Source organism: Calliphora vicina, chromosome 1, assembly GCF_958450345.1.
Source record: "Calliphora vicina chromosome 1, idCalVici1.1, whole genome shotgun sequence".
Taxonomy (NCBI): Eukaryota; Metazoa; Arthropoda; class Insecta; order Diptera; family Calliphoridae; genus Calliphora; species Calliphora vicina.
The window spans coordinates 117,260,620-117,332,708 of NC_088780.1; the positions used below are offsets into that span (position 1 = coordinate 117,260,620).

General features: G+C 28.8%; 3 protein-coding genes across 6 annotated transcripts; 2 read left to right on the top strand and 1 right to left on the bottom strand.

Moving 5' to 3' along the window:
- Positions 1-10,874: 10,874 nt before the first annotated feature.
- On the bottom strand, positions 10,875-14,548 carry Mink (Mitotic spindle and nuclear protein). Of its 2 annotated transcripts, XM_065515603.1 has the most exons (6): positions 14,424-14,548; positions 13,696-14,364; positions 12,589-13,635; positions 12,444-12,527; positions 12,173-12,373; positions 10,875-11,828 (listed from the first exon to the last, which is right to left on the bottom strand). In XM_065515603.1, exons 1-6 carry the CDS (start codon positions 14,443-14,445, stop codon positions 11,221-11,223), a joined length of 2,631 nt encoding a protein of 876 aa, XP_065371675.1. In that variant the 5' UTR covers positions 14,446-14,548; the 3' UTR covers positions 10,875-11,220. The 2 variants fall into 2 exon arrangements, with proteins under 2 accessions (XP_065371675.1, XP_065371674.1); XM_065515602.1 differs by having other exon boundaries at positions 12,589-14,364.
- Positions 14,549-14,835: 287 nt separating this feature from the next.
- LOC135963662 (ankyrin repeat and SAM domain-containing protein 1A) lies at positions 14,836-20,944 on the top strand. 2 transcript variants are annotated; one of them, XM_065515604.1, is made up of 10 exons: positions 14,836-15,017; positions 15,124-15,399; positions 15,883-16,664; positions 16,733-16,889; positions 17,990-18,186; positions 18,257-18,479; positions 18,684-19,449; positions 20,121-20,357; positions 20,446-20,577; positions 20,648-20,944. In XM_065515604.1, the coding sequence occupies exons 2-10, from the start codon at positions 15,305-15,307 to the stop codon at positions 20,813-20,815; spliced, it is 2,757 nt and encodes a 918-aa protein (XP_065371676.1). In that variant the 5' UTR covers positions 14,836-15,017; positions 15,124-15,304; the 3' UTR covers positions 20,816-20,944. The 2 variants fall into 2 exon arrangements, with proteins under 2 accessions (XP_065371676.1, XP_065371677.1); XM_065515605.1 differs by lacking the exons at positions 17,990-18,186; positions 18,257-18,479 and having other exon boundaries at positions 14,843-15,017.
- Positions 20,945-23,124: 2,180 nt separating this feature from the next.
- sud1 (Prolyl 3-hydroxylase sud1) lies at positions 23,125-28,534 on the top strand. Of its 2 annotated transcripts, XM_065515608.1 has the most exons (8): positions 23,125-23,293; positions 25,755-25,845; positions 25,908-26,047; positions 26,120-26,317; positions 26,899-27,093; positions 27,148-27,626; positions 27,861-28,002; positions 28,068-28,534. In XM_065515608.1, exons 1-8 carry the CDS (start codon positions 23,236-23,238, stop codon positions 28,391-28,393), a joined length of 1,629 nt encoding a protein of 542 aa, XP_065371680.1. In that variant the 5' UTR covers positions 23,125-23,235; the 3' UTR covers positions 28,394-28,534. The 2 variants fall into 2 exon arrangements, with proteins under 2 accessions (XP_065371680.1, XP_065371678.1); XM_065515606.1 differs by lacking the exons at positions 25,755-25,845; positions 25,908-26,047; positions 26,120-26,317; ... (2 more) ...; positions 27,861-28,002; positions 28,068-28,534 and adding an exon at positions 23,640-25,499.
- Positions 28,535-72,089: the final 43,555 nt, after the last annotated feature.

The window sequence follows — 72,089 nt, forward strand, 5'->3', positions numbered from 1 at the left end:
TAAATTTATTTATTGTAAACAAATGTAGTCACGTGCCGGCAAAAATATCCTTGAGTTATCTTGCTCATGCGCATACTTTTGCGGATAAAAGATTATTGTTTTCAGTTTCCCGCTCTATTTGTTTATGCTCATTTTCTTTAGCAATGCTTCTCTTTAAGAGATAAATGTCTTGTTAAGAGGAATTATTTTTTAATATTTTGCAGGAGTTTTAAAAAAAAAATTGAAAGTACACGGGAAAAAATTATGCAGTATGTGTATGCTTAAACCAATCAAATAATAGACTGAAATCAGTAAATTGAATGTTATACTTTAAATGTATGCAATCGCATTAATCAGGATTATATACATGTTTAAAAAGACAACATTGTCTAATCACAAGACCATTGATGCTGATCCATACTAAATCTTTAGATAAAATGAGGCCAACTATTTAAATATGAAAAAACGAACAAGAAAGTGCTTAAAATTCGAATTAAATTATTGTTAATTAATAACACTATGCACGAAATTGACACTATTTTATCTTTGGCTTAACCTTCGCTTTACCAAAGGTTTTTTTATGTACATGGTTTACCAATACCCACCCGGGTGACACTACACTTTTATAAATATATGCGACGAATGAAATTTTAAAAAATTTAAAAAACCTTATAAAAGTTTAAAATGTTTCTATTAAATTCTATAGAACCTTAAAATTTGTTCAGTGAGTATAAATTTCATTTAAATCGTAACAAAATTAAAAAAAAATATTAAACCAATAAAAACGATGTGGTCACCCGGGTGGGTATTGGTAAAGCGAAGGTTAAACTAATACAATGAATTCAGTGGTGCTAACCGTTTTTTTAGGTTAGCTCGTATTTTCGAAGTATACCGTTATTTCGAAAATGGAGGAGGTTGCACAATATATATTCACGTAACTCAAAAACGGGTTAGTTTATTCAATAAACTGAAAAACCCGAAATTCCGCAATAAAATTACTTTTAAGAAAGGCTGAACACGTTTTTAATGTACTAATAACTAATAGGATCACATGAAAAATAAATATTGAAATAAAAATTTACGGATAGTGTATATTTACAGTGATTGACATTTTAATCATCAGCTGCAAATTTAAGAACCATTCATACTTTTCCATCAGCGACTTTATTTAAACCTGGGGCCAAATTACCGCACTCGTGATCGAATGAGCTATCGTATCGAAAAATCATTTGTCCAATGTCAGCAAAATCAGCTTTTTAACAGTAGTGAAATGCAAAGTTTCCCGTCCACTTAATTTCTTATTTTAATGATTAGCGTTTAGACGTAAGATTTAACCAATTGACTGCTCCAGACTTTGTTTGAAAAATTCGCGTCTGTGTGAAAAGTTCCCATAAAAAGTTGAGAAAATTTAACAAAAATACTCTTAAATGTGCTCCAGGTATAGATTAGCTGTGGCATTAGCTACTTTATTATACAATTTTTTAAAATTGCAAAACAAAAATTTACCATTTGTACAAATTTTAAAATTCAATTGATTTAAAGCTCTAAATTTTGCCAGAAAAGCGTTAAATTATCAACGCTGCTTAATTATTTAGTGCAAGAATTTCTGACCTAGACCTTATTGATGTTGATCAGCTTTGAATGTTATCATAAAGTTCAGTCAACTTTTTATACTTTTCTGTTAAAGTTGTATATATATGCCCTAATTCGTAGATCAGAGGTGAGCAAAAATAAATTCATTCACCAATACACTTCCTCTCACCAACACATTCAATTCTTTATTTTATAAAGCGCTATAAAGCTTAATTTACAAAATTAATGGAAAAATTACGAAAAATTATAATGTAGGGCACCTTAATGAGCCAAATTATTAGTTTTTGCACACGAAAAGCTCGGACATTCTTCTTTTAAAATGTTTCCTCAAATGTAAAGAAAATCGTGGGTTTTGACAAAGTTATGAAGAAAATTCAAAAAAGGCCGACAAACCCGATTTTTAGCAAAAACTCGACTTGAGCAAACTCAAGCCTCTTCCGAAACATCTGAAAAAAATCTCAAAAATACTTTACCCTATGAGCTTACAAAATATGCTTGAGCCCCAAAAAAATTTTTTTTTGGAACACTTTATGTGGAATATTATTTGGATACTAACAGAGAACAGTCCTTATATGGAAGCTATGGTAAATTATGGACCGATCAGTACTAAATTTGGTAGTGCGTGTTGTTTAGATATCTATATAATTAAGATATTTATGAGAAAAGAAGTTGTATGGGGGCTAAGACCAATAGACCAATTCTAACCAAATTCAATAGTCTTCGTCATTGTTTCAACATAAAAGTTTGTGCGAATTTTCATTAAATTTGCGAGCTATAGTTTAATTACAAGGTTGACATGGATGAACGGACGAACATCGCTTAATCGACTCAGAAAGCTGATTGGTATACTTTAAGGTGTGTATTGGGAAATATTTTTGTACGTTACACACACAATGCAATTATTAATTTGTGATTTAGATTTAAATATGTATTCAAATACTCATTGTTCTTTAAGAATTTAGGCAGTGCATTATCCAAAGCAATGCAAATGCAAAGAAGTATCGAATTGTCCAGAAATTTTCGAATGATTAATTTTTTCCAGATATTTGGATTTTAAATTTAAACAGTAACATTTGTCACATTATTGGCAGTCATTGCTGATATCCATATTCGTATTTTTTGCCAACATTGTTGCGGAGTATGACAGAAGTTTCAATGTATGTATATCTTGTTTTAAAGTTTTGCATACTCATTTTCGTAGTAGAACACTCTTGTGTGCTTCCAGTAGATCATGTTGGAAATTGCTAAAAAGATGCCGCTGGTATATATAAATAGTGACAGTGAGTTGCTGAACCATTAAATAAATATGAAATCTGTATTAGCTGTCAACCGATTCGAAATAGTTAAAATGTAACGCTAATTTAGATTATTTCGGTAACGGTATTTGCTGTTTCGATAACGGTATTTTTATGATAACTGTAATTTCGGTCTGACTTAAATTATTAATAAATTTTACGAAAAAACCAAGCTGGCATATGTTTTACTATATTACCTTTTAAATTCTGTAAATTTCAATAAACTCAATTATTGAAATCAAAAAATAGTTTTTTCATAATTTAAAATTATTTATAAAATAGCGGTAGCTGCTATTACAAGTAAAGGTAACTGCAGTTATTTCACTAAAGGTAGAGGTAACTGTAGCCAACATTGCTTTATGCGCAGAGATTGACTATTTAAACTACTGTTGTGTAAATTTTAAAATTTAACCCTCGTTACAATTTTTAAACTACTTGGCGATTTCATTAATCGAAAAGAATACGCTTTATTTAAATAAAGTAAAACAACGTTTTCAAAAAGAAACAAGAGTGCTTTTTTTTCCAGTTGTTTTTTTCATTTTTTGGAAAAAAAATTTTTTCGATTGTTATTTTAAATTTTTTATTTTTTAAATTAAAATTTTTTTTTTTAAATTTTAAAAATTTTTTTTTTTGTGAAAAAATTTTCTGAAACGGACAAATACCGTCCATACGTCTCCATAGGAATTACAGGAAAAAAATTGTAATGTCAATTCGTTGTTGAAAACTTTGCCTTTAACTGATACCTAAAACAACATTCCTAGTTGTGTGGATTAAGTTTATACATTCCTAGAAATGTACACACTGACTTGATTAACAGTGAATTTTCGTGCTTCTAAGCTTCTCAAAGCTAATAAAATTAACACATCCATTAATGAAGTAAAAAAGTGATTCGCGCCAAAATGGAATTTATTTAACCAATCTATCAGACGTTTGTTTGAAATCGGAACGCAAACGAAGAAATAGGATCGTTTTAAAAATTTAACATACCCGAGGTGTCCTACTTTAGGAAAACCTGGCCGCGCCCCTGGTGGGTCCTTAAGGTCCATGTTCAAAACTTAAACTCGACAACACTTCCTGGTTGCGCTTCTGAAATTTTAAACCAGACTAACCGTTTAGAAGTTACGGATTTATTTCCTTCTTTTATTTCTATACCAATGTCGGAAATATATTTCAACATAAAACATATACGAAAATATGTAGGAAACAGAATTTTTTTAAATTCATGTTAATACACACTATTTTAATAATTTTGCCTTAAACATATAAGGAAATAGAATTCAGGAACCGGGAATTTTTAAAAATTTCAGATTAATAAACACTAAATTATTTTGTCTCTAAAAAATAGATATGAGTAAATTAAAATCTTAAAAAAAATTTTGTACTTCTAACACAAATCTATTTTATTTTTGTTCGGCAACATTGAGTGGCACAATTTAAGAATGAATCCTACTATGTAATCGTATAAATTCATATAGCCACACACAAATGCAGATACAATTTAATTCCACGTACAACAAACAAACAAATTTGAAAATTGTTATTCTTTCTTTTCTATATTGTCAACGTCTTTGAGAAAGTAAAATAAAAATTAAGATGAAACCGGAAATAAGAACAAAAGCATCAGTAGCATCTCAACAATAGAAATGACAGCAACGCAAATAGAAGGAAAAAATTAAATAAAACGTCTCACACACATACGAACAAACTACATAACTACTTACGATGCACTGTGCGGCCAAAAGTCGAAAAATGTAGAAAATGATCCACAAATTGGTTATCAGAATTAGCAAATACAAAATGGCCGACCCAATATGGCGTTATGTCATACGAAAAAACTTAGAAATGAATTTGCTAATTGATTAAAAGTTTTTGTTTTGATATTATCAGTGTATAAAAAATTTCGATTTAGTTTTGAAGTGCATTTACAATGGGAAAAAATTCATTTTTTTCAGTTTTTTTTTAAATGTTTGCCATTAAATAATTACTTTTCCATTTTAATTTAAAAGAATCGAAATGTGTACGTAATTTTCGTTCTAATAAGATATAAAAGACAAAAATTGGTTAAAAAATGTTAAAGTTATTAAAAAATCGCCAGGCCATTAACGTGTCTCAGGCCACTAGAACAAGAAATGTAGGAACAAAATTAACATTATTTGAGAAATATTAAAACAAATGCTTTTTTTACTTAACATGCATATGTATGTGAGTTTCTGTCTTCGTAGGATACCGTTAACCTATTCGCAGGTATAACCAAAAAAAAATAATTTTTTTTAACGGCAGTTCCAAAACTCCAATTTCAAATTTTTAAAAATTTTGTTAAACAAATTTCAGAATTTTTTGATCATCACATAATAGGGAATAAAAATGTGAAATAGTATGTCAATACCTCCTATAGTTTTTCCGTACCTGCGATATAAATTTTGCGATTTTCGAGAAAAACTAATTTTTTGGCCGTATATTGTCGAATGAGCCCAATTTTCTTACTGTTATTAATTTTAAGTAAAATCTGTTCAGAATATTATAATAGTCCAGGTAAGTTTAAATATTGTCTGAATGTTTTCCTAAAATCGGAAAACGTTAACACTTAAATCGTGAAGGTCAAATAATATTTAGAATTTCTAATGGAAAGATATTTCCCTATCTTCCGTTTAGAAATTGCAGATACATACTAGCTAAAACAAGGTGTACTTCGCTACCCGTATCGTAATGAAAAGTATGGTTTTCGAAGTATTTAGAAATAACAGTTTACTTTGTATGGGAGTGATGTCACGCCCATTTTTCCAATTCCGCGAAATATTATATATTTTTGGGCCGATTTTGATGAAACTTAAAAAAATATAAAATGAAGTCTAGTATTTACAATAACAGCACAAAAATGGAAATTAACCCTTAAGAGCACTTGGGGTCAAAATGACTGTGTTTTTCGTGATTTTTTTCGATTTTTGTTCAGAAATATCAGTGATCAAATATCGATTCTTGATTAAACGCTTATTGGCCAAGTTATTAGCGAATTTATTTATTGTGAGTTTTTATATAAAAAATCGATTTCTGGCTAGAAATATGAGTGATCACAGATCGAGCTCCATTTCTTGATTAAACGCTTATTGGCCAAGTTATCAGCGAATTTTGAGTTTTTATATAAAAAATCCTTTTTTGGTCAGAAATATGAATGATCACAGATCGAGCTTGTTTTCTTGATTAAACGCTTATTGACCAAGTTATTAGCGAATTTACATATTTTGAGTTTTTATATAAAAAATCAATTTTTGTTCAGAAATATGAGTGATCACAGATCAAGCTCCTTTTCTTGATTAAACGCTTATTGGTCAAGTTATCAGCGAATTTAGATATTTTGAGTTTTTATGTAAAAAATTAATTTTTGTTCAGAAATATGAGTGATCACAGATCGAGTTCCTTTTCTTGATTAAACGCTTATTGGTCAAGTTATCAGCGAATTTACATATTTTGAGTTTTTATATAAAAAATCAATTTTTGGTCAGAAATATGAATGATCACAGATCGAGCTTGTTTTCTTGATTAAACGCTTATTGACCAAGTTATTAGCGAATTTAGATACTTTGAGTTTTTATATAAAAAATCAATTTTTGTTCAGAAATATGAGTGATCACAGATCAAGCTCCTTTTCTTGATTAAACGCTTATTGGTCAAGTTATCAGCGAATTTAGATATTTTGAGTTTTTATGTAAAAAATTAATTTTTGTTCAGAAATATGAGTGATCACAGATCGAGTTCCTTTTCTTGATTACACACTTATTGGCCAAGTTTTTAAATTAAAAATCGATTTTTGGTTAGAAATATAAGTGATCACAGATCGAGCTCGTTTTCTCGATTAAACGCTTATTGACCAAGTTATTAGCGAATTTAGATATTATGAGTTTTTATATAAAAAATCGATTTTTGGCTACAAATATGAGTGATCACAGATCGAGCTCCTTTTCTTGATTAAACGCTTATTGACCAAGTTATTAGCGAATTTAAATATTTTGAGTTTTTATATAAAAAATCGATTTTTGGTCAGAAATATGAGTGATCACAGATCGAGCTCCTTTTCTTGATTAAACGCTTATTGACCAAGTTATTAGCGAATTTACATATTTTGAGTCTTTATATAAAAAATAAATTTTTGGTCAGAAATATGAGTGATTACAGATCGAGCTCCTTTTCTTGATTAAACGATTATTGGCCAAGTTTTTATTGAATTTGGATATTTTGAGTTTTTATATAAAAGATCGATTTTTGGTCAGAAATATGAGTGATCACAGATCGAGCTCCTTTTCTTGATTACACACTTATTGGCCAAGTTATCAGCGAATTTAGATACTTTGAGTTTTTATATAAAAAATCAATTTTTGTTCAGAAATATGAGTGATCACAGATCAAGCTCCTTTTCTTGATTAAACGCTTATTGGTCAAGTTATCAGCGAATTTAGATATTTTGAGTTTTTATGTAAAAAATTAATTTTTGTTCAGAAATATGAGTGATCACAGATCGAGTTCCTTTTCTTGATTACACACTTATTGGCCAAGTTTTTAAATTAAAAATCGATTTTTGGTTAGAAATATAAGTGATCACAGATCGAGCTCGTTTTCTCGATTAAACGCTTATTGACCAAGTTATTAGCGAATTTAGATATTATGAGTTTTTATATAAAAAATCGATTTTTGGCTACAAATATGAGTGATCACAGATCGAGCTCCTTTTCTTGATTAAACGCTTATTGACCAAGTTATTAGCGAATTTAAATATTTTGAGTTTTTATATAAAAAATCGATTTTTGGTCAGAAATATGAGTGATCACAGATCGAGCTCCTTTTCTTGATTAAACACTTATTGGACAAGTTATCAGCGAATTTTGAGTTTTTATATAAAAAATCGGTTTTTGGTCACAAATGTGAGTATTCACAGATCGAGCTCCTTTTCTTGATTAAACACTTATTGGACAAGTTATCAGCGAATTTTGAGTTTTTGAGTTTTTAAATTAAAAATCGATTTTTGGTTAGAAATATAAGTGATCACAGATCGAGCTCGTTTTCTCGATTAAACGCTTATTGACCAAGTTATTAGCGAATTTAGATATTATGAGTTTTTATATAAAAAATCGATTTTTGGTCAGAAATATGAGTGATCACAGATCGAGCTCCTTTTCTTGATTAAACGCTTTATTTTTGTTCAGAAATATGAGTGATCACAGGTCGAGTTCCTTTTCTTGATTACACACTTATTGGCCAAGTTATTAGCGAAGTTAGATATTTTGAGTTTTTATATAAAAAATAAATTTTTGTTCAGAAATATGAGTGATCACCAGGGAAACCAAAATATGCAAATGCATGTTCTTTCTGGTGAGTCTAATGAGCACATGGATAAGATATTTACACGTTTCATAACTATTAAAGAATTTTGGCATCGATTTGTTAGTGCATATTTTACCCTTAAATGCATATTTTTGCATATATTTGTTTTAAGAGCATATTTATGTCATATTTTTGCGCTTTTAGAGCATATTTTACTGTTTAATAGCATATTTTGACTTTATCAAAAACAAATTTTGTCTTACTTATTTTTCGCTGTTGTGTACAGGTTTTTACTTCCTTTGTTTAAAATTAAAAATTGAAAAATAGATTGCTTTTTTTAATATAAAATAAGCACTATTTTAATAATAGCGCCATCTAAATATCAAATTTTAGTTCTAATTCAAACTTAACCGTTCTAAGTGTTAAAGAAATATTGTCTTTTAAATTTGCTCCTATAACATCAGTTGATGTGGAAAGAACATTTTCTATGTATAAAAATGTTTTCAGATCCAATAGACAACGATTTTTATTCGAAAATTTAAGTCAATATTTTGTAATTTATTGCAATAATAACCTTAATTGAAGAAGTGACTTTATATTTATATAAAATATCATCAAAAAAATACCTCTCGAGGCGTTTTCATAGCTTATTGTTTTAATGTTGTATTTATTTTTTGTTATACTTGTTTTAGTTCATGTTATTTTTGTTTATTTTGTGTTACTTTACTTTTTCGGAAAGGAATTGTATTGATTTTTTTAAATAAAAGTATATTTTTGGGTTAAAAATTATGTAAAAGTTTGTTTTTTTAAGAGCATATTTTTTAAATTTTAAGAGCATATTTTGAAGTTTTTACTGCATATTTAAAGCGCTTAAAACGCTTTTTTTAGAGCATATTTCTGGTTTCCCTGGTGATCACATATCGAGCTCCTTTTCTTGATTAAAATCTTATCGACCAAAAAATCGAATTTTGTTCAGAAATATGAGTGATCACTGATCGTAAAAAACTTTTGTGGACTATTGCGAACATTTAAAAACAAATTACCCAAATAGGTGCGCCGTTATCCGATTTTAGATAAATCGAAAAAAGTGGGCGTGGTCAATTGTTCCTTCAGTAAAAACTTAAATTGGATAAATACGAACATTTAAACAAAAAATAAGCCAAATCGGTGTAGCTGTTTTCCGATTTTAGACAAATTGAAAAAGTGGGCGTGGTCAATTTTTCATTCCGTAAAAACCTAAGTTGGACTATGACCAACATTTAAAAAAAAAAATTCAAAATCGGCAATTACCAACGAACGACATTTGATTTTTATTTATATAGAAGATAGATTTATCGCTTTTGATTCCAAAGTTACAGCATATATTGTGAACTAAGGTCTTTTTTTCAAAAAAAACAATAATGCACTTAGGGGTTAAAATTTTTTTTTTTCAATTTATAATTATTCATTACAAAAAAATTATAAATTCTCTTTTGTGACATTTTTGAAAAAAAAATTTAAATTTATACAATTTAATATAATAATATAAATACATACAATAAATTTATAATTTGAATTTTTTAATAGCACATTAAGTATGCTTTAATTTCAAATTTGATTCAATGATTTATCGCTTTTGTACCATCACTTTGGGTACCATCGAACCCACTGTGCGGCAGTTGGAGAAAGCTTACCCAGTTTTATTTTTAACATTTTGTTTATGTGAGTATAACTTGCTCTTGTATTGAAGGTATGGACAGATTACAAAACCAGTGTAAAAAAGAAACTCTCAAAGAATAAACAGCTCTTAACTGGAAAATGAGGAGGACGTACAGAGAAATTCCACTAACTTAATATTTCACATATATTTGACTAAAACACCAAAAAAATCCTTTGTTTTACTTTTCAAATTATAAACTTGTCTTGAAGTGCCTTTTTTCACCATCAACTGACACAAAATCAACTCGTAATTAATTAAAACAGGGGGGTTATTATGTAATTCGATTCGAATCGAAACACTTTCGAAGTACTATGTATAAAGTATACAAATTCGAACGAATTTCTTTTCGAAAGGAGTTACATAATAACCCCCCAGGGATGTTAAATTTACTTCGCGGAAAATTTATACCGCAGAAATGAATAATTGCAATTTGCATATCGATCGATATTTCTTTCCGCTAAGGAATCAATAATACCACCCATTATATGCGTGGAAGCGGACCAATTTTCAAAATAAGTGAAAATTGCGGGATTTGAAAAACTTAAGCAGGACAAAAAATATAAAAAAAAGTCTGATTCCATCATCTTAGTATTCAATTCCGTAGTTTTTATTCCGATCGAGTTCGTTTTGTAATTTACTAATTCCAAAAATATTTAATAATTCTGCATTTCTGATTTTAATTCGACAGAGTTTTTTATATTAAAACATAAGTGATGTTTTTGGTACATAAAATGATTAAAAATTTTAGAAAAACAAATAATTACAAAGATATAAATTCCACATCGAAAACTGAAAGTGGTTTAATTCCGTAAGAAATTTTTGTTTTACTTTTTGTGAAGAAGCGAAATACGGAATTAATTCCACTCTCGATAGACGGTCCTGCATTTATTTTTATATAATCCTCTAAAGTTTTTTACATATTTCACTACGATTGGGGTAGCGAAGCTCACCTGGTTATGCTATGGTAGTTGCAAATAAAACTTATTAGGTAAAGGTTTACATTTTTAAATGGAGGGGTTTTATTAAATAAACATATAAAAATAATATAATTACATTCACGAATTTTAAAACACATATATTACACTAAACGATCTGTCCTAATGTATAAAAAATTCAAGTAATACAAATTTCGAAATAAACGAATACAATTTGGGCCCACTAACTGTGTTGTATAGTATAATTAAACCGACACACATCTGTTGTGAACTGACCAAATCTAAGCGATCTAGATCTATGCAAATAAAATTAAAATAAACTGAACCATTAAAAGCCAACAAAAAAATAACTTAAAATATAAATTATAGTAGTAAATAAAATATATCAGCAGAGACTAAAATAGATTTATTGTTCCAAATTTTTGCGGTGTTGCATTTGTAATTCAAAACGTCGATTTGATCTCACCCCTTTTAGTATGACTTCATTCTTACGCGACGCTACGCCAGCTCTCGTTGACGGAACACGACCTTTAAACAAATCCATATGACGTTGTAAACGTGAAGCCATCTTATCCTCACTGCTCATGTGAGATGTATTGGACCGATCCACAAAGCTCGTTGAAGATGTTGTTGGCTTCACCAATAGCGAAGTTGAGAGATTAAATGTTGGCTTCGACGGTCCTGCTTTAGCGTTCACCTTTGGTTTTGCAATATTTGTTGTTTGTGAAGTTTTTAAATAATTTCTAATTGGCGTTTGTTGTGGTGGTCGGTGGGAAATTGAGCCAGATTTTATAGGTTTAGTAATTTTAGCTAATCTTGGGTCAGGCAAATTTAGTACTTTCGATACAGACAACCCATCTTGTGTTCTATTTAGAGCTGCCGTTGATGTGGTATTCAATAGAGATTTATTCATTTGTGAAGTGGCCCCTAAATCGATTTTCTTGAGAGCCTTTGGTTTTTCATTTGTGATATTGTTGCTATTTTTCATTATAGAAACATTTTTTTGAGCTGAAACTGTTGGAAAAATATAATTAGAAAAACAAACCAATTAGTGAAAACATTTTGATTAATTGAAATTTGTTAAGACACGGTGAATTTATTTGAATAAAGGAAGGATGACACGATTTGATTACGAGAAGTTAGATATTGAACAAATAATTAAAGGCATTACAAACACCAACACAAGCCCATCAAACGCTCCCCATCAGGTAGAGTAGGACATAAGAAAGAAGATTAAGCAGTACTTGATAATGAATAAATAAAAAAAAACAATCCTTATCGCGTGGTATCATCATAAAAAAATTTGTATAAACTTTCCTAGTTTTAAATAAACACAACAAAACAAACAAATATCTTACCTGGCTTTAATTTTGTTGCTGAATTAATTAATTTCTTTGAGCGTTCTTCTTTACGGCTGACATGTTCAACCAAATTTTCCATCTTTTTAAATTGTTTCTGATGTATGGCAGCGAAATTTGGTAATTTTGTGCGAGATAATGGTTTGGATGAAGAAGTCGAAGTTTGGGGTTTACTTTTTATGGATACACTTTGGCCAAGAACTAAAATTTAAATATGTTTATATTTAGTATGTATACAAAAATGTAAATTACATAAAAATCAAACTCTTACCGGGTCGAGGTAATTTCGAAATTTGTGAAGTAGACATTATGGATTCATCCAATGATATCGAACGTTTACGTCGTGTCGTGACAACTGGAAAATATATATATATATTACATTTTATTCTGATTAAAATTTTATTATGTGTACTTACATTTACATAAAGTATTTTGATTTTCTTGTAGCCTTTGTTTCTTCAAACTTTTTGCTATCATCATGTCCAAATCATCGATAATAGTTTGTTGATTGGCCGGACTATAAAAACTAACCATGCGATCTTGTTTAGCTTTGGCTAGAGGACCAGCTAACATTTTCTGACCCTTTTGTTCATTACCATTGATACAAACCGATAAGGAGCGTTTACGTATTCCACGTAAAACAATTTCTTTCGGATTTACTTTTACGGCTGATACCTTAAGGGTGGACAAAATGTTTTGATTACGATCAGATGTGTCTGATAAAGCAACTCGAGGACGTTTTCTAGGTGTTTCGACATCATCATCTGACATTTGTAATGTTTCCATAATTTCTTCAGATGGTTTATCTGAATTTTGAGTAACACCCTCAACAGTTTTTGCGAAATCATCAGCTTCAAACGTTTCATTTAATTTATTGCTTTTCTTACCCTCATCTTCCTGATCATCTTCATCACAAACTATAAGAGAAGGCATTTCTTCAACATCATCACATGGCATTATTTGATTATCAACTTCCAACACATCTTTTTCCTCTCCCTCAAATTTTAGGAGATTCAATCCTAAATCAGAGATGTTCATCTGTTTTGATTTTAAATAGCAGCCAAAAGAGTCTCCCAATTCTTTTTTTGTGGTCTTTTGAGAGTTTAGCGATAAAACATGATCTTCGCTTTCAACATTAAGTTCGTTGTTGCTTATATTGCTTTCATATACGATGCAAATTTCTTCCTGTTCTGATTTTTGTTCAAACTCTTTACAGTCTTCACTGTCCTCTTGCACTAACTGTATTGACTCATCATGATTTCCGAATGCATCATTATCATCGATTTCATTATCTAATACTTGCTGATCTCGATTATCAGATTTGGAAATATTAATTTCGGTTGAATCTTTAATCTGTTCATTATTTTCTTCAATTTCATCAACTTTTTCGATATGTTCAGTTCTATTCTCCAGAAACTCTTTGTTTTCATTTGTTTGATTATGATTTTTATTTACGACCTCCACTGTAAGGGTGGGAACTTCTTTTACTATTTTATTATCAAATTGTTGTTTATCTAAATTACCATTTTCGGAAGCATTAGAATCAATTTTTATTTTTATCTGTTTTGTAATGTTTTCAATTTCCTCAAATTTGTCTTTATGTTCAATTTCGTCCTCTGCAAGCTCATTTGGATCCACTTGATCTAGATTTTCATGTGTGACCTCTACTAAAATAGGTTCAAAAACTTTAACTTCCTCAGGCTCATCAACTATTATTGTTTCTTCTTCTAGCTCCTTAGTTTGTTTATCTTCCTTCTTTTTACTCTTGTCAGTACGACGGGATTTACGACTACGCTTTTGAGACACTCTGCCCACCTTAGCGGGGGTCCATTTAGACTGTATAATTTCACAGTCCTGGTTTTTTACATCTTCCTCTATTGTCTCTTCTGTGATTAGCAAATGTTTTTTTGTTGAACGTGTACATGATTTATTTATAATGTCATCATATTCCTGTGTAGGTCTAATGCTCTTGCGGCAACTTCTGCGAGGAGTTTGAAGCATTTCTTGAAGTACAGTTTGCGAGGCTGTTGGAGTGTCTGGACATTTAGCTTTATCACGTCGGGAAGGTGTTTTTAACAATATCTCCTCCATATTCTCGTTAGTAATCTCATCTCCTTCATCTTGAGAGAAAATTAGTTCCACCTCTTCTTCCAAATTTTTTACTTTTTTTGAACGCCTTGACTTTTTTACTTCTAAATATTAAATATTTTATTTATTATTTTTACAATGACCTTTATTTTATTTATATTACCACTATTTTCCACAGACTCCATTTTTCGGATGAGCTTTTATTATTTTTTTTATAAAACACAATCACCAAGAAATTTATATATTTTACAAAAATTCCTTTATAATATATATTAGATTAAGAACGCGTCCTGCTGTTTTGTTGTAGAATTATAGTTTGTCGTTAATTTTAAAAATGGCAGCGAAACCAAGCTTGTCATAATAAAATTTGGCAGCATTTTTGGGAAGTGTTTGGAAAAGGAAAAATATAACGTAAGCAAAAGCTGACAGTTATAATATATTGTTTTTAGTGGCAGCACTTATTTAACAAAAAAAAAACAAAGAAATTAACATTAATTAAAAATAAAATTATAAGACACAGCAACGTGTTTTTAATTAAAAACAAAAAGTAAATAATAATGTTATTAGTATGTAATTTGCTCCATAATTTGGTATAAATTGTTTAATGTGTTGTTGATTTATAATTGAAATTTTACAATTTTGTTTAGTGAATGAACGTGATTTTTCCTAATTATTTTGAAGTGACGTTAATCTTTTAATAAACAGAAATTTTGACATTGATGCCATATAGTACTGGAGAGAAAGACCTTGAATTTGTGTAGGTTGTGTAAACAAAATCTAGATAATCAGTAAATTTTATGTTTAAGAATGTATCCAATAAAGAATTTTATAATTTTTTCTGTTTCTTATTGTTCGAAATTTAGTTTTCTGCGTATTGCTACTTATTGGTTGTGGACCTTATAGGGGCACAAGACGTTGAAACAGCTGACTATATTATTTCATTCAATATTATAAGAATGCGGATGATCCAATTTATTTAGTGCTGACTTATAAGAATTTTTTATTCGATACAGCACAACATTGAAAATAAGAACTTAATGAATAATGGGCAAATGTCAAGATCTACTGGAGGCCGCTAGAAATGGTAACACAGCAATAGTTAGCAAAATTCTTCAACACAAGGGAGGCCCACTGTCGAGGTAAGTAGTAAATTAGTGTTTGTTTTTTTTTTTTGCAAAGTAGAACTATGTTAAAATATTGGAAAGTTTAGTTTTTCTAAGATTCTGGGTTAAAGCCCCACCCTGTAGAGCTTAAACAAATTTTGAGTTAAATTATAAATTGCATTACCCCACTTTTTATAATTAAGGCTAAAAATAGCTTGTAACCATTTCCATTACAAGAATAGTGACTAATGTTTAATTTCATAAAAGAATGTTTAAAGTTTCGAGACGTCTTTAAATTATTTTATTTAGTGCCCAAGATGTATTCCCGGTAAACTTTGGAACAAAATTAAATATTTCTAATTCTTTTCTAATTCGATTTATTAAAATTATGGTTTCGATATGACTAAGTTGTTTTAATTAGTATAAGTCTGTTTAATTCCTGGTACTTTTTGGGACAACATTAAATATTTGTATATAATTGTTTTCTAATTCAATTTACTAAAACTTAAAATATATTAGTTTCAGACGCAGTCCCAGCATCAACTGGCAAGATGTTAACGGATATACCGCACTACATCATGCCTGTCTAAATGGACACTACGAAATTGTTAAGGTTCTACTCGCCCATCATGCTGCCCACGAGATTCTTGATATTAGAGGTTCTTCACCTCTCTATTTGGCTGCGTGGGCAGGAAATGAACACATTGTCAATTTAATACTAATGATACGAGGCACTGGGAATCTTGATGCACAGACTATAGAAAATGAAACTGCCCTTCATTGTGCAGCACAACATGGTCACAATTCTGTTGTATCAGCACTCTTGTCTCGTGGTGCTGATCCTACAATACGCAATAATAGTTTTCAAACTCCTCTAGACTTAGCAGCACAATTTGGACGGTTGGAAGTAGTGCAGACCCTCATTAGTAAACATCCCGAATTAATCGAACCCTATCGTGTCTACGACGATCTTGTGGCTGTGGAAAATGGTCGCTCACCTCCGTATAAAATAACGCCCACAAAACACATTTTTACTCAATCATGTCTGCATTTAGCCGCTCGAAATGGTCACAATGAAGTAGTGAAAACATTATTGGCTGCTGGAGTGGATGTTAACATTTCGACAAATGCCGGTTCGGCATTACATGAAGCAGCCTTGTGTGGTAAGAAGAATGTAGTGTGTACCCTACTAAGTGCCGGTATAGATCTCTATGCTGTGGATGGAAATGGCAAGACTGCATTGGATATATTAAAAGACTATCCAACAAATGTCACCTATGAAATTCTTACCATCATTAATGGTAAGTTTTAGAAATCTATTTAATACACAAATAATATACAAATAAATTTCCTATGTATTTATTTTCAGATTTTTGGCAAACAAATAGTAGCATGATAAATAAAAATCATTTTCGCCCTATAAAAGATGTTAATGACAATCATACAACAATATCCACTAGTCAGGAATTGGAAATTAATCAAACTTCCGATATAGAGCATCAACACCAGCGATCGTTGACAATAAAGTAAGATTTGTATATACACAGATGTATTCTGTAAAAATTGTGTGTTTGTTTCATTATTTTTTGTGCACACTACATCCCGCATCCATTTTTACCACAAGAGAAACATTCATAAACATCAGTGTTATGTACATCTTTAAACAAAATGCGATATTTTCATTTTTATTTAGTACATTGGGTATCATTTATAATCTATTTGTATAACAATTACACGATTATTTCATTTTTAAGCTGTGATAATTTTAACGTGTGTAAACTAAAATAAACTTTGTTGTGATCTCATTATTATTGTAAAAATACTAACCATCATTTGACATTTATTATTTATACATACACAATATATATATGTATTATTTACTTTAAATACATAACAATTAATTTAGTTATCACAAAAGAAAACATTTTGCATTTTATTTATAATTTTGTATGTGTTTTTATATTTACTGCATTATTCTCGTAAACTATTGTTTATTTATAGCTGATAATTGAACTGACAATAATCAGTTTAACTATCAATTAGATCATCAAAGTCATTTAAATAAGAATTTGTTTAAACATTTTTGTGTGTATTTTGAATCTCAATGAAATATTTAAAATTTTTTAATTCAAATTGTATACCATTAAATTTTTTGGACTTTAATAACATATGTATGTATTAGGAAAAACTATTGCATAAAGTTTACGAAAAGACAATAATTATTTTTTAAAAAATAGTTTTTCTCATGATACAATAATTGTCATGTTTTTCTCTTCTCTTTTTTGAATTCTGTTTAAAAAAAAAAAATTTTTTGTCTTTTTATGAAAACTACTTTAAGGTTTTAAAAATCTAAAATGTGCTTTTTATATTTGTTCATTAACATTTTTGCTTTAATATTTACGTTCTGTGTTAAATCTTCTTAAAAACTTTCCTTTAATACATATAATGATCATTGTCCGTTTTAATTAAAAAATATTTTATTAAAAATTAAAATACGCTTTATATGTGTCTAATTATTTTGTACAAGCTTAAAAACTGGTCCATGATAACATGAACCAGTTTGACATTTAGAGAGAAATAAATTAAAAGCATGCATATTATAAAATTATAAATTTACTTTGAAAAGCTCTTTAGACCGTTATAACAATTCCACAGAGCGTTATACGCCTATGGAACCAATAAAATGGACAAAATCGAATAGTGATTTAAGTACAAAACAAGAACAAACACCTGAATATAAATCGGTCTATAAGTCTCATTTACTACATAGACGATTAGGTGGCATTGACAAACAATTTCCAAAGTTTTCCAGCATAAATGAATGTATGTATTTTTGAGATAAATTTATTTTTTGTGCGATGAAAATGAAATATTTTTTCAATTCTGAAAATAGTACAAAATCAGACTCCGCTCAAGTCTACACTATATCGATGTGTAGATGAGTATGTGGAAATGACAATGCCAAATTCGAGTACATGTTCTACACCGCGAACACCTCGTACACCGGTAGCAACACCACAGCCATTAGCTAGTCCTAGAACATGTATGGAATATGGTGATTATGCAAATATTAATATAATTAATGCACACAATAAGCATGAGTATCATGATAATGAGTAAGTTTCATATTCACAAGCACTATTGCAAATCGTTAGCTCTGTTGCAGTGCTAGTCAGATTTGCAAATTTTAGTCAGAAAAACAATACATTTTATTGAACTTTTGAGAATGCTTTATTGCAAATCCTGTTAGTATTGGAACAAAGCAACTACTATTATATAATTTAATCTATGGACAAATGCTAAACTAATATTTGTTGCAGAACAATTTCTTTAACATCGGGTAGTTTCGATAACAATAACAACAATCACAAGCATAATGGAAACGAACATTCTCCAACACCCGATTGCCCACCACCATCAGCATCCGAAGCTGAATCTACTATATTTGAATTAGTCAAGCCAGCCGAAAGGACTTTAAAACGGAAATCATTACTATTGCAACAGCAAGATTCACAATTTTATGATGGTCTAAAGTCGTTCATATGGGAAGATCAAACGGAACCTCAAGACGAACAATTTGACTCCCTAACCAGTTCTCGTGTATCAGAATGTGTAGAAGAATTCGTTGGCGATGTGCCGTTTGCAGGATTGTTTAAAGGCTCTTCTTTAAACCTGGCAAATACATCGTCATTAGATTTACGAAATTCCTCAGCAATAGAAGATATTCCTAGTGGTTTGAGATCTCCGAGCTTAGTAAGATCGGTTAAGCCAATACCTGCGAAACGTAATGTTACAATTAAAACGCCTACTTCGGAAGACGAATACGAGATTGATGTCTCCAAAGCTTGGGAAGAAATAAATACGATATTTGAGAGTATAGGCAACGAAATGGCAGCAAAAGATACCAAATTGGAAGATCTTGTCGAACACAATGCTTTAACGAATACTTTACGCAAAAAAACGTTGACAATTCGAAAACCTGCTGAGTTGTTGCTGGGTTCGATTACCCAGGAACAAAATTCAAATCCCAACTGGTGTCACTCAGCCAACACATTGATCTATGGATATGTCATATATAATGTATTTGTAAGTACAACTTGGATATAAATATAAGCATTCTTACTACACCATTGCCAATTGTATTTCAGAAGTTTATAATTGTATTTCAGAAATTTCAGATTGAATTTCAGAAATTTCTAATTACATATACATACATACGTATTTCAAAAAAATTCCATTTGTATTTCGGAAATTTCCAATTATATTCTGAATTTTCTAATTAAAAAATTAAAATTTCTGAAATACAAATAGAAAATTCTGAAATACAAATTGAAGTTTTTAAAAAAACAATTGGAAAATTCTGAAATACAATTAGAAAATTTTCAAGTATAAATATGTAATAAATTAAGTATTAATTAAAAATTCTGAAATACAAATAGAAAATTCTGAAATTCAAATGTATATTTCGGAAATACAAGTAGAAATTTCTGAAATACAATGGAAACTTTCGAAAAAATATAATTGAAATATTCTGAAAAACAGTTTGAAAATTCTGATATATAATTGAAAATTTCTGAAATTCAATTGGAAATTTCTGAAATATAATTAGAAATTTCTGACATTTAATTGGAAATTTCTGAATTTCAATTAGAAACTTCTGAAATTTAATTGGAAATGGTGTAGTACTGGGATGGAATATATCTTTTCTTCCGAAATAAAAGAACATTTTTGTGAAATAATTTCATTCATTTTTTCAGTATTTGGGTTCAACTGTCATCAGGGAATTACACGGTACAGCATCGACCAGAAAATCAATACAAAAATTGAAACGCGAAGAAACGCCTTCACCTCAAGATGATAATGAAGAAAATGGTTTAATTAAAGATATAAATAGTTCGACTCGTATTTTAAAAGCAACCAATCAACAGACGCGTTTAGAAGTGGGCATAGCAATGTCACATGCCGGAGTACGATTTATAGAAATGGAAAATAAGGTAAGATTTAATTTTATGGATTTACTATATCGATAAAATAAGTGTTGATATATAAAACTATAAAATATACAATAATTTTTTATTTCAGAGTACAATATGCGTTCATGATATTGAAAATATCAATTGTGTTAGCCAGGACACTGATGATTTGCGATATTTTGCTTATATAACAAGAGAGAATGATATACACTATTGTCATGTCTTTATGGTGGATGATGTGGTATTTTTTACAAGATAAGCCTAAAAGTTGATTCGAAATCTTTAATAAGTTTTCTTTAATAAATTTTCAGAATTTGGCCACAGAAATAATTTTAACATTGGGTCAAGCATTTGAAGTAGCGTATCAATTATCCCTGATTAGTCAGGATGATTCCTTACAAACATCACAGTCTTCCATACACCAAGGTTCGAACAAAGAGAAACGCTTAAGCTATATCGATGTTGTGGATAATATTTAAAATACTAAAAATTCTAAAAAAATTACACATTTATTAAACAAAATTAGAATGAAGAAAATTCATCTAATATTATGATATTTATTGTAACCCGAAAATTCCCATATTTATTATAACATTTATTTAATAATACTAGTCTTGATGCCATTTTTTTGAATTTACGGTTTCTTTACATGCAGTCTCATAAAAATATTACGTGCAAATAATACGTCACAAAAATCATTTATGAAATCCCATGATATATGTAAAATCAAATCCTATCTTGCGCATTTCGTCTTTTATCCAATGATATTTCAATATAAACTTTTTTATTGGATAAAACACGAAATGCGCAAGATAGGATTTGATTTTAGACCTATGGTTTCTTGAGGAAACTTTCTTAGAATTTTTACTTTTTGATCCTCCATACAAATCGACCAGGCCTAATATATATATATATCACTATATAGAGACATCGCAATGTACAACTGTATATGATTCAATTGTATTGTTTTTTTTTAATTATCACATTTAAACAAATTTGTTAATAATTAGTGCCTTATTGCAATCAATGTACCAAATAACATTTTTTTTAATAAACATAAATATTTATGTACACAATTTTTAAGAAGATTTTTCAATCATGCAAATCATACAATTTTGTCGTATAAAAGTAATGGTAATTTGTATTACACTAATGTAACATTGAAATCTAGGTATGTATTAACTGGCTACCGGTTTAAAAGGTAATGATAATTTGAATTATTTGCTGTTATTTCGGTAACGATATTTTAATGGTAAAGTTAATTTCAGTTTTAAATTATTAATAGCAGTATCATGTATTAAACTGAGTTATGGCAAGATGTATTAACCTGGTGGCAGCGAACTACAACAATTACAACATACAAGAACAACAGTCATTTTTACCTTCTAAACTGCCAAAAACAAAATTCACAAAAACACACTTTTTAAAATTAAATAGTTTTTTTTGGCACTTTAAAATATGTGACAAAAACATAATTTTTTAAATATAACAAATTTAAAAAAAATTGTAAACAAGTTTTTTACATTTCAGAAGGTAAACATGAGTAGAGCAAAAAACAGTCAGCTGGCGTTACGCTACCTGGTTAAATACGCCTTCAGTTATGGAAATGAAAAATTTTGAGGTCTTAAATAATAAAAACGTTAAAATTAATGTTTTTTGACACAGGGATAATTCTTTATGTACTTTTTTGAACAAAAATAATAAAAACAATTAAAATTTTGTAATTTATTATTTTATATTGATAATAATTTTGTAAATAACAATAGCGGTACTCACAATGTACAGTATTTGGCCTAGTTAAAAAAGCAGAAAAGCTATTTAACAAACATTTAAATTTCTAGTGTATTTTGTTTTTTTTTTTTTGATATTGTGCTCTTTTACAACATTACCAGGCCAAGTACTCTACATTGTGAATACCGCTAATGTTTAAAAAGCATTGTATTGAAAATTGCTTCAAAATAGCTTTCAACTTATACCTACATATTGTCATCTGAAATGCAAAAGGGCGTAACAACCAAAAAATTCAAACATACATCATACATTTTTGTGCAAAAAATATAAGGAGTGATCGTACAACATTGAAACTTGACACCGAGAATTATATGAACTAAATTAAGAAAAAAAAATAAAATCGGCAATACTCACCGCATACCGCCCATGCAATGCAATTCGATTTTTTCACATAAAAAATTTCATATCCAAGTCTGGAAATTATGTACATACATTTTCTAAAACAAAAAAAGAGTTTCGCTTTTTGGTTCTAACAACTGTCAAAGCTTGTTTTTATATTTAAATATCTACATATTCTATGCTTATTAACAAAAAATTATTGTTTACATAAATAATTAAAGCCCTTACTATTCAATTATCTACACTATATTAAGTTTAAATACTTATTTGTTTAATTTTTCATTTCGGTTTTTTGACATTTGTTAAGACCAATCGTTGTTTTTGTAGAACTGACACCACCTTGTATGAATTCGCCTTGGTTGTGCCCATTGGCCACTGGCCAAAATACAACAAACCCAAAAGCAAGAACAACAACAAGCAATTTTGACAGTTCAACCATTTTTTAACAAAAACAAAGTACCTGTTGTATTTGTTGTAGTTCTGTCGTCGCTTCTATAAATTTGACTTTAATAATTGGTTTTAGATTATTGATGATAAAAAAAAGATTTTTTAATTTTCACAACCCCTGTCGAACAGTACCATAAACAGTCAAAACATAACTTGGCTGCACTTTTAAGCAATTGACATTTTCGGCTTTTTTTATGCAAATGTAAAAAAAAGGAAAACACACTACATTGCACATTTTTTGTCAATGAACCAAAAAAACTATTAAAACAATACAAAAATATTGCATATTTAAATAATAATTGTGAAAAAGGAAAACATAATAATGAATTCATCAAAAAATGACGAAAAACAAGAACTCAGTAAAGAAGATGCAAAAGAAGGTAAGTTAATGATAATCTGTAGCAATATGAACGTGATAAGATTAAAGAAAAAGGGTTGCTCCAAAATGTGAAAAAAGTGTATCACTAAATTCAGAACGTAATAAATCCCTTTCTGTTACTTATCCTTAAAGTTTCATAAATAAAAGTCGAAACTTTAAATAGTTATAAAAAGCAAATAATGGTTTTGATTTGTTTAATATAAATCATTTCTGAAAGTGTCTGTGTATATAAATGAAGAAGAAAATACCAAATCGACTTTTTGTTTAGTGTTTTTGTTATAAAGTAAGGTATGCATTTGAACAATTATTTTTTAATAAAACAAAATTCATTATTGTTCTCTTTGCAGACATTGCCAGCATAAATGGCCGTTTGTGCTCCCAGATGGAACCAGTTGAAGGCGAACCAAAAACAAAAGTTGTTAAATTACAAACCATACAAGAACCTCAGACCATAGACTTGTCACTAAGGCAACCCTACACACAGAACGAATTTGCCAAGAATTTACAGCAAGAATGGTTTAAAGAGTCTAAAGAAGATTTCAAAGATTCCGCCACACAAGCTGCAGTCTATACAGACCCTTTTCAAATTTGTCTTTTGCCCGAGCTATTGGAAAACAAAGAAAGCTGCAAGTTGTTGGTAAAAGAAATGGTGGAAAAAGTTCATTGGTCACGTAAACAAATGGATTTATACGAATTCTATCAAAGCACCGATTTATCCAATATGATTGAATGTAAATTTTTGGCAAACTTCTTGCAAATGTTAAGACGTTCTGTAAGACCTTGGTTGGAAAAGGTCACAAATTTAAAATTAGACTATGTGTCTGCCTCCTGTTCAATGTACAACTGTGGTGACTATTTGCTGGTACATGATGATTTACTCAAAGATCGACAAATTGCATTCATTTATTATCTGTCACCGTGGGAAAATAACGAGGTATGGTCTGACGGACAGGGAGGATGTCTAGAAATATTCTCTAGCGATGAAAAATCCCTGCCTCAGTTTCCAGTGAAAAGAAAAATTTCACCGAAAAACAATCAATTTGTCATTTTCAAAGTTGGCTCCAAATCATTTCATCAGGTGGGTGAAGTAACAACATTTGATTATCCTCGCTTAACCATAAATGGCTGGTTCCACGGAGCTTCGAATGATGATTTAGTGGCAGATGCATTGAGACCCTTCAACAAACTACAATTTAAACCAGCCACAGAACCCACCTCCGATTCAATAGACCATCTGCTAAATGAGGTATATCTTAAGCCCACAACAAAGCGCAGTATTCAAAAACGTATCGAAGATAACTCTGAAATATGTTTATATGAATTTTTCCGCCGTGAGATATTTGAAGAAGCATTAAAACAGCTTCTTAGCGATGATTCTCTTAAATGGTCTCGCCAGGGTCCAGCTAATGCACAAAATTATGAGGTTTTAGACATAAAAACCTGCTCTAAAACTATAGAGAAACTTATACAGACATTTTCCAACAAACAAATGTTTTCTTTATTGCGAGACTTTACTGATTTAGACTTATCGGGTCCAAATTGCTCTAAGCCCTCCTTTAGTTTAGAAGTACAAAGATGGTATCACGGTGATTACACTGTATTAGGAGACGGTGCCATATGTGAAGATAACACACTGGATTTAATCTATTACTTGAATGCATCTGAAGGTGCAGCTGTAATTACATATTTATCACCGGACACAGATCAAGCCCATTCCTCGCAAAAACATTCTAGTCAAAGTGATACTGATTCTCTGGAGGGCGAGGGCTTTGACGATGATGATGAATCTGTTTTGCTGACTATTACACCGGTGGACAATGCTCTCAATATTGTTTATCGTTGTGAGGGTACAACTAAATTTACAAAATATGTCTCCCGCAATACCTCATTGGACAAGGGACCAGTTTTTGTTATTTCTTGCAGTTACAAGGAATAATTATATTTAATTTCTTCTCAAAGAGAAGTATTTTATTTTTTTGCTATCACTTACATAGTGTTTCATAAATTAGACGTATCTCATTGAATTTTTTATTCGTTAATATTAGTTTTATAGTATCATCTTTATGAAAAACTATTATCTATATTTAATTATGATATTGTATTAACACATTTGTTAAGCTGAGAAAATTAAGAACATATAAATATTGTAAAGTGAAAATGCAACGCTTTTTGAATAAAGAAAAAAAATGAGTATGATCTATAATAAATGTGTATTAATTTAAGGGACCATTAATTATGCTACAATTTTAAATCGGCTGAAATAAATAGAAATCTAAAGCTTTTTCAATCTCTTTTCTTTGTATCGGAGGGGCGTACAAATTTCAAAATCAATCCGAAATATTTGTAAGTTTTATTTATAAAATTCATATATTCGTAACATAATTGGTTTTTATAAATCAGGAAATTTTGTAAAAAGAGTTAAAGGCATTAAAAGTAAAAATAATAATTACAAATATTTACAGATAAATATCGTTTATATGCTACCATCGCATTTATGACAGTGGTCATTATAATTGGTGTACCGATGTGGTGGAAAACCACTGAAGTTTATAGGTAATAACAAATATATAATTTAAAACCTTAGAAAATCCCATTAAAATTTAAACATTTAACAGAGTAAGTTTGCCGTCAACTGATATAATGAATATGAATAATGAACCATTAAAGATTAAATTACAAATTGGCATATTTACATTTAAATCTGAAAGATCTTCCCTATTAGTTGAGGAATTAAAAGAGGGATATGCAAATGAAGGTAAGTAAAAACATACGTAATCCGTAGATATGTTCGTAAAACATCATGTTCTAAAACTATTAACCATTTCAGAAATATGGGTTTTAGAGTTTAAACAAATACCTTATTTTGAAAAGGCCTCTACTGTTAAAACACCAGCCGTTTTGGAGAGTTTACTATTAAAAGAGCATCAAATAAACGAAGGTGATTTTGTACTTATAGAATGGCCTAAACTGCAAGAGGAAATATTGATAACAAATGAAAGAACCGCTTTGATACGCAGTGATACAAGTGAGTATTTTAGATTTTTCTTAGATTTTATATTAAAAAAGACATATTTTACGTTTAAATAAATGGTTCTGTGTATACTGAACAGCATCATTATACCCTACACCACCATAGTGGGGAGGGTGTATTCCGATCGACTATGATTAAACGATGTCCATGCGTCCTTCTGGCTGGTTTGTTTCGGTCCAAGGCAAAAATCGGTCAAATTTTTCAATTAGCCCCCATACAAATGTCATCCCGAAATAGAACTTTATCTGTCATAAATGTTTAATAATATAAGGTATCTCCAAATAAGTTTTATATATACAGAAGTTATGTCACCTAATTTTATAATGATCGGTCCATAATTGTGCATAGCTTCTCCCCATATAAGTCTTCCTTTCGAAAATCACCCACGAAATAAATTATTCAAATTTTAAAAGAAAAAAGTTTTTGTTCATTTACTCAGTGTAGGGTATTATATTTTATAATCACTTTCTTACTTGTTTTATATTCTAGTAAATTTGTAAGTCTTTCTTAATTTTAATTTCACGATTTTACTTGTATATTTGCTAATATTTTGTGTCACTTTAATGCATTTCTAGGTTCAAATAGAATTAAACAAGTTTTAAATTCCTATATCTTGCAAACTCACCGAATTAAGCAAATTTTAACAAAAGACCAAAGAGACGCTTTAAGAACTGAAGCTCCTCAGGCAGAATATGATGTTATTGTATCGGTTTTAAATCCAAGACCCGATATTATGGATGCCAAATGGCACGTTCAAATGGCAGTGGAGAGTAAGTATACAAAAAATCTACTTTAAATCACACTGTCACATGATTTTGTTCCAGCATATTTAAAACCTTACTTGGATCAAGTTTCACACATTTCCAATTACACTTTGAAAACCCAGTGGAAATATCAATTAGCCTTTGAGGCCGATCTAAGACAAATACGTGATAATTCTCCTTTATCACGTCATTATGCCTTGTCTGAATCCTCTTTGCCGCACATTATAACAGCCATCGAAAAGAATTTAGGTGCTGGTATTACAGATAAAACTTCTATTAATCTGGTGGTCTATATAACGCCCTGCGATATTGCTCCGGTTTATATTTACAATAAACAAAACCAAAAGGCCAATTTGGATCATATAAATGCTTTTATATCTCCTAAATGGGGTGGCATTATAATTGCCAATCCTTCATTGGAGACATGTAAGGAATACAATGAAATGCCCCATGAAAAGGTATCATTTTTTGTGCAGACAAATGATATCATGCAAATTATGTTGTATCAATTGCAAAAACTGTTGGATATAAGCGTGGAGGTAAGTAATATGTAGATATTCCTTTTTTGCAACAAAAGTTAAAATTTACTTATATAACTTTTAAGCTAACACGAAGTCTAGTTATGTGTTAACTAATAGTTATACTGACAGATTTCATACACAAATAATTTTAACCGATAGTATTTCTTCGTGTTAATGGATTATAGTTAAGCATTAAAGTCTTTAAGCTAAAATTCAATTTAATAAATTTGTTTATTTAAACTAATAATATAGGTCACAACTGAAGGTGTTAAAACTGTAGGCGTAGAACAGTTAGCTCCACGTCTCTGGGAATATGAGGCATATTTGAGACGTAGTGCCATTACACACATAACAACTACTACTAATACTCTACAAAGTCTTATAAAACTTTTAGGTAAATCGAAAAATATATCGATATTTTAAAAATAAATGTTTAATGAAACAATTAATCACTTTCAGACAATATCAGTTACATTGTAATTAACGATGACGTTGGCAAAGCTATAAACTCGGCCTACGAATTGGCTCTCAAAGCCAAAGAAGCTTTATCCAATAATGAACTATTGAAAGCCTCCGAATTGGCACAAAAGTCATTTTTAGCTTCAGAACAAGCATTCTTTGATGCCAGTCTATTGGCCCAGTTATATTTCCCCGATGAACAAAAGTATGCCATTTACATACCATTATTTTTACCAATAATGGTACCGGTTATAACATCATTCTCCATGATGGTAAAACTTTTGAAGAAAAATCGTGATGTTAAGCAGAAATTAAAGACAACATAATTTTGCAACGTTAGAGTAATAGTAAACGGTATTAATTGAAGTGTTTTTATTTTCCATTAATTATTTATAATTTTTAAATTACAATTTTTGTAACTACATTCTTTTAAATAAAAAAATATAAAATTAATTAATCATTTAAAATGCTACTGTTTGTGTGTCTTTTTTCAAAATCATATGGGCAATTCCATGTAATCATACGTGACATTTGTACTCCTATAGAGTGGAAAAGATTTTGCAAAAATAAGAGTATCTGAAAAATAATTTGGTCTTTATGTTCCATTCAGAGGGTACTATATTTTTTCTAAAAAATAATAAGTTCTTTCGAAACATTGTTGTCCAAAATATCGACCGAAATAAATTTTGAAAAATATTGCAAATCGTGAGAGGTGTTATGTTTTCTGCATACATTTACATTTAAATAATAACAATCTTTTGATGATTTTTCAATAAATAAAATTTAATATCGTACGTGACATACCGTACGTGGCAGGTTTTTCTCTTATAGTAAAACAATATACATACATATATTCTGTAAATATACACATCTGCTCAAAATAATAGATACACCAAAATTTATTTTTTAAAAACGAAAAAAAATAATGGTATATTGTAAAATTATAAAAAAAATTCAGTCGATTTTTATTTATAGTTAAAAGGAGAGTAAAAAACAAAAACAAAATATTTCATAATTAATAATAAATATTATAAAGTAAATTAAATTTCTTAAATTTCGAAAAATTTGGTGCTCATAATAATAGATACATTTTTAAAAATTCTTATTAAACAAAAGCTAATAAATTTTATCTTAAAAAAATTAGTTTATTATTAAAGTAAAGCTAGTATCCAGTATATCCACCTTTGTTTTGTAAAACTTTCTCCACTCTTCTGGGCATACTGGATATCAAGTTCTGACACTTCTCCAATGGAATCTCGTACCATATTTTTTGCGTTTTCTCCCATAAATCGTCTTTATTTTTGAAAACTTCCTTCGAAAGCCTTATCTTTAATTCACTCCACAAGTTTTCTATTGGGTTTAAATCAGGGGATTGGCTGGGCCAGCTTAAAACAGGTACGTTATTCTCCAAGAACCAGTTTTTAACTAATCTTGAACTATGTTTTGGGTCGTTGTCCTGCTGGAATGTCCATATTAATGGCATATTTTCCGTTGCATATGGAAGCATTACGTTTTCCAATATGTCTCTATACCCAATAGCATTCATGGTATCTTCTATTCGGAATATCGGACCAACACCATTCCATGAAAAGCAACCCCAAACCATTATGTTTCCCCCGCCATGTTTTACCGTCTTTTTTGTAAATTTAACGTGGAATTCTTTTCCTTTTGGTCGGCTTACATTTCTTTGGCAGTCGTTTCCAAACAAATTTATTTTTGTTTCGTCGCTCCATAAAATATTTCTCCATTTTTTTTCGCCTTCACACCCGGACCATTGTAAGTGCTCTTTAGCAAATTCTAATCTTGTCTTGATATTTTTTTGGCGCATTAGTGGCACTTTTCTGGCAATTCTTCCCGGCAATTTAGCTTGTAAAAGACGACGACGAACTGTTTGTGGACTGATTTCGTTAAATAGCTCCGCAGAAATAGCTTTCGATGATATGAAAGGGTCTTTTTTAACCATAAGGACGATCCGCCTATCTGTTTCTGGACTGGTTTTCTTTGGTGTACCGCGAGTTTCTCTTTTTTGTTTTTTAGATAAAGCATTTTGGACAAAATGTAAAGATCTTCCTATGCTCTTTGCTATTTCCCGTAATGATTTTCCTTGATTTCTCATCGTTTGAAAAATTTTTTTCTCATCTTCGGTACAATGATGATTTCGTCCCATTTTCTTCAAAAGAGTCCTATTTTTTATAAAATTGTTGCTAAAATTTAAATTATACTTACTGTTTCACGTAAATAGGAACAAAAAATTGCACAAAAAAAAAATTGTATATAAACAAATTACAAATTACTGATGTGTATCTATTTTTATGAGCAAATAATTTTTTGTAATTAAAATAAATTGGTTTTTAAAAATCAACATGAAAGCAAATAGTTGCCAGATTTTTGACTGACATGACATTGCCAGATAGAAATTTTAATAATATGATGTATTCTTAACGCTTGCGAGGAAATTTTCAATGTTACCGCCATTTAAATTTTTTCCAATTAGGTGTATCTATTATTTTGAGCAGATGTGTATGTATACAAAAACTAAAAAAATAAATAGAAAATATAAATTCGGTTTCAATAAACAATTTGATAATAGCAAAAAAACAACCAGAGTCAAATTCATTTCATACTACATGCTAATTGAGAGCTTAGTTTTCGCCTAAAATATACCAATTAAATTAATAAATTAAATATAGCCAATTCAAATTATTATTTTTGCCCTTAAAATGTTGTAATAAGCTTTAAATACTTTCACATAGTTACATTTTAGTGTTTTCTCCTATACAAATCATCTTGGAAAAAAGTTTCAAGGATTTTTGTAACTTTATTCAGTTTGAATTGTCAATTTACTTGTGGTTGTTGTGGCGAAAAATACAACAAACCCAAAAGCAAAAACAACCACAGGCAACTATGACAGTTCACCTACTTTTTAACAAAAACAAAGTACCTGTTGTTTTTGTATTGTTGCACAGTGGTTTAGAAACATTTTTTTTTGGAAATAATTCGGTATCTCGGGAACTATTGGAGATATTATTACAAAATTTCACATGGTTAGATCTGAGGTGTTTTAGAGTTGAATTACATTTGTTCAGCTTCCTAGGGGTAATACGGGCTAGTTTGTGCCCCCTCAAAGTTGGTCACCTCGGGTCTCAAAATTTTTAAAAAAATCCCCAAAAATTCATTTATGATCCGAATGAGCTGAAATTTAAAATATAAATAGTCCTTGAGAAGATCTATATGAAAAAACGTACAAATTTGTCAAAGCGGGCAAGGTTTGTGGAACTTCTGAGGAGTAAATAAAGGCTTTTTATATAAGTATTTGATACTGTTGAAAACATTATGACCTGAGGATTGATATTTTAGTAAAATTAAATAATTTTATAAAATTTTGGGACTTCATTTACCTTAAAAACTAAAAAAAACTTTCATATGGTGATTTTCACGAATAAAAATATAAAATTTGATTTAATGTAAAATTTTAACGGTTAAAGATATCATAACAAAATTGGGAACTAATTTAGATCCAAATGTCTTTAAATTAATGACATTATAATTTTTGACATTTTTTATTTTCAAATTCCTGAAACGGGGAAAATGTGTTCCAAAAACTGAGTTTTTTTAGAAAAGTGCCTACTGTGACGCCATTTACCGTGTGATAGTAAAACTACTTTCTAAGTATTTAAACAACATATAGGGTTATACAAATACGGAACTTTTTCGAGGATCGGTGCTTTGCCTTTTTAGAATTTTTTACTGAAACCTAAATATTTTTTTTTAAATTGTCCAAGTTTGGATAGGTCTGGGGGATACTGTGTCCGCTTAAGTGAGCCCAATTTTACCTTATATGTTTTTGCATTAAGTTTTCTTTCCGGAACATATAAAAATTGTATATAGTCCCAAAGAAAATTTGTTTCTACAAAAGAAAAAATATAGGGACTTTTTTAGGAAAAATCGTAAAAAATAAGGCCCATTTTACATGTTCCAACTTTGGATGCGTGTAACTTTTTACACGGACGAGATAACTGTTACCAAGTTTTTTTTATTTTATTTAGAATTTTATTGCCAATATAGCTGATATTTTGAAAAAAAAAACAAAAAAAAATCGAGCAAAATTAAAAAAAAAAAATAAATAAACCTAAATAAATATTCAACTGAAGGAGATAACCTACACATGTAAGCGTATTTTTTGTAGATCTTCTCAAGGACTATTTATATTTTAAATTTCAGGACATTCGGATCATAAATTAATTTTTGGGGATTTTTTTAAAAATTTTGAGACCCGAGGTGACCAACTTTGAGGGGGCACAAACTGGCCCGTATTACCCCTAGGAAGCTGAACAAATGTAATTCAATTCAAAAATACCTCAGCTCTAACCATGTGAAATTGTAATAATATCTCCAATAGTTCCCGAGATACCGAATTATTTCCAAAAAAAAAAGTTTCTAAACCACTGTGTGTTGTAGTGATGCAGTCACACAGTGGTTCAGAAACGTATTTTTTCGGCAATAATTCGGTATCTCGGGAACTATTAGAGATATTATTACGAAATTTCACATGATTGGAGCTGAGGTGTTTTCGAGTTAATTTGCAGTTGTTCAGCTTCCTAGGGGTAATGGGGGCCAGTACATGGCCCCTCAAATTTGGTCATCTCTGGTCTTAAATTTTTAAAAAAATCGCCAAAAATCCATTTATGATCCGAATGAGCTGAAATTTAAAATATAAATAGTCCTTGAGAAGATCTACTAAAAATACGCTTACACATGTAGGTTATCTCTATTAGTTGAAGAGATATTTAGGTTTATTGATTTTTTTTTTTAATTTTGCTCGATCTTTTTTTGGTTTTTTAGTTATGGCGGGCCAACGGAGGGTCGATTTTTTTTTTTTACAAAATCAGCTATATTGGCGATAAAATTCTAAATAAAATACAAACAACTTGCTAAGAGTCATGTCGTCCCTATAAAAACTTACACTCATCCAAATTTGGAACATGTAAAAAGTCCGTATTTTTACGTTTTTTTTACCAAAAAAGTGCCTAAATTTTTCTTTTGTAGAAAAAAATTTTCTTCGGAACTATATACAATTTGTATATGATCCGGAAAGAGAACTTAATGGAAAAGCGTGTAAACTAAAATTTGGCTCACTTAAACGGAGCTCACTCCCTAGAACTATCCAAACTTGGCCAATTTAAAAAAAAAAAATTTTGGTTTGAGTAAAAAATTTTAAAAAGGCAAAGCATTGATCCTCGAAATAGCCCCCTATTTGTATAGCCCTATATTTTTCTTAAATACTTGCAAAGCTTTTTTTACTATCACACGGTAAATAACGTCACAGTAGGCAGTTTTCTAAAAAAAACTGAGTTTTGGGAACACATTCCCCGTTTCAGGAATTTTTATTTGAAATTAAAAAATATCAAAAATTATAATGGCATTGATTTAAGGACATTTGAGTCTATATTGGTTCCAAATTTTGTTATGATTCAAATTTTATATTTTTCTTCATGGAAAATCACCATATTATAATTTTTTTTTAGTTTTTACATTTTATAACTTTGGATGCATGTAACTTTTTATAGGCATGACATAACTGCCTCCAAGTTGCTTTTATTTTATTTAGAATTTTATCGCCAATATGGCTGATGCTGTCAAAAAAAATTTCGGCCCTCCCTTGGCCCGCCATATCTAAAAAACCAAAACAAGATCGAGCAAAATTAAAAAAAATAAATCAATAAACCTAAATATCTCTTCAACTAATATAGATAACCTACAAATCTAAGCGTATTTTTAGTAGATCTTCTCAAGTACTATTTATATTTTAAATTTCAGCTTATTCGGATCATAAATGGATTTTTGGCGATTTTTTTTAAAATTTGAGACCCGAGGTGACCAAATTTGAGGGGCCACGTACTGGCCCCTATTACCCGTAGGAAGTTGAACAACTACGAATCAACTCGAAAACACCTCAGCTCCAACCATGCGAAATTTTGTAATAATATCTCCAATAGTTCCCGAGATGCCGAATTATTTTTTAAAAAAAAGCTGTTATTGCATGCGCAATAACATGCTTGTGAAGCAAATTTTTCCTAACTTTTTTTTTGGTTTTTTGTACCGGAATTGCTTAGGGGCAAAAACGGGCAGCTGAATTTTTAATAAATCGTTAGGTGAGACTTCAGGCTTTAATTCGATATAAGTCTCGGGCTAGAGGTCGTTGGAGATCAATAGGTACAATCCATAGAAGTTGGAGAAAATTAATATTTTTGGACAATTTATAGTAGTAAAAAAAATTTTTTTTTTAATTTTTAAAATTTTTTTTATTTGCTTATATACCATTTATAACATCCAATTCTATAAAAAAAATCATTATAGTGTCATTACAAGAATATTTTAACAGCATGAAGCGATAAAAGGTAGCATATATAATACGGTCATTACAAACGCATTCACTTAGGTCACCTTTGAATGTCTGTGGACAAAAAAGTAATAAAGATATAAGCCTAATATTTTTGGTACATGATAATTAGATTGTTTATTACAAACTGTAAAAAAATCACGTAGATCAGAAGACATGAAAAAAATTAATTAATGCCGCCCTTGAACCAGTGTGAGTCACCTTTCTAAGTGTGCCCTGATATAGGCCTTATTCATAATCAATTTAAAAAAATTTCAAAGGTTTTAAAATCAAATTTTATATGGAATGTTTGTTTAATAAACTTTTGATAAATTTAAAAATTTAAAAAAAAACATTTGTTTATGAACATTTTTATTTTCGGTCACGGTTAGGGAAATTTAAATTTTTTTCCCGGGAAAAACGGGAAATTTAAAATTAATTAAAAATACTTTAATACGTTTAAATATAACATATCTGTTTGATGAATGGCTTGTTCCAAATATTAGTGGAGGTTTTAAACCATATTAAGGATACAGTAGAAGCATTAAGCCGACATTTTGCTATGATGAACACTCTTTATGGTCAGCTGTTATCTAAAAATTCTACGATTTCTTAAAAAATGGTTCTTGCAATAAAATGTAAAGTTAATAAACAATATAACAGCAGACTTATGTAAATTTCCTAACAACTTCACAACATAATAAGCTAAATTAATACAAAATAACAATGTTCATACATACGCTTATTTGACCGCAATATTCCATCATCAGTTCAAAACGATGATGATGATGTTTCCGAAATACAAATGGAGCAAAATTTTAACAACGAATTAGATTATTCAATTAATATTGAAAAAGAAAATCCTAAACATTTAAAATCAAATGCTGAAAGTCGTATTAAGCGGGAATTATCTTTATTTGAAGCATGTAGCAATCGGAGAAAAAATTTAGATTGTCTTTATAATGCTTTATTAATGATAAAACCACCACCTGTTTAAAGCGAAAGAGTTTTCTCGGTGTCTGGAAACTTTGCCACTAAAATAAGAAATCGTCAAATGACTTACTGAATGCATTTTGAAAACTAAATTTTTTTAAAAAAAATAGTTCTATGACGAACATATAACATTATTTCTATGAAATAATAGCGGTATTCACAATGTAGAGTACTTTCTCTAGCTAAGTAGCAAAAGAGCAGTATAGCAGAAACCAAAAACAAAATACATTAGAACCACTTATTTACACTTCTTAAACTATATGAGGTAATTTTTGTTTTGGCAATGAATTAAATTTTATTTTAAAATATATTTTATAAAAAAAATATGTATAATAAAAACTTTGTATAACAGAAAAATTAAAATAATGAAGCTAAAAACTGCATTACAAATGCAATTAAAATATTGATCGACAGCGAATTATAAAGGTACATTAACAATTTATAAAATTTTGTGACACTTAATTGCTCTTTTACTCTATTAGCAGGACAAGAGCTCTACATCATGAATATCGCTAATATTTAATTTTTTAGTAACAAATGATCTCCAAATATTTTATAATAAAATTATCCCGGAAACCCCAAACCCTAGCCACGGTAGACCTTTATGTGGAAATGCCCATATGTAACTTCTGTTTATTTCATTAATTTTTAAGTTTAAGTTTAAAATGTTCAAATACTTATTTAAAAACGATATCCGTTTATTGAAATTTAAAATCAGCTAAAACAAACGAAGACTAATTAATAATATATCTTAAAAGTATTTGGCGGAAATTTTTCTTGCAACAAACAAAAGAAACATAATAGTTGTAATACATTTGTATATGTATTAGGGTATTCAATCGATTAACCGTTAATCGGTTAACCGATTAATTTTGGACGGTTAACTGTTCGAATAATTTAAAATTGCCGATTTTCAAATAACAAATAAACCGATTAATTTGTGTCGATTAACCGATTAACCGAAATTCCTTTTTTTGCACTTTAACATATCTTTTTGTATTTATTTTTCCATTTCAATTCAAATACAAATTTCAAATTAAAATTATATATTTTTTCAAACATCCAAGAAAAATGTTTAGTGAGAATAACAACTGACATATTTAATTTACATGTATTTGAAACTTTGTTTGCATTTACATGTTTACTTTTTTTTATTTTATTCAGTAATAAAAAGCCAATTTGGCCAAAATAATATTACATAGTAATACAATAAACCTAAGTATAAAAACAAGGTTTAAATATTCAATAAATTTCATGTTACAATACTTTCAAATGGGCAGAACTTAACGAAACTATCAAAAGTATTCAATATTTAAAACAATCCGATGATATAAAGAAATATTTGATATGCTTAGAAAAAACTAAAAAATCGTTTAAGAGGAAAAAAATTAAATTATATTCTTTTTTTTAAAACATTATTTCAGAAGATCTCACTAAAATTCTAAAAAAAAATTTAGTTTTTTGTATACAAAAAGGATCTAAAATACCTTATTTGCTATTATTTTTTGGTTGAATTGTTATGTTTTGTTTGTTTTTTATGTTTTTGTACACAAAATTCGTGGTTGTATTTTCAATGTAAAATTAAAATAGACATTGTTCGGTTAATCGAATAATTTTAAATTAACCGATTATTAACCGAATAAATCTAAACCCCGATTAATTATTTGCTCGGTTAACCGATTAAACTAGAAACCCGATTAATTGAATACCCTAATATGTATGTATGTATACTTTAAAACAAAAACGAAAAAAAATTACATATTTTTCATCTTTTGCATGTGATTGTTAAAGAAAAAAAGATTATCGATAATTACACAAATTTCCCACCAAAAATAAAATTTTGTAAATCTAAAAATTAATTTTTCTTGAAAAAACTGTATTTTTTATTATAATTAAAAAAATATATCTATGTATTTTTATTTGGCATTATTTAATTAGGTAATTTAAAAAATCGATAAAACTGTTAGAAAACCTCAAACTAGTCAGCACTTCCGCCATATACAAATATTTAATACCATAGGAAGTACTTATACATATGGGGCATTTTATATTAAGTGAAACAACTTTTGAAATCGATGTCTTCCGATCGGGATGAAATTTATTTTGATAGATATCCCACTCGCATCCCACTAAGTGACCAAATAGGACTTAAAGGAAAACAACTAAGCTTTCTTTTGAGCTAAAAACAATTTAAAAAGGGCCCATATTGGAAAAATTTCGATTTTGCAAAGTTTTTGATTTTGCAAAAAAAGTAAAAAATTGTATGTTTTGAGTTACAAAAAAACATTTATTTTGATATATACCGAACTCGCATCTCACTAAGCGACCAAATAGGTCTTCAAGGAAAATATCTAAGCTTTATTTAAAGAAAAAGGGCCCATTTTGAGAAAAATGTCAAAAAAGTTTTTGATTTCTGAAAAAAAATACCAAAAATTTTTTTTTTAAATTTTTTTTTCGAAAGTTTGAAGAAACTATTTGGGACACATTTTGCTAAGAACAATAGGTAATAAGCAGGGAAACCAAAATATGCAAATGCATGTTTTTTCTGGTGAGTCTAATGAGCACATGGATAAGATATTTACACGTTTAAGAACTATTTAAGAATTTTGGCATCGATTTGTTAGTGCATATTTTTGCATATTTTACCCTTAAATACATTTTTTTGCATATATTTGTTTTAAGAGCATATTTATGTCATATTTTGCGTTTTTAGAGCATATTTTACTGTTTAATATCATATTTTGAGTTTATCAAAAACAAATTTTGTCTTACTTATTTTTCGCTGTTGTGTTACAGGTTTTTACTTCCTTTGTTTAAAATTCAAAATTGAAAAATAGATGGCTTTTCACCAAAAAAAAAATTTAAAAAACAGAAATTTTTTTTAAAATTTAAAAAACAATTCGAAAAATTTTTTTATCCAAAAAATTAAAAAACTGAAAAAAAATTTTTGTTCACCTAAAAATATTTAATTTTTTTTATTTTGAAGTATAATTAGGTGAAGGGTATATAAGATTCGGCACAGCCGAATATAGCTCTCTTACTTGTTTTAATATAAAATAAGCACTATTTTAATAATAGCTCCATCTAAATATCAAATTTTAGTTCTAATTCACACTTAACCGTTCTAAGTGTTAAAGAAATATTGTCTTTTAAATTTGCTCCTGTAACATCAGTTGATGTCGAAAGAACATTTTCTATATTTAAAAATGTTTTCAGATCCAATAGACAACGATTTTTATTTGAAAATTTAAGTAAATTTTTTTTGCATATTTAAAGCGCCTAAAACGCTTTTTTTAGAGCATATTTCCGGTTTCCCTGTTAATAAGTTACATGGATAAGAAAAAACACCTGCTTGGCCAAAATGTCAAATTTTGACCCCCTCTAACTCAGAGAGTTCTCGACCGATCTTGTTGAAAAATTGTGTCTATCCAATAGAACTAACCTTGCTGGACATTTCATCCCGATCGGAAGACATTGATTTTAAAAGTTGGTTCACTTGATATGAACTGCCCCATATATATAATTTTTTAAATATTTTTTTTTGTATTTCTATTTATGTATTTAAGTTCTCACGTTCTTTAAACCTAAAACTTTTAAATTGCAAAAACACATTGTATGTAGTCTTGAATAAATAATATATTATGCAAAATATAAAATATTATGTAATTAGTTTAATATGACTATAACTCAGTTTGAAACTCATGTCTGTCTCTAATAAAACTAATTACAATTATAACAATTTTACAGTCGCAATCATAATTAAACGCCCAATATTAAAATGCGTATCGGATGGTATATGAACAAATAAAGAAGCTAACAAAACACAAACAAATGGTAATCAATCATATTCAACGATGACGAAATTAAATCTCATAAAACAAACAAAAAAATGATATTCATACATATTTAAAAAAAAATTATAATAAAATAATGCACATTTATACTGGAGCAATATTATTCTATTGCTTAATTTAATACATTAGTATAATTGATGTAAAAAATATGAAATGACCCACAGAAATTATGTTAAATTCAAAGTTAATAATATTATGAAGTTTTTTTTTGTTGGTTAATTAAGAGTGATTAAATTGCAACTAAAAGCAATAATGTAATGTAGTGATTGCTATTGACAATCGAATTGATCGATTGAATATCGTAAAATACATCGAGATTTTTCAACCACATTTTGCTTCCAGACAGCTACCGCGCTGTATGAATACCATCAAAATTAGTGTCAACTTGAAACTTTCTTTTAGTTTGATACCAAAATCGTGTGGTCGTTAACATATTTTAAGGACTTACAATTTTATCATAAAAAAATATACTTTTTTAACCCAAAAAAATATCCTTAAATATTTCACACTATATTTCGAATTTGAAAGTATTAATATACATCCTCCAATCGTCGAAACATTATTTTTGAAAAACTTAAATCACATGTTTTGTGTTTTGCAAAACATTGCATATTTATAATCAAAAATTATTTAATATGACATTAACATACGCTGATAGTTCCGATTGAGTTTTATAAATTGGCATCATTTTAATTTCACTTAGAGCTTAGTTTCTTACTTGTCAGTTAAACTCAGCTTAACACGCTATTATATTAAACCTGAAACATATTTTGCCGGGATTTAACCAATGATTGTGTTTCTCAGTAATGGATTAATTTTCTAAACAATGCCATACTTTTCAGTCAAATCACATGTTTATTCCTCAAAATTTTTCATATAAATATGGCAATACTTAAAATTTTATAAGAAAAAGCAACCGCAAAAGCAAAAGTATATAAAATATATATTAAAAATTATATTGATGTTAATAAAGCTTTGTCATTTTATACTTAGGTTTAACTCACCAATGATGCTCAGCCTAGATTATATAGCATATAAACAATAAGCGAGAAACACAATTTTTAGTTTAATTTAGGTTTAAGCGAAGAATGACGATTATCTTTATCCCGAAACTAGCTCTTATAATTTTTTTTAATTTGTAACCAAGTCGCAATTAGACAAATTATTAACGCGAATAGCTTTAGCGTGCTGAAGGGTATAAAAATGAGTGAAGAATTTAGGTGATTTGACTTTGGCGGATTCCGAGGAAATTTAGTTTTTGTAGTCTATTGTAGTCTACTTGGACATTTTAACCCATATTAACAGAAAGTCAAAAATACAAAAAAACAATTTCGAATACATTAACATTATGGTAGGCAGATTTGTATGGACAAAAATTTGTCGATATTTCGATATCGAATAGTTTTTGGCATGAGCAGAAACATTTTCACTACGATATATCAAAAAAATCATCTTCGAAGCGCCCAAATTTGAGAAAAAGTAAAAAAATTCACTTTTATTTTTAAGGTTTTTATTACCTACTAAAAACCTTAAAAATATAATATGAGAAAAGGTAATTTTTTTACTTTTTCTGAAATTTGGGCGCTTCGAAAATGATTTTTTTAAAATTTTTTTTCATGCCAAAACCTAGCGAAAAGTCGATTGCACAATATCGATTGCTAAATCGAACCACCAAATAATGTGACTGTTCAATTCCCACACAAGGCAATATTTTTTCTGTTTTTTTTAGCTACATATTCTTGCTTTTTGAACTACTTATACCGATTTATAAGTAGGACCCATTAATTTTTTAAAATATCGAACAAAAATAACTAGTGTTTCAGTCAAATAATAAGTAGTTATTACTTTGCTCCAATATTACTTGCTGGCTTACTAGGTAAGTAAAGTTTTTGCTGGGAAGTTACTTGGATGAGAAAAAATACCTGTTTGGCTAAAATGTCTAATTTTGACCCCCTCTCACTCAGTGGGGATGAGAAGCTCCACAAACCATAGGACATAGATTTATATTTTAGTGAAATGAAATAATTTTATTAATTTTTCGGTTGTCATTTACCTTAAAAACTAAAAAAAGTATAATATGGTGATTTTCCATGAAGAAAAATATAAAATTTTAATTAATATAAAATTGGATCGGTGCTTTCCGTTTTTAGAATTTCTTACTCAAACCTATTTTTTTTGTAATTGGCCAAGTTTGGATAGGTCTGATGGCGACTAGGTCCGCTTGAGTGAGCCAAATTTTATTTTACTCGCTTTTGAATTAAGTTCTCTTTTCGTATCATATAAAAATTGTATATAGTCCAGAAGAATTTTTTTTCTACAAAAGAAAAAATATAAGGGCTTTTTTGCATGTTCCAACTTTGGATGCGAACAGTTATAGGGACGAGATAACTGTTAGCAAGTTATTTTTATTTGATTTATAAAAAAAAATCGACCCTACGTAGGCCCGCCATATCTAAAAAATAGATTTGATTTGGATGGGTCTAATTTGGTTCTTTAGAACATATCTAAAACTAACTGCTGCTAAATTTTAGTCCAAGTTTATAACTAAAACTCATTCCGGAAATTGACTGAAAGTTACAAAATTTGGAAAACGGAACCATTGTTTTTTGGATTTCTTAAAAAATGTCGATATATTAAAAATCTTAATTATTTTATTGCTTTTGATTTCTAACAATAAACGTTTCGCTAGTTTTTAATTATATGAATCAATATTTGAATTTTCAACATGATTTAGGAAATTTCTTTCAAAAAATAACATTAAATAGATCAGAATTTCAAATATATTTACTTGTTATTTATTTTCCTATTCGCCCCACTGTAATCTAAAGTTTGCCCTTTAAACTTATGCTATTATTAACTTTACGATGACATTAACTCTGGTTATAGGTCATTAATTTTTCTTCTTAAACAACCACATTCATGTTGTTGTGTTTAATAATTTAGGAAACACAATTATTAAATAATTAACTTTAATATTCTATGGTATTAACAACTACAAACGTGTATTTAATAATTAACACAAATTTGGTTAATTACTAAACTACTAGAGATAGAGAAACTTGGGTCAATGCAGTTGGTGGTGCAAGGCAGCCATCTTAACTCCCACCTAACATTTAAAGTTTGTTATTCAAATGTGCAATAAAAATTTAAATGATAGAAAATGTTTGATGTCAAGGTTACTTTAATACAACAACTAAAAAATATAAAAATTAACAACAACTGTCAATGTATAGAGTAAAATTATAAGTAGTAGATACAATAGCGCATCTTGAGTGTATAAAATGTACAACAAAAACCACTAGAGAAAAAACTTTAAGTGTGGGAATACTTATTTTTTCCATAGGTCAGGTTCAGGTAGACTTTTTTTCTCTGAAAACTACCGCTTAGTTATCTTGACATGAAATATACCTTCAATTGAATTTTTCACAGTGCCCTTTAATTAACATGAATAAAAAATATTGATTTAAAATTGTTAAAAAAAAAACAAAAAAATACTATTACAAATCGAAAAAATATAAAAAAAAGAAGTATATATGTACATTCGGCTGGGTCGAATTGTATGGAAGATCAAAAAGTAAAAAATCGTATAGCAGAAACGCAATCTACGGAAAATTCTAAGAAAGTTTCCTCTAAAATCAAATTCTATCTTGCGCATTTCGACTTTTATGCAATAAAAAAAATATTAAAAACAAGTAAGAAAGTATGGTCGGTCAAGCCCGCTCATATAATACCCTATACTAAGTAAAAGAGCAAAAACATTTTTCTATTAAAATTTCAATAATTATATTTTTTAATATTTTTGAGTAATTTTCAGAAGTGAGCCTTATATGGGAGCTATTACCAATAATGGACCAATCACCATGAAATTGGGTCGTGTGATTTATGTCTATATGACATAAATGTTGAATGTTGAATTTTGTGTGTATACCAAAATTTTTTAGCGATTTATGCACGTTAAAGTGATTTTCGGAAGCGGGTCTATATGGGAGCTATGACTAATTATGAATCGATCGTAACAAAATTTAGTGACATGAATTTTGTATATATAAAACTTATTTGAAGCGGAATTTGTGGAGATACATATATAAATTTAATATTTATGACCGATAAAGTCCAATTTTGGAAGGACATTTGTATGGGATTTAGGTGAAATAATGGACCAATTTCAGCCAGTTTCAATAGGCTTGGTCCTTGGGCCGAACAAATAATATGTACTAAATTTGATCGAAATATCTTCAAAATTGCGACCTGTACCCTGCGCACAAGGTTTATATGGACAGCCAGCCAGCCGACCAGCCAGCCGGACGGACGGACGGACATCGTTTAATCGACTCAGAAAGTGATTCTAAGTCGAACGGTATACTTTAAGGTGGGTGTTAAACTAATATTTTTGGGCGTTACAAACATCTGAACAAACGCATCACTATGGTGGTGTAGGGTATAAACATAAGTACTGAAATATCATTGGATAAAAGACGAAATGCGCAAGATAGGATTTGATTTTAGACCTATGGTTTCTTGGAGAAAATTTCTTAGAATTTTCCATAGAATCCGTTTCTGCTATACGATTTTTCATAAAAAAAACGACCCACCCTAATATACATTGTAATTTTTAACGAATGAAAAATTACTTACAGAAATGTTAAAATTTATAAAGCAAAATATTTTATGGGCAAATGTACAGGAACTAAACGTAAATTTTTTATAAAAATATTTATTTTTTTAACCTTTACTTTTCTCAATTCAATTATATTTGGTAAACATGTTTTCCATGACAGTATAAAATTTAATGTTCTCCAGAATTTCGACACTTCGAGACAATTGGAATTTAAGGATATGTATGTTTTTGTGTATATTTTTATAACTAATTGTACAACTTTTATAAAATTTGTATTATTGTATATTAATACTTGAACGTTTTTCGTTTTTCATTTAAATGTATTAATCAAGACAACATTTCTTTAAGAAAGAGGATAATTAGTATGATTAGGGTCCTTTGAATAAAGATATCTCCGAATTCATGTCCTTAATTTTTGTATATATACAGTTGGGAAACTTACTTAAACAACTGAAATAATTATGTATTATGATAGTTTGCACCATCTTTCTATGAAATATTACACGCCGATAAGTTTAGCCGCAACCCGTACAGTGCCCTGAGGTATCCCTTAGTTTTTGCGTTTCAACACACTTTTTGTTAATTGTAAAAAACCGTCAAATTTAAAAAAACCGGTTTATTTATTAGCATTTTTGAATTCTTTACGCAATTATTTTATATCTTTTACGAAATGTTGTTAAATGCTACAATTTTCTATAAAATAAATAAATATTTATAAAAATGGTATCAAAGTTTTTCATAAATATGTATGTTTGAATGAGCTTTAGCAAATATATTTCATTAAAACCGGTTAACCGTCTTGCAAAAACCGAAAAGTTGAAAAAACCGAAACCGGTTGAGTTTACAAATATGAAAAAACCGGTTGACCTGTTTTCGGTTTCGGGTTTGGATACTCTAATATCTTACCTTTTAAAAAAAATATTTCGAATAGATCGGGCTACTAAAAGTTAGTAAAACTTTGATTTAAAAAAAAATTCCACACGAAATTTCACGTGCTAAAATTATGACATCACTCACAAAACAGCTGACAGAACAAAAACTAAAAGTCAGAATGCATTTCGACCTTCGAGGGAAATGTTAACAAATCTGTTACTAAAGTCACCGTTAAATTTAAAAAAAAAAATATAATTACTTTTTGAGATATATTTAAATTTTCTCACCCCACCCATTCAATAACATATAAGTGAGAGTTAGAGAGAGAGAGGAATATTTTAAAATTATTTCAAACTACTTAATAAAATCTTTTACTATTTAATGACAAAATCTTAAATTGTTAAAAAAACTAAATTGAACTAGATTTAAGGTAATAAAATATTTTTTTCTAAAATAACATACATATAAAATAATAAAAAAAAAAACAAATAAATGCAATCACTTCTTGCAATCAAAACAAATTCAACTAGATTCTTTGAAAAGATTCTCAATCGTATGGAATTGTAACACCTGTAAGTATGCTTAAGCATTCACCTGTGAAACTTCACCAAGGTCTTGTAATACATTTATTTAATTTTTTTTGTAAAGGAAAATATTGTTTTGAGCCAACAAAAAGTTTTTGATGAACAAAATAAGCAACTACAGTTAATGAAAACATGCTGAGAACTTAAAAATACTCGTAAAGCAACTTAAACTTCATTCATTGATGGTTTTTAATATAGAAAAAAAACACAATTTTTTTTAACAATAAAATTTAAAATATGATTTTAACAAGTTATAAAATATTTTGCCAGTATTTTATTTTTGCTGCCAGTATTAATGACATTATGATTACGAGAACATCTTTAATTTGTTTTTGTTAGTGCTAAAATATGAAAAACTAGAGAAAAAAATTGTTGAAACAATTTAAAATCTGACAAAAGCCAAAAATAAATACTCTTTCGAACTGTTAATGGTTTTTGTAAACGTGATGATGTTTTAAATGTTTGTTTCACACCACAACCACTCAAAACTAAGATGAAAACGAAACCCCATACAAAAAATCTATATAAAGTTGTGGAAATAATAATGATTTATTTGTTTAAATAAATATGACCTTCAATTCACTTTATATTAAAAATATGTTAGATACTTCTTAAGATGTTATTTTTTATAAAGGTACGAGAAGAAGTTTATATTTTAATATTGTTGCGTGTGTATCCACATGAGAAATTATTATCATTATTTTTTTTTAAATTTATTGTGAAAATTAATAATGATTTTACTTTCAAAAAGTTATGATTCGTGCAAATTTTTGTTTGTTTTTCATTGAATAAAATTAAATGGTTTTTATAAAAATAATTTATTTAAGTATATAAGTGTTAATTCTTCTTAACAATATCATCTAGCAATGTAATTTGACAATTTTTTATTCCATAAATTGTTTTCATAGCTTCGTGAAAAATTAGACAATTTGAAGGAAAGATAAATATAGAAGTTGGATTAAATCTTTTGTTTTAATAATTTTTGTCTCAAGTCTAAATATCTACCAATAAATACATAAATATGATGCTACATTTTAATCAAAAATACTAAAGCAGAATGATTTAAAAACTTTTTTTTTGGAAATAATTCGGTATTTCGTGAACTATTGCAGATATTGTTACGAAATTTCAGATGGTGGTTGTTTTCAGCATAATGGAGGTCAGTGCGTGGCCCCATTAATCCATTTATGATCTAAATAAGCTGAAATTTAGAATGTAAATAGTCCTTAAGAGGGTTTACAAAATTGACTTAAAAAAGTTAATATTTTTTTATACATATAATCCGGAAAAGAATTTAATGCAAAAGCGTTGAAGGTAAAATTTTTGTCAATTAAGTGGACATATTACTCTCCAGACCTATCCAAACTTGGCCAATTTTTAAAAACAATTTTCGGTTTAATTAAAAAGTCGAAAAACGTAATGCACATACAAAGTAAAGACATATGTACAAAGTTTGTTCACTATCACACGGTAAATAACATCACTATAGGCACTTTTCTAAAGAAAATTCAGTTTTTGAACTATTGCAGATATTGTTACGAAATTTCAGATGGTGGTGATGTTTTCCGCATAATGGAGGTCAGTGCGTGGCCCCATTAATCCATTTATGATCTAAATGAGCTGAAATTTAAAATGTAAATAGTCCTTAAGAGGGTTTACAAAATTGACTTAAAAAAGTTAATATTTTTTTTTATACATATAATCCGGAAAAGAATTTAATGCAAAAGCGTGGAAGGTAAAATTTTTGTCAATTAGGTGGACATATTACTCTCCAGATCTATCCAAACTTGGCCAATTTTTAAAAACAATTCTCGGTTTAATTAAAAAAGTCGAAAAACGTAAAGTACATACAAAGTAAAAACATACAAAGTTTTATCACTATCAGACGGTAAATAACATCACTATAGGCACTTTTCTAAAAAAGTTTTTGGAACACTTTTCGCCGTTTTAGGATTTTCGGTATTTGGATCTACATTAGTTCCAAATTTTGTTATGATATCTTTAACCGTTAAAATTTCATATTTTTAATCCACATAGAAATATGAAAGAAAGCAAGGGAATACTTCATGGTAGTTTTTCTTTAATCGAATGGTACTTTTTCTTTTTTCTTCACCAATGAACCTAGAAATATTATGTTATGTTTATAGGGACCCGAGAAATAAGCATATATGGCCATGAGAGACATTAGGGTTGAAGGAACAGATTTCTGGTGGATAAATACTAGAACGGAGTATATAAGGTCAATGGCACTTGGAGCCTTGTTCTCGAGACAAAAACATTGATATATCATACTTTAAGATCCGACTGTAAATGCCAATGATATAAAAATAATGATAAAAAAAATTAAAAATTACTTTTTTTATGACCCCCTTCTAACACACCAACAATTCTCAAAAAAAATCAATTTATATTCTCATAACTATATCTACAAATAGCATTTCTTTGTTTGTTTGGCGTTTTTAGGTTAGCAAATGTATATGTCTTTAATATTCGCTATCTTTATAAAACTTGCTACATTAAGCTTCGGTAAAAGTAGTTACAAAAAATTTTAGTATGTTTCTAGAAAAAAGAAAATTATTTGCTTCGGTGCATGTAGTTGCAAAAAATTTGAGTATGTAATGAAGCCTGACCTTCCCACAAATAACCACATATGTATCATTCCTTGGGCAAATGTAGGCAACGTAAGTTCTATACTACAGAAGACAAACAACTTTTTCGTAACTTCACAAAAAACATTACTAATAAAACCACGAAATTTTACACACCTCCGGTATTGTAATCCATTTTGGTAAAATCTTAGTTATAACCAGGGAAACCGGCAATATGCTCTAAAAAAAGTGTTTTAGGGGCTTTAAATATGCAGTAAAAACTTTAAAATATGCTCTTAAAATTTAAAAAATATGCTCTTAAAAAACAAACTTTTACATAATTTTTAACCAAAAAATATACTTTTATTTAAAAAAAAACAATACAATTCATTTCTAAAAAGGTAAAGTAACATAAAATAAACAAAAAATAACATGAACTAAAGTATAACAAAAAATGAATACAACATAAAAACAATAGGAAATTAAGCTATGAAAAGGCCTCGAGAAATATTTTTGGATGATATTTTATATAAATATAAAGTCACTTCTTCAATTAAGGTTATTATTGCAATAAATTACAAAATATTGACTTAAATTTTCAAATAAAAATCGTTGTCTATTGGATCTGAAAACATTTTTATACATAACAAATGTTCTTTCGACATCAACTGATGTTATAGGAGCAAATTTAAAAGACAATAATTCTTTAACACTTAGAACAGTTAAGTTTGAATTAGAACTAAAATTTGATATTTAGATGGCGCTTTTATAAAAAAGTGCTTATTTCATATTAAAAAAAAGCCATCTATTTTTCAATTTTGAATTTGAAACAAAGGAAGTAAAAACCTGTAACACAACAGCGAAAAATAAGTAAGACAAAATTTGTTTTTGATAAAGTCAAAATATGCTATTAAACAGTAAAATATGCTCTAAAACGCAAAAATATGACATAAATATGCTCTTAAAACAAATATATGCAAAAATATGCATTTAAGGGTAAAATATGCACTAACAAATCGATGACAAAATTATTAAATAGTTCTGAAACGTGTAAATATCTTATCCATATGCTCATTAGACTCACCAGAAAAAACATGCATTTGCATATTTTGGTTTCCCTGGTTATAACCAATTTTTTTAAAAAAGTCACTTTTTCCCTAATGCAATTTGTTTTACTTTTTTCAGCTTAAAAACTCTATTTAAAAAATTTAAACTTTCATAGCTATTTATATATAAACTGAGTGTCCAATTGGCACAAATTTTTGGCATTTATATCGTCGAAGTGTTAGGAATTGAACCTTAAAATATTTTTCTCAAAAAGCGATTGTTGAACATTTGAATTTTTGCCGCAAAAATTGGAAATTGGCACATAGTGCAGTGGTACAAAGGGGTAACTGGTAAATGGTCCTTTCTCCTCCTTCTAATGGTAATTAAAGAACTTAAAATGTTGGTAAATACAGTTTTTTTTGCTTTATTCTGTTTTATACTAACTATTCTGCTAACGAAGTGTCGGGTGAAATGTTAGTGTAATATAAGGGAACGATTGTAACTTTTAAAATAAATAATTACGCCCAATATTACCTGAATAAAATGTAAAATTTTTGTATATCTACACATAACACTAATGGTGAAGGGTATACAAAATGGAAATAAATTGTACTTTTATGTTCATGTTAACCATGTTTGATAGTGTATTTGAATACAATTTCACCATTAAAAGGTCACTGTACTTTTCATCTTATAGTTATTTAGCAGCATGTATTCGTATTTATTTATAAATAATATTATTTTCATCTACTTAAGATGAACAACAAGTGTCTAAAAATATATTTTATAATTACATATAAAGTACCATAACTAAAAAACCAATACAAAATCATAATAAATAATAATCGTACAAAATAAATTTGGTAACAATTAACCTTGCCCAAAAAAAGCATACAAAAATATTTGAGGTATTATAATAAATTTATGAAAGATAAACAATTGACAGTTTGACAAATTTACCAATAATTATTTGGTGTTGTTGTTCTTTTCAATTATTTCATATAAATCTTTATACAATGTTATTTTTCTTTTTTGTAGGGGATTTATTTTATCTAAGAATATTTCTATAAACATAAATTCAATTTGGCCAAAAAATATTTAAAGAAAAAAGTTTATTTCATCAATTTTTATGTTGACAGTTTTATGTGTTTGAAACATCTACACATTCTAGTATGTATTTGTACATAAGTATTTACTTTGTTCAACCGTACCCATAATGATGTTTTGTTGTTCCTTTATTTTTTTCTTTTTGAAAATCAGCCACGATCTTTTGGCTGGTTAAGGCCAAAAGTATAAAACTTGTCATGTAAATTTGTTTCCCTTTTTATTATTTAATTTTTTTTGTTTTTAATTTTTGGTTTGTCATTCACGATTTTAAATTAAATTTAGTAGTCAACATGCTTGGAAGATGTTACTATAACATTTATTAGATCTGATACAATAAAGTTAGTTGCACAATTTTAAACAATTCAATAATTTTTGTTTACAGAATAAAGTTCTTTTGTTTAAAAAAAATTTGTTTGCTATTTTGTTACCAAATTTTGGAATGGGATATTTTTTTGAAAATAAATGCCACTTTGTATAGACTTAATGGAGAAAATGTTGCAGTTTAATATAACGGATATAAAAATGTTTACCGAAACTCATTTTAGTGTAAAAACAAAATAATAAATTTTAAATTTGTGACCAAAAATTTCTTGTAGTCTCAAGAACGTGGAATATATGTAATTGATAAACTTAAAAACTATTTCTAGATTTAATAACTACGGCAGTTAAGCTCTTAATTGAGTACCATTTGTTATTTAAATATTTAAGGACATTTGCAGGATTATCCGAGGAACTGAAAAATTCTCCAAATATCAATTAAATACCAGCATTATTATTTGTAACTCAGAAACATATTGGATTAGTATGAATCATTTTACAAATTTAATATTTAACCCATCGCACAGTAGTATATAAAAAATAGAGGGAAATAAATCTGTAACTTCTAAACGCTTAGTCCGATTTAAATGAAATTTGACACGCACCAAGAGAAAATGTTGTCGAGTTTTAAGTATGGACCTCATGGACCAACTACGACCAGAGATGTTTATGAATACCACTCAAATGACATATTTATTATTTTGCAAAAGTGAATACTGAGTTATCACCAGGGAAACCAAAATATGCAAATGCATGTTTTTTCTGGTGAGTCTAATGAGCACATGGATAAGATATTTACACGTTTCAGAACTATTTAAGAATTTTGGCATCGATTTGTTAGTGCATATTTTTGCATATTTTACCCTTAAATACATATTTTTGCATATATTTGTTTTAAGAGCATATTTATGTCATATTTTGCGTTTTTAGAGCATATTTTACTGTTTAATAGCATATTTTGACTTTATCAAAAACAAATTTTGTCTTACTTATTTTTCGCTGTTGTGCTACAGGTTTTTACTTCCTTTGTTTAAAATTCAAAATTGAAAAATAGATGGCTTTTCACCAAAAAAAAATTTAAAAAACAGACATTTTTTTTTAAATTTAAAATAACAATTCGAAAAATTTTTTTATCCAAAAAATGAAAAAAATTTTTGTTCACCTAAAAATATTTAAATTTTTTATTTTGAAGTATAATTAGGTGAAGGGTATATAAGATTCGGCACAGCCGAATATAGCTCTCTTACTTATTTTAATATACAATAAGCACTACTTGAATAATAGCTCCGTCTAAATATAAAATTTTAGTTCTAATTCAAACTTAACCGTTCTAAGTGTTAAAGAAATATTGTCTTTTAAATTTGCTCCTGTAACATCAGTTGATGTCGAAAGAACATTTTCTATGTTTAAAAATATTTTCAGATCCAATAGACAACGATTTTTATTTGAAAATTTAAGTAAATTTTTTTTTGGTTAAAAATTATGTAAAAGTTTGTTTTTTTAAGAGCATATTTTATAAATTTTAAGAGCATATTTTAAAGTTTTTACTGCATATTTAAAGCGCCTAAAACGCTTTTTTTAGAGCATATTTCCGGTTTCCCTGGTTATCACTATACATAAACTAAACGAATACTGTCATTGCATTATTCACCGCAGCATGTGTTTTGTTATAAAATGCATATAATTGCTTGCATATTCTGTAAACTCTTACCATTCACAAGAGCATCGAATCAATATGAGTGTTATAATAATATAAATATGTATATACTTTCCTATTTGAGAATGTTTGAATGTTTGCCAGACACCATTTTCAATATTTTTTATTATTTCGGAGTTCATTGTATCAAAATAAGACGAAATTTAGTTCTTGAACCACGCGCGAACACGTATTTAAAACAAATTAATGCACTGATTTTGTACAACTTGTCATCGAGCTTTTGTGAATAATTTGAATACTTTGCATACAAATCAAAACACAGTAATAGTTTTTGAGTTGTTATTGCTAATGGCATTTAAAATATGATTGAGAAATTGGCAATAAATTGTGAGAGCGCAAGTACTGCAAGCACATGTTGATGATTGAAAACACAACAAATGCAGTGATTTTATTTTATAGAAAAAAGCGAATCAACACATGTACATCTCTGAGTAGGACCGCGGCCAGGGGTCCCCAAATGTTCATATTTCTTCGTTTGTGTTCTGATTTCAAAAAAAATTACATACAGTAGAAGACAAAACTTTTAACGATTAGGTGAAATTCTAGTTTACAGATTATTTCTTGTACATAACAACTGGTCCGATAACATTTTACTTTTGTTAATTGTTAAGCACTAACGGAACTTTTATACGTTTTTTGAATCACATATGAACGAAGTCACAGGTGAACAGTATTGTCTCACAATAGATTTTGTGAAAAAATTAAATAAAATTCTGATATTAAAAGGAGAAAATTAAGTAAATATAATCCTTTTAATTTCTTTATTACAAAAAAAAACACAAAATATAGCACCGAGTAATTGCTAAAAAAATACAAAATTTCTATCGGACTTTACAATAAAATAAATAAACAAAATAATTTATCAGTCCCACGACATTGTGATGGTCGTCCACCGAAGCTATCTTCTGCTGATGCTCGAATTTCAAGGCACTTAATCGTTTTAGGAGCCACAAATACTGCAGTTTCCACTTCAATTAGATTAATAAATTGCTTATAGAGGCTCATGGAATCAATGTCAGTGACAAAACAATTCGAAGATGTCTTAAAAATAACGGACTTAAAGCAAGATCGATTATAAAAAAACATTGTTAAGTCAAAGCATCGTAAGGCTCGATTAAAGTTCGTTAAATCGTACAAAAACTTCACCATTGACGATGGGAAACAAGTTACTTGGTCTGATGAAACTAAAATTAATCGGGTGGTATCAGATAGACACACATTGACATGGGTTGTTAAACGCGTTGAGGTACAAGATCGCAATGTTCCTAAGAGCACCACGAAAATAACAAAAAAATGGTTTGTTGATGGACAATTTTGAAACGGAAAATTTTGCCGAAAAAGACTCTCCAAGACCTGTAGTTGAAATGTGAGAGCGAGCTCCTCAAGCAAGGCAAAATATAAGCCCAAACATTTCGGAAAATCTTGTTAATAGTATGCCAGAATGAATCAAAGCTCTAAAAAAATCACGTGGTGGTCATACAAAATATTAATTTTAAAATTACTCTGTTTTTCAAACAAGGGGCAAAACTGTTCACAACGACTATTATTATATTGTATTTAATCCAATTTTTAAATTTAGTTTTTATGTTTTGTTTAAGTTACTAAATTGATACTCTTCTAAAATTAATTAATATGTATATTCACAAAATATTTTGTGAACGGTTTTGTCTTCTACTGTATTTAAAATCTTCCCGTCGAGCACTACAAAAAACCTTAGGAGAATTCACATTTGAAAATTAAATTTTCGACATTTAAACTAGTTTTTTGATAACAGCGGGTCCAAATATATCATGATTTTCTCCATTTTTTCCTTTATTGGACCAACAACAAATGTATATATCAAATATTTAAAAGTCATGACTAACTCCAAAGTTATATGCATTTGAATTTAGAAAAAAAGTATAAGGAATTTATACTTTTTTAAAAGCAAACTTTACATAAAATATTTTAAATAAAAAAAAATTAGATACCGAGGGGACCAGTTCTATCCAAAAATTACTTTTTTATGTAAAATTCAAATTTATGGCAAAAATTCTCAAATTGCATAGTCGATATCAAAATATAGTAACATTTAGATGACCAAATTATTTTGTAAAAGTCCAAAAAAATAAAAAATTCCATTTTTGGAATTTTTCAAAACTTTTTTGGTAATTGTTCGATTTCTGTAAAGTTTCATTAAAAACTATTCATAAATAAAAATTTAATTTCAGTTTGAAAAATTGTTATATTCGCTAAAACTCAATAAAAAGCATTTTTTGTCATATTTTTAAAAAAAAGTGTTCCATGAATTTTTTATTTATCAAATGTTATATACATATATTTTTGAAAAATATACAAAATTCCCTATCCTTGTGTTTTTACTTGAAAAAATAATTAGGGAAAACTTAATAATTAGGGAAATAACCATTAAAAAATTAAATTTGAGAACTCTACGAATAGAATTGAATAGAAAGCAGTATGACTAATATACACACATACATATATACAAACATTTAAAAAAATATAAAATAATTTACATTTGCCATTATAACTTATTTTAAATATGCTATTTATGACCTATTAAAAACAAAATAGAATATTCCATTAAATAACTACACTGCGTTTACAAATAAAGTTGAACATCATGCTATTAAAGCGATATATTTGTAAAGAAAAACAAAAGACGTAAGAGACAAGCAGCCAATACAATCGAAACAGGGAAGAGATATTTCTAGCATGCAGGTGTGCTTACAAAATAAATCACTACATGCCTTTGTACATATAAATGCAAACAAATGTTTAAACTTTTAAATAACTAAATAAATATAAAATTATTTAAATAAAAGAAATATTAACAATGCTATAAAGTAATAACTTTGTAGGTTTAAATGTGCATACGTATGCAAGTTATATTTTGTAATTCCCAAATGTTTAAACATTTATTCAACAGAAGGCTAAAAATACAATTAGAAAAATATCTCACATACCAATAATGTAAACCGGAATAAATCTTTTAATTATACATATTTTTGTTGTTTTATTTACTCGTATGCAGATTCAGATGCAAACATTGTTTCCCCATCCAGAAATCCTTCAACAATTGAACATAAACATACAAATTCAAATGTATATTATTTTTAACAAAACCACAACCACCAACAACATTCAAAAAATAACAAAAGAAATCATGGAGTTTCATTTGGTTAAAATTCATTTCATAAACCTAATGATGAGTTTGGGTTTTTTTCTCCTACGAATGGTTCACTGTGGTTTTAGTTTTCATTGTTTTATTACTAAATGTCAGTTATAGATTTTAGTTCCATACAAAATCAATTTGATTTTCATTGATGTTGAGAAACTTTTCGAAAAAAAAAAAAAAAACTGAAGATAAAAATTAAATATTATATGTAATTTATAATTGATTTTGAGAAATCATTAAACAATATGTCTACATACAATTAAATAAAATTAACTGAACAACAAATAAGCACACAACTAAACGTACAAATGAACAAACAAGCCAACCAATAAAAGAAAAATTAATAAGTTATGTAAACCTTGACATACGAAAATAAAGATGATGAAGTTCATCTATACAAAGCTTAAGAAGAAAACTTTAAATCACACATCAGTACATATGTACGTACGATGGTAAGAAACAATTATAGATTGACACTTGCTGATGATGTACCTGCTTAGTTGAGTAGAGGGAGTATGAAGCACGATTTTTTAAGAAATCCATTGAATGCTGCTTAATAAAATAACTAATAATTAGTTAATAACATAAAAACAACATTAGACTTAATTGGTCAAATTAATTTCTAAAGGGTCTTTCATTAAGCGCTTCCTATCTTTAAATTTCAGTGTGAGATATCATCGAAATTTTTTATTCGTTCGAAAGGCTTATGGATGCCATATGAATGGAATATATATACATATATCGAATTTTTTGGTATTTTTATAATATTTGGGTTGAAATCTTCTAGAAAAAATAAATTTCTCAAAATTTTTAAATTTTCAAAAAAGTTCGTATTTTTCTGCGGTATATGAGGTATATGTCCATCACGGATTATAGGTGGGTGGTGCGCATCTGAAATGCCCAATTTGCCATGACAATGGCGCATAAATCAGGCTGAATTTTACCGTTGGCATGAGTTATGTTGGCTTTGAGGGCTGCTGTGGTTTATGGCTTATTCGCATAGACCTGCTACTTACAAAAACCCCACCATAGGTGTATGGTGATTTGGCAAAGCAAACTAAGTGACAGCCAATTTGAGAGATGTATCTTCAACAATATGGCCTCTATCAACTATCAAAGTTCGGAAGACCCTTTATATATCAAAGAATGATCGATAGTAAATTTGAACATGATAATTATAGATGAAGTGGGTGGTGTAAATTGAAAATAAACAAAGCAGTTTGTCGAAAACAAACGATTTACGAAACATGCGTGATTTAGCAGAAATTCATTTAAAAATTGTTAAAATTATTATTTAAAAATTGTTGGGCTGAGCAAAGAGTACAAAAACTTCATATTATCGATGGTTCAGCAAGAAGTCCTATATATTTTTAACAACTATTTATAAGAGCAAAAACAGTTTATTTTATATATGAATGTTTAAATAACTAGGGTGACTCCTATATGCAACATTTTCGATTTTCGGCCTTACCAATGTCTAAAATTGTTCTTCCTCATCTAAAACCCAAATGCTGACATCGATAACAAGTTCATGCATATCTCAACAGTTTTTTAACACTTTCGGGACGGAGTTTTATTTTGGGAACCAAAATATATATGGTAGAAATTTTTGCATATTCTAAAAGATGGGGAAAAAATATTATGTTCTGAATACTCAGAAATCCTGAAATCGTCCTTTTATCTTGGGACAATTTGTAATTTTTTTGAAATTGGACTTCAAACGAGGGGATCCCAAAGCGAAAAGACATCCTCTTTGCGCATGTCAAATTTCATTTAAATTGGACTAAGCGTTTAAAAGTTACAGATTTGTTTCCTTCTATTTTTTTTCTATACTACTGCGTGGCCGACTTCCAAACTGCTCAAATTTCAACAATGTTGTGAGATTCATTTTCAAGCTGCATGAATACGCTGACATGTACCGTAATGTTTTTATTCAAATATTATCATGGTTTAGGTGTTATTTAGATATGAAATTGAATTTGAAAATTGCTGGGACATGTTATCCCAGTAGTCTCGAAAGTGTTAAAGTAAATTTCTAAAAGTTAAAATAATTGTATTCGATTCTAATAACAATGTCCAACAAATTGAGACTTTTTCATTGGAACAGAATAGCGACCCTATAATTCTGAAAGGCATGTTGAGTAGATAATTTTTGTAGAATAAACTTTTAGTCCAGCTGGTCTGAATTTTTTTTTACATTATTTGATCGAAGGGAGATTATACTAACTGAAAAAAATGTTGTAAGTTAATATCTGCGACAATTCTTATGGAATTTTATAGGGATGATTTTTGTGGAAGATCTTAACCCTCTAGCTCCTCTCTTTAGGGGTCAATTTGATCCTTTTTTTGAGTCCTTTCAAAAAGGACATTTAAGAATTCTACGAAAATTTTTGCTGGAAAAATTCAGTGGGGGTCACCAAAGATACCAAAGTTGTAAATAAAGCTCTTTACGCTTAATTAGCCAAATTACACGCCACTTTGGGTCTCGAATCGAACCCGCAACCCTCAGATTAATAGACCAGCACACGATCGACTAGTCTATCAGGGCACCCTTGTTGGAATTGGTGAAAACCTTAGGACTTGATGATTAACAGTTTAGTGAAATAAAAAAATTTTATAAATTTTTGGGACTTCATTTACCTTAGTAACTAAAAAAATTTAATATTGGGATTTTCCATGAACAAAAATATAAAATTTTAACGGTTAACGATATTACAACAAAATTTGAAAATGTTGTAGATCAAAATGTCCTTAAATCAATGGAATTATAATTTTTGACACTTTTTATTTTCAAATACCAAAATTCCTAATACGGGGAAATTTTTTAGAAAACACCCTACTGCGACGTTATTTACTGTGTGTTAGTAAAATATCTTTGTACGTATTTAAATAAGATATAGGGATATACAATCATGAAGCTTTTTCGAGGATCTGTGCTTTGTCTTTTTAGAATTTTTAGCTCAAACCAAATTTTTTTTTTAAAAATTGGCAAAGTTTGTATAGGACTGGAGGCGACTAGGTCCAATTAAGTGAGCCAAGTTTTACTTTGCACGCTTTTGCAGTAGGTTCCCTTTTCGGATCATATACAAATTTTATATAGTCCCGAAGAAATATTTTTTCTACAAAAGAAAATATATTTGGGAACTTTTTTGGGTAAAAACTTAAAAAATACGGCCATTTTTACATGTACCAACTTTGGATTCGTGTAACTTTTAATAGGGTCGACATAACTGTAAGCAAGATGTTTTTATAGTATTCAAAATTTTATCGAAAATATTGGTGACATATCTAAAAAACTAAAAAAAGTTCGAAGAAAATTAAAAAAATAAATATGTAAATAAACCTAAATAACTATTGACCTAAAAGTGATAACCTACATGTGTATGTTCTCTAGGACTATTTACAATTTAAATATCAGCTCTTTCGGATCATAAATAAATTTTGGGGTGGCGTGTAATTTTGCTAATTAAGCGTAAAGAGCTTTATTTAAAACTTATTTATTTATTGGTATCTTTGGTGAAAAAATTTTCGTAGAATATTTGAATCCTTAAATGTCCTTTTTGAAATGACTTTTTTGATTTTCTCAAAGGAAGGGTCAAATTGACCCCTAAAGAGAAGAGCTATAGGGTTAAGATCTTCCACAAAAATCATCTCCATAAAATTCCATAATATAACTCTCACCATAAGAATTCTCTCAGATATTAACTTACAACATTTTTTTCAGTTAGTATAACGCTCCCTTCGATCAAAAAATGGAAACTTTGACCCACAATAATGATCCACTCAACGTGCTCTTTCAGAATTATAGGGTCGCTATTCTGTTCCAAAAATGCTGTTGGACAGTGAAATTAGCATTTATGGGAATTAATAACTCAAATTTTTAAAGTTGTTTATACTACGGTTTATCGTCGGAACCGATTTGAAATTGGAGGATTTCTAGGAAATTTAATTTTGGTTACAGTTAAAATTAAAATTTTAATTTTTTAGATCTTATTTAACAATTATTGTAATTAATATAAATAATTTGTATAGAATCTACAATATCTGCGAATATTAAAAATACCAAAGACTCAATCTGATATATGCTGACACCTGGTCAGAATCTTCTGTAGAAACTGCGAATTAACATGGAAACTGAAAGTACAATACATTGTGAAAAAGTTTACGGTTTCATACTTCGCCTGTTCAAAGATACCAGTGCTAAATGGTGATTGAGCACTTAGCTGGTTAAGTGGATGTATACCGCATGACTTCAATACTGACTTATGAATCTCCTGTCTTGAGGAATACAATGAAAATAAAGTGCGTCATGGACTAGCTGTACAGAATTCTGAGATCTGATTGCATCGGGTTCGCGCAGATGCATTATGCACTAGCCCTTTAAATATTCTAAACCTACTTTTAATGATTGTATGCACCTGCAGTTCGGTAAAACTATCTGCCTCTTGATGCTGGAAAATCATACTGTGTGCACATTCGTGGAAGCACTGGCATTTTTGTCGACACCTAGGCGGTACTTATGTAATTTTAATCCTATAGTACGACATCTACCTTAGTAAGACAGAGAAATGAAGAGACTACTACTGTAATGAACATACAGAGAAGAATCCATTTTAAAGGTCCCAGAGGCAGCATTTGTCATACTAGAGCATGTGATTATTGTAAAACCAAATCTAGGAACATTATCTTCAGAGAAAATTGTGTCCCTCATATAATGACAACGCAGTATACAATATTTGAATGTTTAATGAATTTGTACAATATTTTAATAAATTTATTTATTTTTGAGAATATTTATATTGGACGGTTTAATACAGCTATAAGTTTTTGACCTTGGGTCTTCCGATTTTGTATTTAAGTATTAATTATTTTTAATTAAAATTAAAATCGCGAATAAAATCGTAATTAAAAGAAATAATATTAAACGTCCTAATGACTCTAAAGAATATGTGTATACCGAATATGATAAAATTCGGAAGACCCAAGGTCAATTTATTTGAGATATAAATAAATATTTAAAAAATTTAGTTAACCAAATAAAAATGTTTGCAAAACAAAATTCCATAAATACAAAAAAAAAAAAACAGCCACACATACATATGACAAGAAGAAACAAAAAATAATAGTGAAAAATTGTCATTTGCAATAAATACAAAGATAGTACCTACATAAAATTATATTTTATTTGTTATACCCACCACCAAAACTATGGGATGGATATTGATTTTGTCACTCCGTTTGTAACAAATCGAAATATTAATCGCAGGCCCACTTAAGTATATATATTATGGGTCCTTATAAAATTCTAAGACGATCTAGCTATGTCCGTCTGTCTGGTGAAGAAACGGTAGGCCCTTCAGAGAAGTACTTAGGGGGATCAAATATTTTTCATGATCAGAGTTATTCACCAAACTGTTAGATATTTTTCATAACTTGCACTAATTACACTGTACAACACAAAAAAAAATTACAAGGTCCGACCAATAAATTTTGATAGAGGAGACAAAAAAAAAAGACACTGAATTTTATTTGAGGGGGGGTTAAAGTTTCCCAACTCTGCCACAGTATTATTGTTAATCGGCATAAGAAACCATGTGATCCTTACATTTTATGTATAAAATGTGTTCAGCAAATTTAAGTAAAATGTTACGGATAACTTGGCAGAATATGTTAACCCTTTAAATCCTCAAAGCATGGGTCTTTTTTGTTCTTCTTTAAAAAAAAAGCAAAAACACCATTAATTGCCTAGAGCTAATTAATGAATACTTCCTATCCACATTTGCTATCAAAGGTAAAATAATAGAGATATTAGTGATTTTTGTTAAATTTTAACTATTTTCTTTTCATGCTAAATTTTTGGGGTACTTTAAAATAAAATTCTTAATAAATGCGAAATTAACCCTAAACTCTCTTTTATTGTGTCTTATTTATGACACACGTGTCTTTTTTTTGTCTCCTCTATCAAAATTTATTGGTCGGACCTTATAATTTTGGAAAAAAAAAATTGATTTTGTTGTATAGTGTTATTCGTATGACAAAAAGACAAGCTCTTATTCCAAAAATTTTCGTTTTACTCTTTGTGAAAAAGCAAAATACTAAAATAATTCCACTTTCGAACGGGATAGAATTCTGAACATTTACGAGTTTTTGGAATATTTTGATTAATGAACTTGTTATTGGTCTATTTGGTTTAAATATTTTTTTGTTGTATGAATCTTCTGCATTTGTTTCGGAGCTTTAAGTATATTTTAAAGTAGATCAAGTTCCCGTCCACGGAAATCCCTTTGAAAAAAAGTTTAACGTAAAAAGAAATAACAAAACGATATTTACTTTGGATCGGTTCATATTTGACCATAGCCCCTGTTTAAAGTCTATATCCGAAAATCACTTTAATAATAATACGCATAAATCTCTTATATAAATCTCTTATTATCAGATTAAAATTCAACACAACTAATATTCATGTACATAAAAATCGTCGCGACGAAGTTTATGAAGATCAGTCCATAATTGGTCATAGCTTCCATATAAAGTCCACTTTGATTATATTGGTGGTTGATATATAAGGATCGGCGTGGCCGAATATAACACTCTTAGTTGTTTTTACTTTATTTTTTTAATTTTTTATATTATGTCTACTTGTAAGTACAATAATAGGTACAAATAAAATACAATAGCATCAAAATAAATTTACTTGTACGGGTGAATAAAGAAAATTAAGAAGAAACAAAAAATGCATTTAACAACAAAGATTTTTCGTAACAATTTGTTTGAGAGTGTGAGTATGTGTGTGAATTAAATGTGAATTGTTTGTAGTGAAAAAAGACAAGAAAACAACAGCAACTATCTATTATATCTTTTCGTACTCATACAATAAATATTTGGTAATTCACATGTAATGCTCAAGCATTATTACAATAATAAATGCTAATGAGCGAAACTGCAACAATCATTTCGATGAGAATTTTTTTTATTTCTAAAGAGGCGGTGGTGGTGGTGGCAATGATTGCAAAACATGTTTTTTTTGGTTGCATTTTTATATGAGTTTGTGTACAATAATGCATATTTTCTGAAATATTTTTCACTAGCTTTTCTTAACATCATCACAAGACAAATGTTATCTGATTAAGAGTTTACACTCAAGGAAAAGTGGGTACTTGATGGCAGGATTTTATTAAATAAGTTTAGTTGAAAATATATATGTAAAAAATATAAATTGATACCATGAAATTTTTCATACCCTCATAATGTGTAACATTTTTAACGATCACAATAGAACCATTACCATTTATGCAACTTTCTTTTAAGTAGCTTCTAAATATTGTAAAACTATTCACTTTGATTCCATTTTAACACTTAATCAAAAAAATACAAAAACTATTTAATTAAAATAAACAACCTTCAAAGACAATAACAAGAAATGCTGTTTAAAAAGTGCTGTATTTCTAAGCCTTATATAAAATTGAGGATGAAACATGTAGCATATCTTAGGGGTTTTAGGGCAACAATATTTGAAAAGAACCCTTACCAAACTACATTTTGTTCAGAAAAAGAACCTGTACCGGAAGCAAATGATTCGTTTGAAGCTAGCATTGGCCGAAATCTGGCCCGACCTGAAACCGTAATATTCCGTCATGACAACGATCTGCCAAATATAGCAATACCTGCATGTTCGAAATGATGCTTGAACGCTATTAAAGGAAATCAGTTTTGCACGGAATCATTACTTGCGAAGAAAAATGGATGCATTACGATAACCCGAAGAGTAAGAGATCGTATGTGTAACCCGGTCAACCAGCCGAATCGATGCCAAAGCCAAATATCCATTGCTATACGGTAATGCTCTGTATTTGGTGGGATCTATCTATTATGAGTTCAATGGACCCCAATCATACTAATTTGCCCTCTTTCTGATAAATAAGTTTTTTGATTAAAACATTAGAACAACTTTAAAGTATAAATATAAGATAAAGTTTATACAAATTGGACAATTAATTATGAAAATATATACAAAAACGTAAATAAATTTATTCAAATATATCCCTAAATTTTAAATATCGCGAGAACCCCCATTCTGAATTTTATAAATGCTTTTAATAAAAATCAGATTTATAGAAAAAAACTTTAAAAGCTACGATTTATTAGCTTAAATATGAGATCAAATATTATCAAATCTTACTGACAGTTCTAAATATGTTCACAAACATTTTTTCACCAGTGTAAAAGTAATGTAATATTCGAAAAATTTGCACATCTATACATTTTTAATGTTTAGTCATAAAGAATCTAAAGATTCTTCTTTACAACTCTAGAAATAATTATATGTATTTAAGTGGTTAAGTTAGTAAGTGAACAATACACAACGAAATATATTAATAAATCATTTGTTAAATATTTTTCAAGATACAGCATTTTGTGGTGAGTGGTTAAGCAAAGTATACGTAGTTGGAAACAACAATAATTTTCTTTTACAACAATTATTTTATTTATGTATTGTATGTATCACAGTGGCACTTGTTAACCTTTAAAGCTAGTTTTGTTTTGTTTTTTTATTTTACTTTTTATTCGTTAAATATCATTTAGCGTAAATAACAATTACAATTTTGTGCAACCTTCGTAATCAAGTTTCTACTCATCTTTGAATGAAACCAGGATGCGGTCGGTATTTGTGTTTAGATCCTCTTTCAGATCTAACTAATAAACTTATGTTTTGTTTTCTAGCTTTAATTGTAAAGATATTAAAATTTATGCGCATTTTAAATGCAACTAAGAGTACTTAAGTATGTATGAGAATGTTTGTATGTTAGCCTTTACATTAAGCTGCAGAAGTATCAAATACTTAGTAGTGTATTAACTATGTTTATGTAACATTAATTTGCGTCTTTATTGTGTCTGGTGTCTGATGTCACGTTAACATAACTTCTCTTTTAATATGAAAATTTTATTCAAAGCTGTTAACTCTGCCTGCAGCATGACAGTCAGTTAAAGATCACAAGGGTCATTTAACATTTTCCATTGTCGTGGTTTGAAAATAATAAAAAATAACAAATTTTGAATTTTTATGGTATTTAAATCGTACTGCAGTGTCTTCTTCATTTTATATTTTCCTTAAAGTTATTTTTTCTGCTGTAGTTATTTTATGTTTTAATTATAAAATTTTCCAATACTTGTTTGTTTGTTGGTGTTACCCAACATTTTCGAATATTTTAAGGAGTGTTTTTTTTCAAGATAAAACTACTACTTATAACAAATACGTATGTATAGGATTTTACTAACCTGTTTGTCATAACGATGCCGCTTGTATATGATGATGAATCTGTAAAAGAATTTCAAAAAATTAATTTTATTAATATTGCCATTTTTATTGAGAAATAGATTTTATTGTGAACATTTGTTTGTTTGTTTATTCTAAAGATTTTGTGGAGGTTTTCCTATTTCATTATTATGCATTTAGCCTAAGGTTATAAAAGAATTATTGAAATTTTTATTTTTTACAAAGTGTTTAATAATAACTGTTTAATTTTTCGAAATTAAAATTTACGAAATACTTCAAAAGTCTTAATACACAAACATGATTTATGCAAATTGAATTGACTTTGTCTAGAAAAAAAAAACAAAAGATATAAGACACGAACTTGACGAAATTATTTGCAACAAGAATGGGTTGGTTGGTTGGTTGATTGTCATATTCTTCTTGTAAGAAAAATGTAGTTAAATATGAACAGATATGCTACTCGAGTCCCATTTAAAAGTACATCAAATAATTTGTTAAATAAATAAGCACATTCTTAAAAAAAGATAAAGTTATTATTGTCACTGCAATATCCAAAAAAAGCATTCATTAATAAAATTATCTAGCTAGATCCAATATTTCCATTCCTTGTAGTTCAAAGTAGAGTATTTGATATCCGCACGTACTGTAGGAACATTGAATCTAAAGATGTTATAATTTCTAACATACTAACGAGCACATATTTTTATTTTAAGAATCTTGACTGTGTTCTTTGTATCTTTTCGATATTAGAAGAACATGCTTTTCCCCATAGCAGTATAACATACGATCACATTGGTTTCATAACCACCTTATACAAGATAAACTTGTAGTCCATGTCTAGGGATGACCGAGGACTAATGAGTCAGTGCATTTGAATATACTTCAGTTTTATATGTGTCACATTTGATTCAATATGGTTAGATGGCGCACGGTGGCTCACTTCTCAATTTCATCGGCCAAAAGTCCAACTTTTTGTTAACTCCGATTTAAAAAATTTTAATTCCATTCAATAGTAAACACATTGAAACTAAAGTAGCCGTGGCATTCTGTTAAAGTCAAATATTTTATGTCATTTTATAAAAAATGTGATTTTTGTAAATTTGATCAGAAGTAAATTATTATTACTCGCAAACTATTAGCGATAATTGGATGATTTTTTTGTTATGTTGGTAGGATAATAGTCTTTAAGAACTGGTAAGATTTATCACTGTACCGTTTATACCCGATGTGTTAATAATTTTTTTTCTCAGGTACTATATTTTAGTAAAATTTGAATTTCGGTAGAATAAAAGTGCTTAGGGTCAGAAGGGGTTAAACAAATTTTACTACCAGGAGAAAGACCAAAGTGTCCGCTTTAAGCCTATATACTTGTTTTCCTGTTTTGACCTGTTTGTTGAACACTTTTTTCATTTGAATGAAATTACTCCCAAATTTTTTTTCTATTTTTATTTTACCTGTTCATATGACTGGCGCAAAGTACAAGTCGCAATTTTGAAGATATTGCGATAAAATTTGGTACATACATTTTTTTCGGGCCGAGGACGAATCCTATTGAAAAATTACTGAAATCGGTCCATTATTTCACCTAGCACCCATACAAATGTTCTCGCGAAATTATACTTTATCGGTCGTAAATGGTTAATTTATATATGTATCTCCACAAATTCCGCACAAATAAGTTTTATATATACAAAATTCTTGTCACTAAATTTTGTTACGATCGGTCCATAATTAGTCATAGCTCCCATATAGACCCGCTTCCAAAAATCACTTTAACGAGCATTTGCATTTTCATACTAAATTAAAAGTTCAACTTTACCCTTAAATTGCTCAACAACTGCTGAACCGATTTTAATTAAATTAAAAAAAAAAATTTCTAAAATATCTCTATCGGTTCAAAAGTTACAGAGTTTTGGCCGATGAAAAATGGTGTTGTTCCAGTATACTAATATTGTTAATCTGTATTAAGGTGCACTGTCTCTACATAAAGTATATGGGATATGAACACATTTTGTAGCATTAACTTTTATTTCCATGTTTTTTAGTTCCTTTATTGAACATATTATAAAATTAACGAGGTTTAAATTCATTAATTCTGCATGTCTTTAATTATATGATTTACACATAGCAATTTTTGCAAACTCTTATACCAATAGATTTATTCGAAAACGTTTTGGTGAGTAAATGCAAGGCATTAAGATTTTGTATGGGATCCAACGTTTAGCTATTTATTCCATGAAAAAGGTATAGACTCGATCCAAAGATCGTTAATTGTTCGTGCTCATCACATTACAGCCTCGAATGTATTAAGAATCTCCTACATTGGAAAAGGTGGTGACGATAAACTCATACGTTTGGTCTATGTAGTACTTGGCAATGAATTGGTACTCACTGATGATGCAATTCTTAATAAACAGATATCAGAACAAATAAGAGTTCTGTAGCCTAGTGATTAGAATATTTCACTAGACAATGAGAGGTTGTGAGTTCCACCCCACTCCCTGATAAATTTACTTTTTCTTTTTTTCTCAAATGCAGGAGTATTAGTACTATTGAATTTAATAGTGAAGTTTTATGCAGAATGCGACAATCGGCCTGCAATGACATCACCATGTTAAATTCACCAACCATTAACGTTGCCCATGTGTTGAAAATGCACTAGTAGTAGTTCTTAGTGGCTAACTAATTCGACGTGGCGAAACTAGTTCAGTTCATTGACAGGGTTTGATTATATATGTATAATAAGTAAATATAGTAGGGTGGGTTGATTTAGCAATCGATATTGTGCCAACGATGTTTCGATAACTTTTGGCATGAGAAAAAAATGTAAAAAGCTCATTTTTGAGGAGCCCAATTTTCAGAAAAATTCAAAAAATATATTTTTTGTCAGGTTTCTTTTAGTAGGTAATAAAAAAATCGACTGATTTTTTTTTTAAATATAACTTTAAATATTTAAAATAAAAATATTTTTTTTACTTTTTCTGAAATTAGGGCGCCTCGAAAATGATTTTTTTCATATGTCGTAGTCCAAGTTTGTTTTGGCCTTACAAATCGATCCACCCTATTGTATAACATGTAAGATAATGCAAACAAATTTATTACAATTATAACTAACAAAACAAAAATATTTCAAATATAAGGATTTTCTTACAAATCACACAATTTTTTCACTATCTTTCACTAAATCCAAACAATAAATTGACATAAACAAGTAGAAAAATTCCAACGATTATTGTATCTGATTACAACATAATTAATTTAATTAAAATTTAAATAAAACAAAAAAACGCATACAGTTTGCATGTCTTAAGAAAGTAAATATTACACAAAAATATGTGTACTGTATGACAACAAAATGAGCCGAATCATACAAAGTATTGCAGGCAAACAGGCAGTCAGTTAGTAAGTCAAACAGCTAGTCAAGCAAAATAATCAACATTCACTTAATCATAAGCCAGGAGATAGATGGTTGCTAAAGATGAAGAAGAAATCTAACAAATTTGCAATAAAAAGAAACACAAAATTTCATACCACTTTTTTAGTTTTTATATTATTTTTTTTTTGTTTATATGAATAGAAAACTAAATAAATATAAATAAACAACATAAATAAGAAAAATTACATGACAACTGAGAGAAGACAAGCAGCATCATCTTTTTATTTCTTCAAATAACAAAAAAATGCTTGAAAACGTGCAATAAAAATTTAAACAAGAAAGATTTTTCTTTAAATAAATGTATCTTTTTATTATTGTTATAATGTCAGGCTGCTAAGGATGAGCAGCTGGAATGCTGCAGCTATAGCTATAAACATCATGAAGACTCATCAGCAACGCAGTCATGTTGCAGCTTTTTGGTAGTTGTTGTACCTCATCTCTACTGTAATACTCATACACTTGGGCGCACATTGAATTTAAAGTTTTTTTCAGCTTTTTTCCAAAATATGTTTTTATTTTGTGGTTGAGTAATTGTTTTTTTGGTACCTGTACATGTACATTTTTGTATGTAATTAGTTGGTTAACCCTTTAAAAGGGATTCAATTTTGGTAAATTTAATGGGTTTTGATATACATATTGAAATTTGTTTTATTTGGATATGCTTGTTTTTAATTAAAAAGTAATGAGGTTTATTGCAATACATATGTATGTACTAGGTACATTGTACTTATTATTGTTCGATTGACCACAATTTATAAATATATACATTTTATTAAGAAGTTAACGAGTATTTTTTTAAATTTTAAGACTGTAATTTTTGAAATTTTTGTCGGAGTACTGTAGTTTTCTTACAATATTATGTTTTTTTTATATAAATTTTTATTTTTATATTTTTTTCTTATAATTATTATGTTTTTATCGGTGATTTTTGATAAACTTTGCAAGTTTAAATTATATTGACTGAAATTTAAAAATGATTCAAATTTGTCATTTGAGAAAGAAGAATAACGAAAGAAATATCCTAATTTTTGTCTCCCCAACGTAATTTTTTCAGCCACAACAGATAGCTTCGGTAATTAAGACTCATTGATTCTCAACTACAACTTTTCACCCACACAAGATAAATTCGGACGTTAAGAATGCATAAATATTCCATTTTTAAGTCATACAGCCAATAGTATTAAAAAATTCCGGGGAATGAAACTATTTTTTATGGAAAAAGTCCTGGAAATTAGGAACGCTATTCTGTACGTCTGACTGGTTGTCCATGTTTAAGATATTAAAATTACAATTTGTCACATATATTTTTTTCGGCCTAAGGACAAAGCCTAGTGGAGTAAACTGGTTTAAAATGGTCCATTATTTCACAAATATTCTCCCTAAAAAGGACTTCATCGGTCAAAATTGTGAATGAAAAGTTCATGGGAATATCACGATAGCATTTTTCCCTTCAAGGGAAATGGATATTTCATGGGAACAAAATTTTACATGTTATTGTCGATAGGGGAGGTTATATTGTATAACAAGTAAAAGTACTATATTCGGCCGTGCCGAATCTTAAATACCCTCCACCTAAATATGATGATATAACAATTGTTAGAAAGACTAGCTTACTACAGAAGCTACCTATTACAAAGTATGAAATTTAACACAATAATTGGTTAAAATTACGCGCATGGCTCAACATTATTAACCTCAAGTGAAGAAACAGAGTATAAAAAGGGTATACAAATATATTTAGGCAACGTTCAAGATATTTCTATGTATTTTAATTGAATTTCACATTTACAATAGTTTTATGAGTATTATAGTTATTATCGCAAGTGGAACTATAAAGATGCTGTGGCCAATTATGGACCGACATACACAAAATTCAAAATTGATTTTTGGATACAAATTACTATTTTGGTTCAATATATGGGAGCTATGACTTATTGTGGACCAATTATGGACCGATCATCATAAAATTTGGTACAGCAATTTTTATAAATATTGACATTTTTTGTTTCGAATTTGAACTTGACAACTCTATTTTTAAAAAAATTATGAGAATTTTAGAGATTTTCGGTAGTGGACCATATGGAGCTATGGTCAAATATGGACCGATATTCACGAAATACAGTAGTAAGATAACTGGATACAAATTACTGATCTGTGTATAATTTCATTTTGATATCGATATGTTTTAGATATTTATTAAGGTTAATATCTTTTTCGGAAACGGTCCTTATATGAGAGCTATGACCAATTATGGGCCAATCTACATAAAATTCGGTACAGTGATTTTTATGTATATGAGTATTATTTGTGTTGAATTTTAGCATTATAAAGATATTTATAAGAGATTTATGAGTACTTAACTGATTTTCGGAATTGGACCTTATATGAGAGATATGGTCAAATATGGACCGATATTCACAAAATCCTATAGTATGATTTTGAAATACAAATTACGGATCTGTGTAAAATTTTGGTTCGATATTGATATTTTTTAGATATTTATGACGATTAATGTGTTTTTAGGAAATGGTCCTTATATGGGAGCTACAAAAAATTATAGGCCGATCTTCATAGAATTTGGTGCTGCGGTTTTGGTATACATGGGGATTATTTATGTCGAATTTCAACTTGATAGCGACATTTATGAGAAATTTATGCTTACTTAAGTGAATTTCGGAAGTGTACTTTATATGGGGACTATGGTCAAATATGGGCCGATCCACGAAAAATTTGGTAATATAATTTTTTTTACCACGAAACTTATTTTTGCTGAATTTTCTATGTATACTGCTATTCTGTAGGCATTTATAGGCCATAGAACCATATTTCGGGAAGAAATTTGTATGGGGGCTAGGAGAAATCATGGACAGATTCTTATAATTTTCACCAGAGTTACTCCTTTTATCATAAAAGTAACGAGACCAAAAATATGTGAAATTTATCAATTTTTTTTAGGTTGTCCAACATTTTGATTCATAACTTTGGTTCTACTGTACCGATTTCGCTGATTTTCAATATTTGAGTATTTTGGACGTGAGCGTGTTTTACACAGACGGACATAGCTCAATCGACTTAGAATTTCATAAGGATCAATAATATATATACTTTGTTGGGTCTAGGATGAATATTTATCAATGTTACACACGGAATGACAAACTTATATATACCCTCATTCACCACTTATGGTGGTGGAGGGTATAAAAAGAAATCAGAATTTGATGAGAATCGATCCATAATTGGTCATAGTTCTTCTACCGAAAATCACTTCAACGAGCATAAACATCATAAAAATGTTGAAATTCAAAAAAATATAACAACAAAAGTTTCATATAGCAATAATTCACATGATCATTCATGACGATAGTCCATAATTGGTCATACCACCCATATAAGCCACATTAGAAAATCACTCACGAAAAAAAAATTATTGATATTTTAAAAGAAAAATTATTTGACCATATATTATGGTTGGGCTTGACCGACTACACTTTCGTACTTGTTTTTTTTAAATTGTTTGTCAGTAACCAGAGTATTTGCTCCGAATACTACCCCATATTAAAATAAAACAAATACAGAAAATTAAACTATCTTATAGAGATATATTATGACTTTTTCGGTGATGTTTGATGAACTTTCCAAGTTTAAATTATATTAGAATCAAACTAATTCAATGAACCCAATCTAGCTAGAGGAAAATTGCTATTTTTTTGGATAATTCTAAAATTGGAGGTTTGAAAATGATATATAAAATTTAAACTGCAGTTTTGTATTAACATACTACTCATTCATAATAAACAGGAATTATTAAATAATTTTCATAAATTTTATCTTTTGCCAAACATTTGATTACTTACTTGTAATTTTTAAGACAACATCAAAATACAACATGACAGCAGCTGCCCACATACATTTAATGATTTTTAGGACTTCTTTTTTTTGTTTGGTAAATTGCAGCCAGCTTTTGCACGTGTGTAATATTGATTAGATAAAAAAAGCAGAAAAACGAAAAAAGAACTATGACATACAAACGCATTTAAAACCAAAAATAAAAACTAT

What these genes read in the sequence shown, in the direction of transcription:
- Mink (XM_065515602.1), bottom strand. Translation starts at nt 14,445, where the DNA reads ATGGAGTCTGTGGAAAATAGTG. An exon ending in GGAGTCTGTGGAAAATAGTG is followed by an intron (nt 14,365 to 14,423) that starts GTAATATAAATA and finishes TTTAATATTTAG; the next exon opens with AAGTAAAAAAGTCAAGGCGT. An exon ending in TTCGAAATTACCTCGACCCG is followed by an intron (nt 12,374 to 12,443) that starts GTAAGAGTTTGA and finishes TTTAAATTTTAG; the next exon opens with TTCTTGGCCAAAGTGTATCC.
- LOC135963662 (XM_065515604.1), top strand. Translation starts at nt 15,305, where the DNA reads ATGGGCAAATGTCAAGATCTACTGGAGGCCGCTAGAAATGGTAACACA. An exon ending in CAGCGATCGTTGACAATAAA is followed by an intron (nt 16,890 to 17,989) that starts GTAAGATTTGTA and finishes TACTTTGAAAAG; the next exon opens with CTCTTTAGACCGTTATAACA. An exon ending in TCTTTATGGTGGATGATGTG is followed by an intron (nt 20,578 to 20,647) that starts GTATTTTTTACA and finishes ATAAATTTTCAG; the next exon opens with AATTTGGCCACAGAAATAAT.
- sud1 (XM_065515606.1), top strand. Translation starts at nt 23,236, where the DNA reads ATGAATTCATCAAAAAATGACGAAAAACAAGAACTCAGTAAAGAAGAT. An exon ending in TAAAGAAGATGCAAAAGAAG is followed by an intron (nt 23,294 to 23,639) that starts GTAAGTTAATGA and finishes TTCTCTTTGCAG; the next exon opens with ACATTGCCAGCATAAATGGC.